Below are 71865 nucleotides of genomic sequence, written 5' to 3'. Positions count from 1 at the left end.
CTCCCTGCCTCTCTTCCTTTCCCTCTCCCTCTCTCAAAATAAATAAACAAACTTAAAAAACATTTAAAAAAAAAATACCAGAAACTGTGTGGCTTAAACAACAAACACTTATCTCTCACAGTCCTGGAGGCTGATAAGTCTAAGGTTAAGATGCTGGCAGATTCGTGTTTGGTGAAAGCCTGCGTCCTGGTTCGGAGACCGACATCTTTTCTTCATGTTCTCACTGGGCAGAAGGGCCAAGGGAGCTTTCTGGGGCCTCTTTCATAATGGCACTCCCATTCACGACGGCTCTGCCCTCAGATGTAATCACCTTCCAAAGACCACACCTCCTAACACCATCGTATTGGGGATTAGACTGCAACATCTGAATTCTGGGGGGACAAAAGCATTTAATCCATAGCACCATCCTTCTGTCATCTCTCACAAATTCTAAAATCTTTTACATGTGAAGATGTGCTCAGAGAGTAAACAGCCACAAATAAAGGGAAAAAAATATTGTAGAAGGACGCTGGGCAGTTACTAAATGTCTTTTGTTATTTTGCTCGATTTGTGTGATGTTTCTATTATGTGCTAGCTTTAAAAATGTTTCATTTGTTATGACTGATGTCTCATTCTAAATACTTTTATATCTAATATTTATCCTAATTTTATGTTGTTTTGCTCAAAGAGCATCCCCGACACACACAATTATCTAAGTTTCAGGCCCCACAACACCTAGATCTGCCCCATGGTGATAGCCTTTGTGGGAAGGGCCTTGAGAGAAGGCAATACAAGGGCAGGTGTCCAACATGTCCTAAGACTGACTCTCCCCTCCTACCTCTCCTAAATGAGCAGAGAGAAACTCAAGGGAAGGTTCTGACCTTCTAGACAGAAGTGTTCTAGACTGAAGTGTTCTTCTAGACTAGAAGTCTAGTGTTCTAAGACTGAGCTCCTAGGGGAAGGTTCGCGTGCCGAGGGACGGCATGAGGAAATGGTCCTCCCACTAGCACTGGTCACTACGAGATTTCTAATTCCTCCAGGACCCAGGGCCAGGGAAGCCAGTCAGGGTCAGCAGACGCTTACAGGAAATAAAAACTGTTGCTTGTACCACAGCAGGCATTAAATCCAATAGTAACGTGAATATTTCCCTTGGAAGCAAAAGGATCTAGGAATGGAGGCAGAGAACACTGTGGGATTTGACCAGCTCTGAGCAAATGACTTTCACCCAGGCACTGCTCCCAGGGGCTTATGTATTTATTTATATGTTCATCAGTTCTCTCCCCTACCAGGACGTAAGCTCCTTAATGTCAGCAACTTTGGATATCAGTGCGACACCTGTGTGAAAACAGAAAACTACAAACCTCGGAAAGTTGATTCAACCTTGGTTGAGAGTATAGTTGAAATCAGAGGTTTTCCATTCCAACAATGGCTAAGAAACTTCAAGAAAATGAAAATACTGTCATCACAAATGCTTTGAGAATGCCAAGCCCAGAGCAAATCTTAAGGACACCAAAAATATAGATCTTTGCCAAGGTGGAATGAGGGACATTTCAAGCCAAATCATAAATTGAGCTGTTTGCTACAAGGGCTCTTGTGAAATTCTACTTTACCTGTGATGATTTACTGTTACATAACCCTTAACCTAGATGCTTCACCTAGGACATGTGTTTCACTTTTTGCTGTATAAAACTGAATCTTCTCATTGTACATGTGTTGTGAAAAATGTGCTTTGCAATAAACCTTGCATTTTTTACATGATCATCTATGACTTGTGATCTTATTGCAGTTAGCCTAGCCAGCACTATAAAAAGTGGCATAGATTTATTTGGGATTAGAAAGGGCAGGATGAACTTCTCCTCACAGAAGTCATGTAAGTTGTTTGTGGGGATTTTGTTGTTGTTGTTGTTTTAAGGAGAATAGCAGAATTGTTTTTGAAATACAGTGGAAGACATTTCCTTCCAGCTGCATCCTAGTATCTAAGAAGAGTGTGAAGTATAGGGAAACCTTAGTTTCTGAGAATAATTCATTCTGGAAACATGCTTGTAATCCAAAGTACTTGCACATCAAAGCGAATTTCCCCATAAGAAATAATGGAAACTCTGAAGATTCGTTCCACGACCCAAAAATATTCATATAAAAATGATTACAATATTGTAATATAATACAAATAAAGAAAATACAAAATATAAAGAAAAATAAACAAATTAACCTGCACTTACCTTAGAAAAACCTTCATGGCTGGTGTGAGGCAAGAGGAGGGTTATTGTGTAGGACGACTCTCACTATCACTAACAGAATCACTGCCATCTACTGGTCAATGGAATCTTTCTGCATGGGGGCCGTTGTGTATGCTCGCACAGATGTTGACCCCAGTACAGTATTAATAAACTCTGGTCATATACTGTATTTAATGTAACCAGCAATAAGGTGAGCAGAGGACAGGGTCTATATCTGCAGGCAGCCTGACCTAGAATGAAGCAAAGCATTCCTAAGCTTACTCTTGTACAGAAAAGCAAAGGACTGTCCATGGGTGCTTTGAAGCGACAAAAAATACACTAGTGCCAGTTGTAAGCACCTTCCAATGTTCTGAAAAATCACTGATTTCTGACAAATACCATGGCCTGAGACTGAGCATCGGAGCATGGGAGATTATCACCCACAATCATGGAGAGAGGGAGAGGGAGAGGGAGAGGGAGAGGGAGAGGGAGAGGGAGAGAGGAAGAACAAGAACCACCACCACCACCACTGGTCCAGTTGTGATCACATGATGTTTGGCATCACATACTACTCGCTTTGCAAGACATCACTTGTTTATCAAGTTAAAATGTATTAGCAACGTTTGCTTGTCTTGCAGAACACTCGCAGAACAAGTTACTTGCGACCCAAGGTTTTACTGTACTTGGCAAATGTTAGTAAATGTTTGTTGACTGATTTGTTGACTCCTTAGTAATACTGAGAGGAAAATATCCATTAGAACGGGGATCAACTGGAGGTCAAAACATTAGAGTAGACCTTTCCTTGGGTTCTCAGCAATAATTATCATTAATTTTTTTCAAATCTTGAATAAAATGACTGTATATCCTTTAAACACATAACAGCATTATAAAGGAGGCAGAATCTGGTCAAAAATGAAATACAGTCATTCAGCACATCCTTTAAAAAAAACTGTCAGTTCCAACAACTGCTTTCAGCTCAGAGAGCAGGTCATAAAATAAAGCAGTAAATCAGGAAGCCACTAGAGGGCCACAAAGGGCCAGGAATTTATTGAAGAGCCAAGAAAGTATAGTGAGGGGACAAAAATGACCTAACTCCTTTTAAAGCCAAGTTTGTAGGACCCAAAGGGCAGAGGTAAAACCTTTATGCTAAATAACTGATAAAGATAGAGCTGGAGAATTTAAAAATCTTAATCCAAAGCAGCAAAGAGAATAGATAATGTAGAATACACTTTAAAAGCACGGATACAGGGATCAGAGAATATGTTACTGGGAATGCCAAATGCAATGTTGAAAACATCAAGGATCATAAAGAATATGCAAAAACCAAAGTCATAATCATTAGAAATTCATGATCCTGAATACAGATAGCAGAGGGCACATGGCCCAGTAAACCTGGGCTGCCCCACTCGGCCTGAGCAAAGAACTGAGTCAAATCACCTGTAGTGACTGTACATTCCTGAACTGTGTTCTGCAGTAAAGAAACAATATTTTAGGTAACTGGTATTGCTCCAACTTTCTGCATTGCCTGCCATCCTAGAAGGCACCTGCCATTTGCTGTGTGATCTCAACCTCTCCACATCTTAATTTCCTTATCTGTCAAATGGAGATAATGATAGTGGTCCAAGGTCATTGAATTTTATGTGAGGGATTCAATAGTGACCTCACATTATGGAAGACTCCATACTTTAAAGTTGATCCAGACAAATATCAAGTATTTCTATTTCTCAACCTGGCATAGTTCACAATGTACTCAACCAACCAACCTTGAAGTTATAGGATTCTTGACAAAATTTGGTTGGAGTTGAGGGGAGGAGGAGAGACATAGGTTTTTGCTTCATTTCAAATTTTCTACACAAACTGAGACTTTAATATTTTTACTATAGTCTATCAAAATTCCATTAAATATTATGAAGTATTATTTAAATTAATTAAATGAGGGGCACCTGGGTAGCTCAGTGGGTTGAGTGTCTGACTTCAGCTCAGGTCATGATCTCACAGCTCATGGGTTCAGGCCCCGTGTCAGGCTCTGTGCTGACAGCTCAGAGCCAGGAGCCTGCTTCAGATTCTGTGTCTCCCTCTCTTTCTGCTGCTCCCCTGCTCGCACTCTAACTCACTCTGTCTCTCAAAAAGTAAATGTAAAAAAAAAATTTTTTTTAATAAATTAAAAGACTCTTGGGCACAAAGGACCTCTAGTAGACGTTGATAAATACATTTAGCTGTGAGCTATTGCTGTGTAACAAAACACCCAAAAATTCAGAAGCTTAAAGCCACCATGATTTGTTAATTCTCAATCTGTCAGTTAGCGGGAGAGATGCCAAATATTGGCCAAGCTTGGTTCTGCAGTTCTTCTGGGCTCAGCTGGTCTTACACACACATCAATAGCCAGCTAAGAATTGAAGAGTCTAGCTAAATTTAGCTCCGCCTCCCCTATCTTTTCACCCATCTCCTGGGAATAGCATGCCAGGCCAGCATATCCCTCTCATGGAAATAGCAAAAGTACAAGAAAGCAAGAAGAAACACACAAAAACTCCCGAGGCCCAGGCTTAAAAGTGGAGCACCCTCACTTCTGCCTTATTCCATTGTCCAAACCAAATCACACAGTCAAGGTCGGACATGCCTAAGGTAGGGCAATAGAATCTGCTATCTGACATAAACTATGTGTCTTTTTAAATTGTCTCCCACAACTAAAATGTGAGTGCTCTGAGAATAGGGATCCTGTCTGACTTATCATCTTACTGGTAGGAAATTAAGGTATGGAGAGGTCCCATAGGTATGAAATGGTAGAGCCAGGATTTGAACTAAAAGTCTGGCTCTGAAGTCCATGCTATTAATCACTACATTAGATTACCTCTGCTAATAAAAGAAATGAAAGTAATTGGATGGGATAGAAGATTCTGGACTCTAAATTAGACCTGAATAATAATAGTTCTTTCCCTTGAAGTCAGAATGTCTACAGTAAGCATCAAATTACTGTGTTCATTATTGGAGCAGATGGAAATACAGAAGAGAGACATTAAGAAAACTGCATTTATTAGAAAGGCTGAAAGTGTCCATGACACAACCCTGAAAGACCATCTTGTCCATCCCCCTGTCTCCAAGTAGGAGTGCACGTCCACCTTATTAGGAACAGTATAGTCAAATGTGATTTTTAGTCTTTAGAGACTATTTCTACAACCACCTCTGGAAATGCATGCGAATGTCTCACGATTCTCTCAGCAAGTTTTCTTCATGTTAGACCTAAATTGTCCAATTTAATTGCTCTATGACTTGGATCAGCTCTTCTTTGTAAAATTTAGATCAAGGGTTGCAAAGTGGCAGACTATGGGCCAAAACCAGCTTACAGACATATTTTGTTTTGCCTGCACCAACAAAAATGTTTCAATAGTTGCCAACATTTAAAAATAGGGATAGTTATATTTAAAAAGCCAGCTCTTGCTGAAATAAGTTGAAATAAGTGAAAGGGTTTACTTAGAATTATCTAGGCTTTGAAAGTATAAAAGACTTTAAAAGTCTTTTATAAAACCTTCTGAATTTGATGTTTTCTTTAAGGGCTCATATTAACAGATTTCAACTTACTTAAGTAACATAAGATTTTTTTTCTACATATTCTTGGGTCAATTTAAGTAAGTTGTATTTTTCTGTGAATGCAATAATTTTTCTGTAGAGAGAGAGAGCATGAATAGGGGAGAGGGGCAAAGGGAGAGAATCTCAAGAGGGGTAGAGGGAGAGAACCTCCAGGCTCAGCATGGAGCCGGACTCAGGGTTCAAACCCATGACCCTGGGATCACGACCTGAGCTGAAATCAAGAGTCAGACATTCAACTGACTGAGTCACCAAGGCACCCCTATGAATAATTTAAACAAAGTCTTCAAACGTATTGACAAAAAGTTTTTTTATAATGTCCTTTTACTACCATAATGTCTACAGCATCTATAGTACTATTTCCCTTTTCATTCCTTTTATTTAATCTCCCTTTTCTTCCCTGATATGGGATAATTTTGCCAGACATCTATTTTATTGTTGTGAACCAATTCTTTGTTTTATTTACCTTCTCTATTGTATCTATTTGCTATGCCAATAATTCTGCTATTATTTCTCAATTATTATATGTCTTTAGGTAGGATATGCTATTTCTTAAAATTTTCAAGTTAGAATCTTAGATCATTAATGTTGATCTTTTCCGACAAACATTTAAGCTTTCCATTTCTGAGTGTCTTTTTCACTGTACCTCACAAGTTTTGATAGATAACATTTTATTGTTCGATACTGAATAATTTTAAATTCACATCATAATTTTATTCTCTTTGACCCATGAGTTATGGAGGACTTGGGAAATTGGCATTTCTCATCCATGCCAAACCTCTTTCTAGTCGTCTTCTAATCCTGCAAAGCCTGAAAAGTTAAATGTTCATTGGTCAGATTCCCTTGCAGCTGAAAGTGAATTAAGTCCTTCCACCGGATGCATCTACACATGATTTAAAAGGTGGAACGGAAGTAAACATCATCGCAGGCGGTCTTCAAAGATGGCAACACAGGAGGCTCCTGAGCTCCTCTCCTCCCACAAACACGCTGAATGAACAACTGCACATGGAACAAATCCCCCCGAGAGAAATGCAGAAACCACCTGAGTGGCCGCTACACACTGAGCAAATGAAACTACCACACGAAATGGGTAGAAGAGGCTGAGACACAGTCTCACCATAAACCCCACTGCAGCACAGTGCCATGCAATTGGAGGGAATCCCCAACTCCCAGGCTCTCTCTGATGAATAAAGTGTTTAGACTCTACATTTACAGCCCCAAATTTAAGACTCTTGTGTGAAGGACAGGCTCCCAAAACACCTGCTTCTGAAAGCCAACAGGGCTTGCATCCATGAGATCCCCAAGACTACAGTAAGCAAACAAGCAGATAAAAACAGGCACAAGCACTTGCCATGGATATCCCCCCAAGCGCTCAGAGCAGAGGGAGCAGGCAGAAATGCCCATCTCCCAGTCTTTTCCTAAAACGGGTCTATTTGCATACTTCAGTAACTGCTGTCTGAGGGTAAGGTTTCTAGTTTAGCACACATCTAGGAGCTAGCTTCTCTGCAGAGACCAAGGAGGTCTACGGACAGCTCCCCTGCTTTTTCTCTCTAGCCCACTCCAAGTCACCAGTAGTTCCCTGGAAGGAGTTTGTATACACGTCTAGTGCCCCAGTGTTTGCTGCTGCCACCTGAGGAGGAGCCTCCTGGATCACTTGGCTCCAAGAGCCAATGGGACTTGCATCAAGAGTCCCATAGGACTATAGCAAGCAAGAAGTTCTTAATAGGCTCAGAAGCACCTTCCCACAGCCGTATGCCCAAGCCCAGTGCAAAGGCAGCAAGTAAAAATACCTACCTCACAATTCTTCCCTGGAAGGGGCCTACCTACATATTTTTCCAGCTGCTGCCTAAAGGTCAGTAAGGCTTCCAAATGGCCTGAATCTAGGTACTGATTGTGATCCTCCCCTCTTTGGGACACTGATGGGTCTTGGCACATCCTCAACTACTGGGAGCTACTAGGAACGAAGAAGACAGCTTGGATAATCACAAAGGTATGAAGGACAACCAGGAGCCAGGCTCCTTGATGAGGTTTATCACCTACTCAAAACCACTCTGTCAAGACTGGGAGAAGTGGCTGTTTTATTTAATGTCCAGAAACCAACACTGAGTCCAAGGAAATGAAGGAAAAGAGGAATATATTCTAAATAAAAGAACAAGATAAAATTCCCAAACAAATCTTAATGGAGAGAGAAGTGATTTATATGACAAAGAGTTCAAAATAACAGTCATAAAGATGCTCACCAAAATCAGAGGAACAATACATGGACAATACAAATATTTCAGCAAAGAAAATAGTTTAAAAGTACCAAACAGAAATCACGGAGCTGAAGAATGCAATAACTGAACTGAAAAGTTCAATAGCAGGTTTAAACAGAAGAAATCAAACAAAAGAATGGATCAGTGAACTCAAGGACATGACCACTGAATTCATCCAAGCAGAGGAACAAAAATAAAAAGAGAGTGAAGGTGACTTAAGGGATTTTGGGGACACCATCAAGAAGACCGATATCCACATTATGGAAATCCCAGAAAGAGAAATGGGAGAGAAAGATGCAGAAACATTATTCAGAGAAATAATGGCCAAAGTCTTCCCTTTCCTAGGGATAGAAAGAGACACCCAGATTTAAGTCCAGAAAGTATCTATAAGTGTCATCTAAGACCCAACCAAGGGGCACCTGGCTGGCTCAGTCAGTAGAGCATGCGACTCCTGATCTCAGGGTTGTGGGTTCAAGCCCCACATTGGGTGTAGAGATTACTTAAAAATAAAATCTAAGTTAATTAACTAATTTAAATAAATAAACCCAAGACACATTAAATGGTCAAAAGTTAAAGTCAGGAAAAAATGTTGAAAGCAGTAAAAAACAAAACAAAACAAATTATAACATACAAGAGCAACCCCATCAGATTTTTCATCACAAATTTTGCAGGCCAGAAGGAAGCAGGAAGATACATTCAAAGTGCTAAAAAAGAAAAACTGCCAACCAAGACTATTCTGCTTAGCAAAGTCATCCTTCAGAACTGAGGGACAGAAAAAGAACTTTAGAGACAAGCAAAAGCTGATGGAGTTCATCAGCACTAGACTGGTTTTATGAGAAATGTTAAAGGGAGCCCTTTAGGCTGAAACATACATGGGGGGGAGCGGGGCGGGAAACAGAGACAAAGGAGACTGAGGAATAGGTTCCAAATGAAAGAACAAGACAAAACCTTGAAAAAGAACTAAGTGAAACAGAGATAAGCAATCTATCTGATAAAGAGTTCAAAGTAATGGTCATAAAGATGCTCATAAAGATGGGAGAAGAATGGATAGACTCAGAACTTCAGCAAAGATAGAAAATATAAGAAAGAACTAATCAGTGCTGAAAAATAACTAAAATGAAAACTATGCTACAGGGAATCAATAGCAGATTAGAAGATGTAGAAGAACGGATCAGCTATCTGAAAGACACGGTAGCAGAAATCATTCAAACTGAACAGCAAAAAGAAAAAAAAGATTTTTACAAGTGAGGTTAAGTTAAGGGACCTCTGTGACAACACTGAGCATACTAACATTCTCACTGTAAGGACCCCAGAAGGAAAAGAGAGAACAAAGCAGGAAAATTATTGGAAAAAGGAATAGCTGCAAACTTCCCCAATCTGGGGAAGAAAACAGACATCCAGGCCCAGGAATCATAGAGAACTCTACCTGGCAAGGTTATCATTCAGAATTGAAGAAGAGAGAAAAAATCTCCTTAGACAAACAAAAGTTAAAGGAGTTCACCACCACTAAACTAGCCTTACAAGAAATGTTAAAGAGACTCCTTAAGCAAAAAAGAAAAAACATGACTAGAAGAAACTTAAGCAAGAGAAAGTTTCCTTATTAAAACCAATCATAGGGGCACCTGGGTGGCTCAGTCAGTTAAGCATCCAACTTCAGCTCAGGTCGTGATCTCACGATTTGTGAGTTCAAGGACTTGCATCAGGCTCTCTGCTGTCAGCACAGAGCTGCTTCAGATCCTCTGTCCCCCTCTCTCTCTGTCCATCCCTGCCCATCTCTGCTCACAGTCTCTTTCTCTTTCAAAAATAAACATTTTAATAATTTTTTCTAATGTTTATATTTATTTTTGAGATAGAGACAGAGCATGAGTGGGGAAGGAGCAGAGAGAGAGGGAGACACAAAATCTGAAGCAGGCTCCTGGCTCTGAGCTGTCAGCACAGACTGAGCCACCCAGGCACCCCTCAAAAATAAACATTTTAAAAAGCAATCATACAGTAAAGGTAGTATACCAATCACTAATAAAGGTAGTATGAAGGCTAAAAGACAAAAACAGTAAAACAAACTACATCTACATTAGTTAGGTAAGGGATATACAACATTAAAAATTTTAAGTAGGACATCGAATACATAAAACATGGGTGAGGAGGTAAAAAATGTGGTACTTTTAGAATGTGTTTAAATTGAAGCAACTATGAACTTAAAATACACTGCTGTATACATAAGGTGTTACATATGAACCTCATGGTATCCACAAACCAAAAACCTATAATAATGACAAAAATAAATACATAGAAAGGAATCCAAGTAAAGAAAGTCAACACACAAGAGACACAAGAGATGAAAGCAAAAGAAAGGAACAGAAAGAAACCAGAAAGCAATTAACAAATTGGCAATAAGTACATAACTATCAATAATTACTTTAAATGTAATGGACTAAATCCTCCAACCAAAAAAACACAGTGACTGGATTTTTTTTTTTTTTTTTTTTTGGGACAGAGAGAGACAGAGCATGAACGGGGGAGGGGCAGAGAGAGAGGGAGACACAGAATCGGAAACAGGCTCCAGGCTCCGAGCCATCAGCCCAGAGCCTGACGCGGGGCTCGAACTCACAGACCGCGAGATCGTGACCTGGCTGAAGTCGGACGCTTAACCAACTGCGCCACCCAGGCGCCCCATGACTGGATTTTTAAAAAGACCCATCCTTATGCTGACTATAAGAGACTAATCATCTAATTCCCAGAATCAATTCCTTTTCTGCCTAAAACATCTAGAGATCTTTGAGTCACTGAATGCTGAGTGATAATTTTCTAGTGTTCGCTATTTAGATCCACAATTGGATCGTCAGCAAGTGTATTCTATAGGATACTGAAACTTTGAAATTTGTAAAAGCTAGATTTGTGATCTAGCATGTAGACAATTTTATTAAATTGTATGTTCTTTAAAAAAAAAAAAAACAGGTACTCTCCAATTGTTCATACATGCTTCTTCCGGTGCTTGCTAATTGTGCTATTCAAATCTCTCTCTCACGGATTTTTGTCTTCTGGATCCAAAATCGAACGGAAAGTGAGATGGCAGAATCTTTCACTATCTTGATGGATTCATCTCTTTCTCCTGGTGGATTTGCTGTTTTTCTTTAGTGTGATGCAGTGTTATCGGGCACAAGCATGTTTAAAATTATAACTTCCCAGTGAACTAGACCTTTAATCTTTATGCAGTAACCAGCCTCTCTATCCTCTCTGCAGCTTTTTGGGTCATGATGCCTCGTTTAACAGTATGTTATTTACTTTTAATCCAGTCTGATGTTATCTTTTTTTTTTTTTTTTTACATTTATTCATTTTTGAGAGACAGAAAGAGACAGAGCACAAGTGGGGGGGAGGGGCACAGAGAGAGGGAGACACAGAATCCAAAGCAGGCTCCAGGCTCCAAGCTGTCAGCACAAAGCCCGATGCAGGGCCCGAACTCACAAGCCGTGAGATCACGACCTGAGCCAAAGTCAGACGCCTAACCGACTGAGCCACCCAGGCTCCCTGAGAAATATTCTGAGTATAGAATTCTAGTTTGAATTTTCTCTTAGCAAATTGAAGCTATTATGCCATTGTCTTCTGGCTTCCATTTTTGCTGTTAAGAATCCAGCTTCTCTAATTGCTGTTCCTTTTTAATATAGCTATTTTTAAGCTCTCCTCTTCATACTGATGCTCTATGGTTTGCCTCTGAGGTATGTTGGTAAATTTCTTTTTATCTGTGCTACTGGAGATTTCTTAGACTTCCTGAATATGAAGATTGGTTGCTTCTGTCCGATTTGGAAAATTCTCAGCCATTGTTTCTTTGAATGTCACCCTCACTGGCATGTCTCCTTCTAGAATTCTGGGGAGGGTCTGTTAGATCCTCTCTCTCCAAGTCTTTGTACCTCTCTCATTTCTTGTGTCTTTGCCCTTCTGATCTGTATTATGGATAATTCTCTGAACTGATTTTCTAGTTCACTGTTTCTCTCTTCAGCTTCACCTAAAATCTGATATTTAAACCATCCCTGGGATTTTTATGTTCAGTTAATACTTTATTGCTAAAAATTCTATTTCTTCAAATTGACTTGGACATTCCTTGGCAGTCTTTTCCAATCATATTTTCAAGCTTTTCTTTAAACACATTAAATATGTCCATATATATATAGCTAGCATCTGATAATTCCAATATCCAACGTCTTTAGGGTCTATTTCTGTTATCTATCATTTCAAGTGGGCCTCAGTCATGTGCCTCATTCCCACCACCCCCCACTTAAAATTTTTTATCTATCTGAAACTACTCGCTCACTTGGAAGTGAGGAAATTCTCTACAGGGAGTCTCTGAAGCTGCTGCTGAGGTTGCATTCTTCCAAAAAAAGGTTGATGTTTGATTCTGCCATTTCCCTTGGAGGTACTATGAACTGACAGCCATTCTAAATTTAATGATCTCTTTGAGGTTTTTTGGGGTTTTTTTTTAGCCACACAGGTTACATAAATTTGGACCACAACTAAGAGAGCCAGCTTGTCATAGCAGATTCTCAGAGAAGAGTTTTTATTCCCTTCCATCTGGTGTCAAGGCTGCAATAGTCAAGTCTCCTTGCTGTCCTCTGCAGTACATTGGGTTTACTTCTCACTCATGCTTCCCTCAGACTGCAGCCTGTTGGATCCCTGTCCTTATGCAGAAGGGTCTCCTCATAAACTCCGCCCCCCCCCCCCCCGCCCCAGGCATGGCCTACTCTTCTCTCCTACCCCCTAAGCTCCCTGCAACTATCAAAGAGGAAGCTCGTGGTCTCCATATTTCAGCAGAAACCCTCTGTGCAGAAGCCAGCTTTGTCATTCACATACCTTACAAGATTCCAGCTTTCCTTTTATTCTTTTTTGACCTCTGCAGATTTTACAAAAGCTTAACAATACATTTTTAAAACATTTACCTGGCATTTTGGTGTTTTTCAACTGGAAGATGACTCAGACCATCTAGTCTGCTGTATGGACAGAAACAGCCATTTCACTCCATGGAGAGTGGATCACCAGGGAGGGTAAGGGCCCCTGGATTCTGGGTTTACAAGTGCGCAATGCCATAACAAATGGGCCAATGTCTCTGGGGCCACCTTGGGCTTTGTAAAGTCCTGAGAGAGCTGACTGCTAAGAGTCTAGGCTTAGGAGACTTTGAGTAACCCAAAATTGCATAGGATGTTAGCATTACCTTCCTCTAAAGAACTACTGCCATGGGAAAGCATCTCCTTAAAGATATAGTCTAACTAATAAGTGAAATGAAAAGAAATGATAGTTTCAGAATATCACCATTTCTCAAAGCCCAGTGAACTGGTGGGTCTGGACATTGAGAATCAATGGCTGCCAACATCACAGTCAGAGGTTATGAGACAAAAGAAGTCTCTTCACCTAGCATGTTGCCAAAAAGGTTCAAACCAAGTGTGTTTTGGCTTCCAATCTGCAGGAAACACAGAGCTCAGAAGAACATAGAAGGTGACATGCACACAAACACAAGATCCCAATCACAGGTCAGGTTGCCCCAGGCTACCAATAAATTTTAAGGAAAATAAAAGCATGGAGGGGGAACCTGTAGATTAAGAGTGACTTGAAGGAAATATCAATCATTTTGAAAAGGCTGGGAGTGGGGGACACTGCTAAACTACAAGATCTAAAATTACACACTTAGATGTTCACTTTTGTGTAGTCTTCATATCTGGTATTATTCTACATTTAAAAAAATGAAAAAGGTGGGGGGGAATGATTCATCCCTCAAGTTATTACTGTACAACAGTCTTTATTAATCCAATTGCATGTGAAACATTTAATAGATCTCAGTATTAGTCTCCAGGAAACCCAACGAAAGCAACCAAATACCATTCTTCTTATGACCATGAGTACAGATATACATATGGATCTCTTATATTTGTGTGTATATATATATATACATATATATATATGTATTTATATGTATACACACACACACAGAATAACAGTAACTCCTAAAACGGTACCAGGATGTAGGATAAAAGGGAAAAAGAACTAAATTCCTACCTGTCTTCCCCAGCTTCCCCCCGCCAGGCCATATATGTGCTAATCTCTGCACACACTTGACCATTCCCCAATTCCAAATGCCATCTCTCTTCTTCCCTCCATCCTAGATCTTGTTCCTGCTGTTCCCTGGATGGAATACTCAGACTTCCTCACAGACAGCTGCATTCTCTACTTTTCTGAGACCTCCCCTGATCTCTAACTGAATCGGAACTCTTTCTCATCAGAGCCCCACTGCTATTTGCTACTCTCTTTGTGGGGTTTACCTTGATCCTTCATATTTTATAATTACTTTCCCTGGATGATACAGTTATAAACTCAGTGCAGAGAAAAACTGTCTAACTCATTGTATGCATAAAAGATGAGCACAACATCTTAGACAGTATAGCCATCGATAGGCATTTATTTCCCTCTAAGTACAAGAAATTTGTCTTTTCTTTCTTGGTTGATAATTAACTATCTTCATCAATTGCTTGTTACTACAGTCATGTTGTTCATTCTGTGATAATACAGCATTGATTGTAACTTAGTATTCAGTTACAAGTCATTGAAGTCTGCAACTTGCTTGTCAGCATCTCTGCAAGTATCAAGAATTGGCCAGGAGCCCTAGAAAGCTTTGGCGACAAATCCTAGTGGTGGTGGCAGCACCATTCCAGCAGAGGGCAGCAGAGAGCCAAGGGAAGGGTAGCCATCTGCAGCAGGGCTCCAGGATGCATTTCTGGGCTGAGTCAGGGCAGGTGGAACGAGGAAGAGCTCCTATTTCAACGCAGGTTTCCAGAATTAGAGAATAAGCAAAGCTAGAATGCTCTGCAAGTCTCTTGGATCTCAGAGAGACCACAGCCTTAGTGGGATCTGCACTTGTCTAAAGTTCAGACTGCAGGGGGTGGGGGTAGTGAGACAGAAGGCTCCATTTCCTTTGATAAAACACCCAGAAGCAACCTTTCTCCTGACACACAATCAGCCTCCTGGAAAACCACATTATTTCTGAATACCATTTCTCACCAGGAATTCCTCCGAGAGACAATTTCCTCTTTGTTCTTTGAGAACAGGGCCAGTTTTTGAGGCAGCCTTAGGGTCTCTTCTGTGAACTGCTGCCTGCCTTACCCACTTCCAGTCAGCAGTCCTTTCTAGTGAACGCCTGACCCACTCAGCTTTTGAAAAAGACCATCCTTATTTCAGGCCCAGATAACTTATTAGCACAAATTTTATTCCAAACTTTGAGTATATGTTTAAAAAGGGAATTCCATGACACTCACTCTAAGCATTTGTCTTACAAAAAGCCCATCTGGGGCCACTGGGTCTCACTGCTCACAGACCTCCTGGTCCTCAGAAAGGTACAGGTTCCCTCTGAAAAATCCAATGCCAAGCACGTCTGTGATTTTAATGACTGTCAAAAGAACATCAGTGGGCCCCACCGTACAGGGAGAGAGGGAAATACAGGGGGTGACAAGTAAGAACCTTCTGCTCCTGTGCTGGCTTTCCATGGATCAGCCGTATTGAGACCCCCTGCGCCCTGCCACCCAAAGGCAGATCTGCTGCGCTGGGCCCCTGCGTTGAACTGGACAAGATCCTGACTAACCAACTGCTGCCAAAGAGCCATCTTGTTGAGCAGACCTTCCCGTGGGAGATCTTTACGGCCTTTGGTTTTCCAATTTTTCAAAATCCCAGTCTCATCGTGAAATCTTTGGAGCATATATGGACTTCACAGCAAAAAAAAAAAAAAGGCAGGGGCGCCTGGGTGGCACAGTCGGTTAAGCGTCCGACTTCAGCCAGGTCACGATCTCGCGGTCCGTGAGTTTGAGCCCCGCGTCAGGCTCTGGGCTGATGGCTCGGAGCCTGGAGCCTGTTTCAGATTCTGTGTCTCCCTCTCTCTGCACCTCCCCTGTTCATGCTCTGTCTCTCTCTGTCCCAAAAATAAATAAAAAACGTTGAAAAAAAAAATTTTTTTTAAATAAATAAATAAATAAATTAATTAAAAAAAAAAAAAAAAAAAAGGCAGAGCTTTTAGATACAGACTGCTTTGTTGCCTGTCCCAGGCCCTTTCTCAGGCAGTGTGCCAGACTTTGTCCAGATATATGCATATGTGAGTAAATACATAAACACATAAATATATTTTTAAAAAGAATAAAAATAAAGATGAACTATATCCAGAGCTTCTTGCGCAGACTGAGTGCCACCCAAGAGGAAGGCAAGCCCTAGGTGAGGCTTCTTGGAAGGCACATCTCCACCTTTCCTCCAATTGCAGCTGTAACAAGGACACAATGGCTGAAGGTCCAGCCTCGTCTTGTGAGCTCAGTGCTAAGAGCCACCTACCAGGAGTGGCAGGGCAGAGACAGGAGGACCCTGGGTACAATGACCTTCAGGAGACACCATACCAGCCCCGGACTCCTTCGTCCTTCTGGTACTTGAGAGAATAAATCCCTAATGTTCTCAAGGTACCGACATTGACCCCCCGCTGCAAGCTGCAGGAGCCAGTCCTGACCAAGGCTATGTGAATGTCATTGCCAGATGCTGAGGTAACTGAGAAAGAAAAATGCCCTCTTGCCTATCTCCAATCCAGACAGACTTCTGATTTGTTTTTCCCCATGGTGCCATGGAAATAACCTTAACCGGAACCTTTGAGTGGGGAACCAAGGGAATCTCTCAGTCCTGCCCCCAAGCTGGAAGGAACCTCACATTTTAGCAACTGGTTAGTCACCAACATGTGGAGGGTTACATGTTATAGGTGTATAAGTGTATGATACTTATTCTGTAAGTATCATATCACAATTCTTATGAGTAAGAATTGATCATAAATGACAATTCTAATGATAATTCACAAATTCACTTCCCTCCCCCTAGATCCCCCTAACCCAACCCACCTACCCAACTAGTTAGGTGAAAGCAGAAAATTTCAGTTATGTTCCCTTTTTTTATTCTAGCTACAAAATACAAAAACTCCTTTAATCAGAAAAATCTGCAGATATATAAACATGGAAATAGACATATTAAGAAAACAGTAATTTCACCCAGAAATAATTATTTTTAATTTTTTAATGTTTATTTTTGAGAGAGAGTGAGTGCAAGTGGGGGAGGGGCAGAGAGAGAGGAGACACAGAATCTGAAGCAGGCTCCAGACTCTGAGAGTCAACCCACAAACTGTGAGATCATGACCTGAGCCGAAATCAGACACTTAGCCGACTGAGTCACCCAGGCGCCCCCAGAAACAATTACTTGTAATCCCATGGAAGTAACCTCCCAGATCTTTTCAACACACATATACACGTATATGCATTTATTATTAGATGGGACCATACTGCAGGTACAATTATGCATCTGTAATTGCAACCGCTTTACAGTGCATCCCAAACATCTTTCCATTTCCATACAACAAGGGTGGCCTGCCCCTGCCCCATTCGGCCCTGGTCCCAGACCTAAGACTGTCCCTCCCATATCCCCACCTTCCTCTGTTTCTAGAAGGGCTTTTGAGGTGGTGGTGGCCTTCATGGGGCCAGGACAGCAGAAGCCACTTCTCTACACTGCCGTCAGCTGGCTTGGGCCAGTTGCCCCTGGGTGTGCAGACTAGTCTCACACCAACTATCTCCCGAGGTACCTGCAACGAGCCCTTCAACTTTCCCTAGACCACATCTCTCTACTCTACCCCGGGGCCTTTATTCCCAACCAGTGTGCTCTGGAGGTACCTCCCTCTCTGGTCGCTTCCCAGTCTGTTAGAGGCAGCAACTCCTTGCTCCATGACACTGGGGTCTTTCGTTTCAGTTCCCCAACCAATAAACTGTAGTTTTCTCCCTGCAATGTATAGCAGCCCTAACAACCCAACTCTCCTTGGGGCCATGTGCATACATCCCTGACCTGAGAGAGGTCTGCAGGGTGGTAAAAAAAACTCTATTACGCCAGTAAGTAGGCAAAGGCTGAATTAAAACTGCTGTTGAGTAGATCTAGAACAGGACCCTGGGTATGACTCTGACTCTCTCCTGTCATAATATCCAGGACCTTGGAAATGTTAGATTCAAAGAACTGAAGGAGTCCAGTATATTAAGTGATTTTTCAGCCAAGGACACAAATCAACTGTTTTCCTTCCACACTGCTGAGAGGTAAATGACAATATTAGGAACACCCTGTTTAGTCTGCAACAAGTAAAGCTTGCTGCATCTCAGAAATGAAAAAGTAATATTGTTTTGCCATTTTCCTAGGTGAATATCAACGCCCTTGGAGAGAACAGGAACTTCTTTCAAGAACAATAATGGAGGGGCGCCTGGGTGGCTCAATTGGTTACGCAACTGACTTCAGCTCAGGTCATGATCTCACAGATCGTGAGTTCAAGCCCCACATCAGGCTCTGTGCTGACAGCTCAGAGCCTGGAGCCTACTTCAGATTCTGTGTCTCCCCCTCTCTCTACCCCTCCCCTGCTCGCATTCTGTGTCTCTGTCTCAATAATAAATAAACGTTAAAAAAAAAAGAAAGAAGAAGAATGGCTAACATTTACAAAGCACTTTTTCTATGCCAGACCTTTTTCACATATGATCTTGTTCAATCCCTATCGATATCCATGATGTAGATACTAATAGCCCATTTTACTGATGAGGAAATTGGGGCCAGAGAGTTTTGCTAACTTGCCCAGGGTTGCCTGGCTAGTAAGTGCTCTAGGCTAGTAAATGGTATACTCAAAAACAATTCAAAAATCTGACTCCAGAGCTCATTCTGTTTCCAAGGTGCAGTCCCCAAAGGAGGTGTCAGAACAACCTCTCAGTCAGTCACCCACTTCCAAATATCCAGTGATTTCTCTTAGAAAGGCCATAAGCTATTTCAGATTCAATTGCTATATTTCAGTCTACTCCAAGAAATAGAATGTAACAATTACAAGAATTCCAAATATTGGGTTCAAATCGGATTTTAAGCCATGGATGGGAAAGCCCCAGAAAGGACCAATTGGGAAGTTGGGTAAGTCACTTCCAAAAACACAACACAGGAAAGAATCATAACCCTGTGATACTCATTTCAAAATGGAAGCTCCAGGTTTTAGTCAGTTCTTATGTAAAATATCAAAATCTTAGCCAAGTCATTCTTGAAGTAATACAATGGAAAACTTGCACAATTGGATGTCAACACTCATTATAAAACTACAGTAACTAAGAAAAGGTACTGGTGCAATGACAGCAAAATAGGCCAGTGGACAGAATGGAAATCTTCCAAACAGACTCACACATAGGGGCCCTTGGCACTGTGGAGTACTAGGGGAAGGACACTCTTGTTTTATTTTGAGAGAGAGAGAGAGAGCAAGTGTATGCAAGCAAGGGAGAGGCAGAGAGAGAGGGAGAGACAGAGAATCCCAAGCAGGCTACCACTGTCAGTGCAGAGCCTGATAGGGGGCTCAAACCCATGAACCATGAGATCATGACCTGAGCTGAAACCAAGAGTCGGATGCTTAACCAACTGAGCCACCCAGGTGCCCCAGGACACTCTTTTTAATAAACAGCTTTGTGGAAAGGAGATGAAACCTGGCCTGTGCCTCACACACAGAGACAAAAACTCTTCCAGGAAGGCTTTATCCCCTCAGCTGCCTTTCATAATTGGATCTAATCTATAAGAATATCTTTTTGACCCCAATTCAAGAAAGTTTCCTACAAGTCACAGAAAGATAAGTTGGACATTAAATTTAAGAATTTCTACTCAAAGCATCTTCACAAGAGTAAAAAGACAAACCAGTGTGGAAGACATTTCCACACATATCTAGAATTTAAAAAATATATACAAATCAGTAAGCAAAAGAGAAACAGTAGAAAACCAGGCAAGAGTTTGAATAGGCACATCATAAGAGAAGAAATCCAAATGGCCAATAAGCATACGAAAAGGTGCTCAATCTCATTTACAAATCCAACAGATGAGTCAAAACCACAACAAGCCTAACCTAGTGAAGCCTTCAGCCCTAACTTCCAGTTTATAGGAAATCCCAGAAAGCAGGTGAAACACCAAGAAGAAACAGCAGACAAATGCAGAATGTGGGGCTTCAAGACAACTAGCCTAGCCTTTTTAAAAGGTCAGGGTCATGGGTGTGCCGGGGTGGCTCAGTCAGTTAAGCATCTGACTTCAGCTTCCACCTTCAGCTCAGCTCATGATCTTGCAGTCCATGAGTTCGAGCCCCATGTCTGGCTCTGTGCCGACACCTAGAACCTGGAGCCTGCTTCAGACTCTGTGTTTCCCTCTCTCTCTGCCCCTCCCCCACTCACATTCTGTCTCTCTCTCTCTCAAAAATAAACATTAAAAAAAATTAAAAGGTCGGGGTCATGAATACAAGAGGCAAAAGATACAACAACCAAATGTGACGTATAAACTTTGAGTGGCTCCAGATTTCAAAAAACTAGCCATAAAAAACACTTTCAGATCAGCTGGGGAAATTTGTGGACCAAATATGAATTAATTTTCTTCATTATTGTGATTAAATAGTAAAATATCCCCCTTCTTAGTAGAGTTTATGTTGAAATATTTAAGAGTAAGTGTCCTCACAACTGCTGTTTTTATATACAATTCACACCGACAAAACAGATGATAGGTACGGATAAAAGAGCAAATATGCCAAATGTTAATAATTATTGACTTGCTGGTAGGTATGCGGGTGTTCTCTTATTCTTTATGTTTGAAATTTTTAATATTAAGTTAGCCTAATAATAAACGTTAGGTTAAAAAACACTCTCACACAATTATATTTCAATGCATACTAACAGGGAAACTAAACTCACAAATAGACATTTCCAAGGGTTGGTGAGGATGTGAGCACCAAGACCGCTCACACACAGCTGGTGGGAGCATAAATTGACAGAATCACTTTGGCATGATCCAATCAAGTTGAAGGAACATAGCCCGTGACCTGGCAATTCGAATCCAAAGAATCTACCCTGCTTAAATTTGTGTACTTGAGTACGGGCAGACATGGTTGAGAATGCTCAGAGAAGACGTATTCACAAAATCCCCAAACTGGTAACAAGTAATCGCCCGTAATTAGGCGCATTTGTAAAAAATCAGTTGATTATTCATACAATAAAATACAACAGTGACAATGAATCAACTACAGCTGTGCACAACATAAATGCATCTTGCATATATTAGGTTGGTAAAAGAAGCCAGACATAAAGAACACATACTGTATGGATCCCTTTCTATAAAATTTCAGTAACAGGCTTTAAAATAAAAGTGTCCATGGATGTACATTTATGTAGTAAAATTTTAAAGAAAAGCAAAGAAGTGAATGACCATAAAAGTATGGTCACTGAGCAGAATATGCAGGAGGGTTCCAGGGTGCCAACAGGATCTCATTTCTTAACCTGATAAGGGGCTTACTTTAGATTTTTAAAATTTAAACTATATATTTTTCCACATGAGTGTTTTAGTTCACAATGGAGTTAAAATAAATGTCAAAAACAGTCTGCAGAAAAAAATAAAAGTCTGGCCTGAAATCCCTCAATGTTATCAGGGAGGACTTTTCCACCATGTTTGCCTGGGAGAAGATGGCGTTTTGAAATGAAATAGTTGGGTTTGTGTGTGTGCGTGTGTGTGTGTGTGTTTATTTTATTTTTGAGAGAGAGAGAGAGAGACAGTGCACGCATGCGAGCGAGCAGGGGAGGGGCAGAGAGAGAGGGAGACACAGAATCTGAAGTAGGCTCCAAACTGTCAGCACAGAGCCTGACATGGGGCTCGAACCCATGATCTGTGAGACCATGACCTGAGCTAAAGTCAGACGTTTAACTGACTGAGCTCCTGAAACAGTAGGTTTCTAGGGCTCTTCTGGAGGAAGGCTTTCTGGATTTCCATTGACCTTACCACAAAATGGATTGGTCAGTTGTCATCAGACTCTGAGCTCTTGTGTCCATGAAATAAGCTAAATTATGTTTCTTTCTGGAAATGTGCCCATCCTACCAGAGAGGTAATTCTTATTTCCCCTGCCTGTGAACTCTGGGAAGGAGAGTGAAAATCTTCTGTCCTCATTACACCCAGGGTCTAGAGTCCAAGGCTGAACACAGAAGACATCACAACGTGGGGAGGGGTAGGAAGTCTCAGAGCACTGTCATCCTGCCTTGAACTGAGTCTTGAGGTTAGAGTGACTGGCTCAGGGGCACAGAATAAGACAACAGGTCACACCTCAACCCAGCCACACGTATCATTCCATGTTCCTAGAATGAAAGCTTCTCCTATTTCTGTTTGCTTGAAGCTTTTCCTTAATTTTCTCATTTATCACTAAGGAATTTCATTCAGCTGTGAGAAACAGAACCCAAGAAAACAAGGTGAGGTTTTCATTTTCTCTAACAATGAATCTCAAGGTGAGTGGCTGCTGGCGTTGGTTCAGAGATTGGAAGGGGATGGGGCGGGGGGGGGGGGGGTAGGGGGAAAGCACAAGACTTCTGTGATTCTCTTGGCCTTTTCCTGGTGGCCCCAAACCAGAGCCAGCATTAGGACATGTGGCATTCTTGAGCAAAGTACAAAAAGACACTCTTCTGAGCAAGTAAAGTCCAACAGAACTCACTCCACCCCTGGATGAACAATTTACTAGAAGACACCCCCACCAACAAAATCTAGATTTTACAGCTGTCTTTACATACTCACATATGTGAGTCTGGACATCTGAAATGAACCTCTGGAGTTTTTCCACATAATACTGAAATCTGAATTATGCAAAGCCTAGGACCTGAGTTCTTAAGTAAAAACCACCACCTCAAATCCATACTGCTAGAAATTAAATAGTTAGAGGCCCATCTAGTGGCACTACCCAGGCAATGCATCCAATGGGCTCACAGAGTTCACTTGCAAGTTGAATGCATGGGTAGAAGGGGAGGATAGCAAGTGTCCTGGCAGAGGCTGGTGCTAAGCCGTTCAGACACAAGTTCAACGCCATGGCAATTTCAGTGCCTGTGAACATGTACCCTAGGCTATGCAGGCCCCAGCTACAAAAATATCAGCTCTGCTGTGGCATCCACTTTCATGCTTTGGTCAGCTTGCTCTCAGAACTGAGGGAGAGAAATTCACTTGTACGGAAACACTTCCCCAGCTGACAGGAAAAGGTCAGGAGAGGAGTGGTTTTCATGGCCTACAGGTGGAGCTGAGAGTTAAATTAGGGGCAGGAGAACACACAGCAGGTTAGCATTTGAATCCGATTTAATATTTACAATTGACACCACACCAAAGCTACGGGGAGGGGATCTGGGTAACAGGTGCAACAACTACATTTATAAAGTATGAATCAAGCGCCTACATTTATAGCTGCCAGATCACTGTCTACACAATTGGCAAACTTGGGGGCATGCATACTATTTTCTCTCTTAGATCCACATCAATCCCTAGAGAGGGCTTTTATAGAAACCCTATTTGGATCCATTTCTGAAAACCAAATGCTCATGCTCACCCTTTGTGATTAAATTTTACCCTACTTCCAAACTAGTAAGTTGGCCCGTGACTGTGTCTTGCAAGCTGCCAAAGACGGGATAGTTCAAGGACCAGGGATTTTACTACTCACAGCCGAGCACGGAGCATGAATATCCGTGCCCCAGTCAGTCTATGGGAGCACCCAGATGGGACAACCCAGAAATCCCCCCCATCTCCCCCTCCCCCCCCCCCCCCCCCCCCCCCCCCGCCAACGCAGTGTTTGTGCGCACGTGCTACAGCCCAGGAACACTGGGCTTCAGACACCCACTGCTTTTATAGCAAGCAAGCCTGCTCTTTGTCGGTTGAGGGGGGAAATATCATCTGTCTCACGAGGTTACCAGCCACATAAACAGCCCTGACGCAGGGTCGCCAGAACAGACCCAGGAGGATTTTGCCTACTTGGCCCACACGCGAGACCCAGAAGGGCTCCTTCTCCCAACAGTGAACACCTTTGTAGCTAGAAAGCCATAGCCACACGGTTCACAGCCCACAGAACCTTCCTGAACGGGAAAGCACCAGTTCCCACTAAAGAGGCTGCAGAGATTCACAAAAACGAAAACGTAACAAGAAGACAAGCACATGTGAGCCAGCTTTGAACCTCCTGGAGCTGGGTGTCACCCCAGCCCCGGCACTCACGTGGGCACAGCGCAAGTCCTGGCCGCCGGGGCGGCGTCCGCCATTCCCTTCGTCCTGCTCCGTCCGCCTCTCTGCCCACGCTGCCCGAGAAGCCGAAGCCAAGGAGACGTTCTGCTGCTGCCGCCAGCGGCTTCACGGGGTGCCCACCACGCGCCGTGGCTTCTGAGCCGCAGGAAACTACGGGGTCCGGCCTCGAGAGGGCCGCTCCGCCTGCCTTCTTCGTGGACAGCCCGCTAGACGTGAGCAGACTGTGCTCTCCTAGTCCCGGAGCCCCTGTCGCCGTTTTCCTCAACCCTCTCCGCACCTCTCCCCGCTGCGGGGTGAGGCAGGGATGCAAGGAGGAGGGAGGGCCGGGTGCGGGCGAGCAGAGGTGCCGCAGTCCCAGTCCGCCGCTGTCCGCGCCCAGGGCCGCCCGCTACTCCCGGAGGCTTCCCTGCCCACATGGCCCACCCCTAAGGAAGGGTCAGGCTCATCCCTCACTATCTGTGAGGGTTTCCCAAACCTGACGGGGGAGGGGGCACCTTATATAGATTCAAATTCAACCACTTTGTATTTAAACACCTTGTATTTAAACACTTCCAGAATTTCCGAACGTAACTACCCCAACCCTTTTCAGCCTACCTTTTCTCTTCCCTAAAAGCTCTGACTCCTTTTCTCCTTTCCTACTTCCAATGGCAAAAGCCAAAGAGGAAAGGGATGAGGGGGCATTGTCAGGACCAGAAGAAACAAACCATTTCAGTTCCCTCCCCATCTGCCACCTCAAACCTGAAATTAAAAAATTAAAATTTAAAAAAAAAAAGCCTCTTGAGAAATTCAAACATTTCGACACAGATCCCTACGCCCCTTTGGTGATGTGCGGTATGATTGCGGTCCTGTAGTGGGGCAGTTAGTGTTACCTATGCGGAGAAGCACACACCTCCACCTGGAGGCAAGTCTCTGGGGAGTGGCCACTGCTGACCGTACTGCGCAGGACATGGGCTTTAGGTGACCACTTTCATCCACACTTGCTTCTCTGTGTCCTTGTGACCGAATGATTAGATTTCTAAGAAAGCTAGCAAAGATTAGATACCCAGGAAAGAAAGCAAGGCCAAGTTTGGCCTCCTCAGCACGACGAACTATTCTCCAAACACTAGCCAAACTCTAGAGCAGGGATGGCAAACAAACCTTTCATTACCAACGTGTGTTGGTAATCAATACTGACTGCCCAGAGCCTGGGTTGGATTTCATATTTGTAAAGGGACAGATAGGTATTTTAGACGTTTTGGACAGAATGATCAAAGTGGCAGTTACTCAGCTCAGCGCTTGGAGTATGAAAGCAGCCATGGACAATACATAAACAAGTGAGTTGTGGTTGTGTCCCAATAAAACTTTATCAAAACCAGCAGGCAGCAGGCTGAATAAGGTCCTCAGGCCATAGTTTGCCACCCCTCACCTTAGAGACCACTGTGTTATAAGGAAATGTAAATGATGTCTCGAGGCCCAGGGGCAGTGTTGTGATCAATTAGTCTTATCTGCACAGGTGCTGTTAAGGGGAGTAACAGGTTCTACTGGTTACTCTAACAGGTCCACGGGTCCACAAAGCGGGCTATGCCTTTCTCAGAATGTGTATATGATCCATTGAGATATGGGGAAAAACACATTAGAATTTGTTTTATTTTTATCTTACCTGTTTTCATTTCAGACTATTGATCTTGGCTACCCCATCATGAATCCATGGAATTTGCAATGAATCAGTCCATTCATGCTAATCAGAAGTCAGGATTACAAACCTCTGAAAAGGATATTATAGCATATGTGCCCTTGAGTGGTAATATCTGTCCATTGCCTGTGTCTGATGGTCTGGTCTGAGCTATGTATGTCTCTCAGGAACTCTCCTGGGAGGAGGGCAGAGGCCCCTAATTCCTTGCAGGCAGTTTTTTTGGGCAGTACGATGGACTTGCCATGCTTCAGGAGTCTTGGACTTACAGTTCTGTCTTGAATCTGATCAGCAGCTCAGCTATTAGTCAAACCCAAAGAAAGGGAACACTCCACCTCTGTGAATGTGCGCATGCGCGCGCGCGCGCGCACACACACACACACACACACACACACACGCGCGCGCGCGCGCGCACACCATTCACAAGAGCACTGAACAGATTGTGCTTTCCTGGCCTCTGGTAGTCTACCTCTTCCTTGATCATTCAGACCTGCCATCTATGGGTGGACAAGTTGCACACTGCACAAGAGTGCTATATCTAGGGAGGCATCATTGACATTGGAAGCATGTTAGACTTATACTTACTGTAATAATATTCTGGTGTATAGCAGCGTCATGCTCTAACAAATCAGTCCATTATGACACTTTCTGACCAATGGATGTAACATATCGAGAAATAGGTGCCTTTTTAATTCCACAAAGGTACTGTGTGTGTTAGCAGCAGCCACAGCTGTATGACACCTTTATTACGTAAAGAATGGAAAAGAAGAAAAATGCACAGAATACAAAAGATTCAAACTCTTCTGGGGCAGAGCTGTCTTAAGAACACTTCTTACATTAGAACAAACCTTTAAGAGTAAGGGTCTGGAGCTGATGGTCTATCCTCAAATAGCACCACTTTTGACTGGAGGTAAAGGAGCAAAGAGACAGAAATTATTTTTCTCCCCATCTCAGCTGCTCTCCCTTATCACACAGAGAAGAGGAACTGAAAAAGGCAAACCAGAGAGATGTGTGTTGCTGTTAACCCACACAGAAGGATGTGATGAAGTTAAGACTCTCCTTAACGAAGAGTCACTTGTTGTCTTGTGGCTTCCCAGTATCCATTCCCCTTTCTCCTAGTAATAACCCCCCACTTTCCCTTTGGGAAATAGGTTCTGCTCCATTGTGCAAAGCCTATGCAATTGCCCAACAAAATAGCCTGCCTTCTACTGGCCAAAGGGATGGTCATGTGATTCAAACTAAGCCAGATGTGCTCTCTCTCTCCCTCTCTCTGATGGTTAACTTAAGGTGTCTACTGGGCTATGGGATGCCCAGCTATTTGGTCAACCATTATTCTGGGTGTTTCTGCAAAGATGTTTTTGGATGAGATTGGCATTTTAATTGTATGTGGGTGAGACTCCTCCAATCAGTTGAAGGTCTGAATTAAAAAAAAAAAAGACGAGGGGCGCCTGGGTGGCTCAGTCGGTTAGGCGGCCAACTTCGGCTCAGGTCATGATCTCACGGTCCGTGAGTTCGAGCCCCGCGTCGGGCTCTGTGCTGACAGCTCAGAGCCTGGAGCCTGTTTCGGATTCTGTGTCTCCCTCTCTCTGACCCTCCCCCGTTCATGCTCTGTCTCTCTCTGTCTCAAAAATAAATGAACGTGAAAAAAAATTAAAAAAAAAAAAAAAAGACCAACCCTCCCCTGAGTAGGAGAGAATTATCCAGCAGATTGCCTTTGGGTTTCATCTGCAACATAACCCCTCCTGCCTGATGGCCCTGCAAGTGATACATCATCTCCCCCTGGGTCTCCAACTCCAACTCACCCTGCACATTGGGCTTACCAGCCTCCTTAACTGTGTGAGCCAATTCCTTATAATTATCCCTCTCTCTCTCCCCCATCCCTTTCTGTGTATATCCTATTGGTTCTGTTTTTCTCTGGAAAATTCTAATACATTCTCCCTCTCTTCCTCTGGATTTTGACGCATGGGGAGACACACTCAAAAACATAAGAGTAGCTGGAAAGCATTCATTTCAGCAGTGATGTCATGATGAGACATTCGGGAACCTCAGTCCTGCTACCTAGACCCCCTCCAGAGACGCTTCATTCTTGTCCTTTCCTGAAACTGGTTCTCAGTCTTTCCTAGCAATTTCCCATATCTTCTTTCAGCCCACAAATATTTACTGAGTACCTACTCTAGTCAAGGTCTGTTCCACTGGGGGAAGAGTGGTGATCAAGGTAGGCCTGCTCTCTCTCCTGGAACTTGTTTTCTAAAGAGTCCTTTTCTTAAGTAGGTTAACTCTTGGGGCACCTGGGTGGCTCAGTCGTCCAACTTCACTTGGCTCAGGTCCTGATCTCACAGTTTGTGAGTTCGAACCCCACTTTGGGCTCTGTGCTGACAGTTCAGAGCCTGAAGCCTGCTTCTGATTCTGTGTCTCCTTCTCTCTCTACCCCTCCCCCACTCACCCTTTCTCTCTCTCTCTCTCTCTCTCTCTCAAAAATAAATAAACATTTTTAAAAAATTTTAATAGGTTAACTCTTATCAAATAGTTGGTCTCTGTTGCTTGCCACCAAAGAATTCTGATTGATAATAATATTCTCTGTTTGGAGATTGCTGGCTCTGTTCCTTCTCTAGGTCATCTTGGATAAATGGGATGCCAGTCCTCCAGAAGAAGTCAGAGGAGAAACCCCCAGCTCTGCACAATCCTTGCAAGCCACTTCCCTCTGATTATCCCCAAGAAAACCACCTGAGAACCCACCAGTGGGCTTGTCTAATGTACTCACTTTAGGATAACACCTGACTCGACAGGAACACCTCCATGACAGTGGCTTCTCCACTGGAAGCCATCTACACCATCGTTTCTCCTCTCCTGCTTACAACCTGAGAAGATACATTACAACAAGAATTACCTTGCTTGTGCCTCATTATGATTTGTTCCACATTTAATCTTCTTCACCAGAAGCATTTTAATGCCCTCCCCCAAGACCCACAGGATTTATTCTCGGATTAGGCAGGAGACAAGATGAGAGAAGCTGATCGAAGGGGCCAGACATGGCTTTTTCATGAGTTAGCACCGGACGGCTGTTTAACACAACCGAAACTCTATCCTGAAGCAAGGAGGCATGCTGTTTGCCTCACTGCGGGGGTGTCAGTGACTATGGCTGGGAATTGTCACCGTTTAGTTTAGCACTCCTGGCAAACTCTGGAGCCAGCTTGCATAATGCAGTGTCTAAAGAACATGATTCTTGTTTGCAGTTAAAAATAGAACACGGTCACATAACAACTTGTACAGAAACCGTGAGGCTGGTGGAGGAACCAAATTGAATGACAGTCACAGGGGGTTACCGAACACCTGCCCCAGTCATTCAGAGCCTGTGCTCTCTGGGAATGGCCAGCACACAGAAGCCAGCTCTGCCCTGAAATCAAATGACAAAAATAAACAACCAAACTGACCCAGTTCAATCAAGAAACATGAGTGCACCTTTAAGCAGGCAGCAATTCAGGTAGCCTCTCCAGGCCAAGCCTCCTGGGAGACTTAGCTCTGTGTTCTAAAAGAATTAACTGTTGTAGATTCAGTGGCAGACATGCTGGGTTTACAGCTGGACTGAAAGCCGCGACCGAGTTAGGTCTGAATTCCACCCTCACTGATATGTTTTCACTGCAGGCGCACGTGTTCTGCTCTGTACAGAATGCACTAAACGTGGTTCCCTGGCTCCTTCTAAAACAGATGCAGGCGTCTCGTGACCCACTGCTGGGGCTCGCCAAGAGCTGAGATTTAGAAAAGAAAGATTTGGGTTTCCATACCAGGAAACACATTAACACTGTAGTAGAGTTCTCATTGGAAGAAAGGTCATGCCAGTGAAGGAGTAAGAGACCTCCTACCTGACAACATACAAAGCGAAGCTGTCAGAACTACTGATATTGTAATATACTACCAGGAAAAAAAAAAAAAAAAGGATGTGAGAGAACAAAAAGAAAAGGAGGCTTCTGCTTCCCCACCCCGGCCCTCGCCAGCCCTCTGGCCTGACAAATCACTTCTCTCTCTGCCTCTCTTCCCCCTCTTTAAAATTGGCCTACGATGACTGTTTCCTTCCAATGGTGCCAAAATGGTAGAAAGTTTAATTGGATACGTGTGTCAGTTCTTTGTTTCTGACTGTGGAATTCCAGAGTGGCCATATCCTGTGTGCTTCACAGCCACCTGGGGAGCTTATAAAATTACAGTAGCTGGGCCACACCCCTGCAGATGTGGGGACGGTGGGTCCCAGGCACGGGTAGGTTTTAAAAGTCCCCCAGGTGATTCTAATGTGCAGCTAGGGCTCAGAACCATGAGCTGCGACAGAGAAAGAAAAAAAAAAAAAACTCTCTATTGCTCCCCCAGAGAAAGGTGGAAAATGAAAGACACGTGGATTCTCCTACCTCCTCCAAACCTTCAAAGGGTTTCTTTTCATGGGGTTAGACAAATTGTCTTGTTCCCAGACTTCTCCCTCCAACTTCCCCCACCCCTCTGCCAGCATCAATCAAGAAGGAAACGAACTAAATATTTTGAAGAGGTGGCTGGGGACTTTTTATTGATTTTTAAAAAAAAATTTTAAGTTTATTTCTTTTGAGAGAAGGAGAGTGCAAGCAGGGTAGGGGCAGAGAGAGAGGGGGAGAGAGAGAATCCTATACAGCCTCCACAGGGTCAGTGCAGAGCCTACTGTGAGCCTCGAACCCACATGAAGTCATGACCTGAGCTGAAACCGAGAGTCGAATGCTTAACTGACTGAGCCACCCAGGTGCCCCACTTTTTATTGTTTTTAATTGAAGCAAACTCTAAGTAGCACTTAAGTGTATTATGGGGGCACCTGGGTGGCTCAGTCGGTTAAGCGGTCGATTTTGGCTCAGGTCATGTTCTCACAGTTTGTGAATTTGAGCCCTATGTCAGGCTCTGTGCTGACAGCCCAGAACCTGGAGCCTACTTCGGATTCTGTGTCTCCCTCTCTCTCTCCACCCCTCTCCAACTTGTGCTCTCTCTCTTTCAAAAATAAATAGATAGATAGATACATAGATAGATAGATAGATATTTAAATGTATTATGGTCTTTGCCTCAAAGTTTATCTTTTAGAATTCACTCAGTCCTGGGGCACCTGGGTGGCTCAGTCGGTTAAACGTCTGACTCTTGATTTCAGCTCACGTCATGATCTCACGGTTCCTGAGTTCGAGCCCTGCATCAGACTCTGTGCTGACAGCATGGAGCCAGCCTAGGATTCTCTCTCTCCCTCTTTCTCTGCTCCTCTCTTGCTTGTGCTCTTTCTCTCTCTCTCAAAACAAATACATAAAAGATTTTTTTAAAAAATAGAGTTTATTCAGTCCTGAGGCATTTATACCCAACCGGAGGGTCTTACAGTCCTCAGTCTGTGCCACCATGTTCAGAACAGGCTGCTGTCTTCACACCCAGCTGGTGACACTGTCCCCTTCACCTCGCCATAGGCCCTTATTAGTAAAGGATGCCTGGGTGTTAAGCACCCCATCCCCCTATAAAAAGTGAATGATTCAGGGTAGAGGATCTTATTATGGTAAGTCCCTTGATGAAGGACTTAATGTCTCAATGCAGGTTGGCCAGTCCAGTTTTCTCTGTACCCCCACTAGGCTCCATGCCCCCCCCCCCACTAACACATTTGTTACAAAGCTTGTTCCACAGGTCATTGTGTCTCCCACTGGAATAAGTCCCAGAAGACCCAATGTTCATTCCATGCCCTCCTATAGCCTGTAGTTTGTCCTTTGCCCTTGAAAGCACCCTGTGTGCTTCTGCTCTGTTGAATCAGACGTTTGAAAGGAGGTGGAAACCTTGAAAGAGAAACCAAAGGACACAGCAAGGGTCACAGTGATGTGGTTAAGAGCTGGGGAATCAAACCGGCCTTAATTTGAATCCTGTCTCTATCACTTTCTAGCTATGCACCTGAGATATCATACCTAACCTCTCTGAGCCTCAGTTTACTCAAGTGTAAAATAAGTTTAGTTATAAAACCTACATCATAGGGTTGGCATAAGGACTAAATGAGATGTACCTGGTGGCATCATGTGACCATCCCAGAAGGCAGTCACAACTGCCACTGTTATTATTAATAAAGTTAAGAGTGAGGAGTGTGGTGGACCACTGATATCTCCTCAGAATCAATGTCAACTGTGGAGCAACGGGACCTGGGGGAGAAAACCTGAGTTTAGAGCCATCCCTTCCTCTATGATTTTAGACCAGTAGCAGCATGTCTTCAAGCTTCAGTTTCCCCAGGTGCAAAATTGTGGCAATAATAATATAACCACGATGCCGACTTCACAGAGTGGTTACAAGCACTAAATGCAACAATGCACATAAATGTGCTTTGCAAGCTCAAAGAACCATATAATATAAGTAATTACGACTCACACCCAATTCTCAACATTTTCTTGTCCTGAAAACTGATAAAAGGAATAAACGGCTTCTCTAAGATTAGAAATGGAACAAAGTGAGACTTGACTCTCATGCCTCTAATCCAACAACTCAATAAAGTCTAGGCAAAGGGTGAGCCCCACAGAGAGTGAGGGATCTGATCAAAAGCGGGCAGCAGTGCTGGGCTAATAGTTCTGGAATGATCCCCTCCTTTAATTCAGCAACTGCCTAGTGTTTATTTACCATATTATCTCCCATCGCCTCAGAAGATATCCTAACAATTAGTTAAAGTTGTTGGTTTTCATAAACGATGACCTTCATAAAAGATGGCCTAATATCACAGGGCAAAAAGAGAGAGGGCAGAAAATACCATAATTATGTTTCTTTCTTCAAGGAGCCTTTTTTCTTGGCTGTCATGGTTTTTGTTTGTTTGTTTTGTTTTTTGTTTTTTGTTTTTTTTTTTTAGTGTCTAACTTTTTAAATACTATGTTGGGTTTTGGGTGACACTTCCCTGGTATTTTTTAAGGGGTTTTTCAACTTCTGCTGACTTTGCTAACCGACACAAGTTTCCATTGCTATCATAAACATTTCTAATTTGAAAGTTAAAGGCAGGGAGCACCTATGCCAGCACAAGAAAGGGAATTTAATGTCACATTGTTACTAGCTACCTGTAAGCAGGCCCTTGGATGGCTCCTATCAAAGTGGAGGCTCTCTCTGGGTCCTGAGCTACCTAATTACATACTCTCTTCCTCCCCCATCTGCCAGCTGTCTTCAGAGCCTCCACTGACCCAAGATGCTCCCCATTCACATTAAAGATAGAGATGACTACAGCACCTGGGGGGCTCAGTCAGTTGAGCATCTGACTTCAGCTCAGGTCATGATCCATGAGTTCAGCCCGCATCACACCCTCTGCTATCAGTGCAGAGCCCGCTTCAGATCTTCTGTCCCTCCCCTCTCTCTGACCCTCCCCCACTTGCACTTTCTCTCTCAAAAATAAATAAACCTTTTTAAAAAAAGATACAGATGACTTAGGACACCTTAAAATGCTGGTCCTCCAGGGCAGTGTTCCTTTAGGAACATTCAAAATTTAGCCAAAGGAAAGAGATTCCAGTAGTAGAATTCCAGGCTTCGCTCTTGGGGGGCCCAAGGGGTGCTATGGGAGCAGGCAGGACATTATGTGTCCAGTAATACTTGCAGTGGGTGGTATGGAGTCCTTAGAGGACTTCCTACCTCTTTGCCCACTGTCCACTAGAAAGCAATTAGGGCCAACCGGATCTGTGGACATGGGAAATGAGCTGGATGAAGAAAATTTGCAAAGAATGCACAGGAGGGCCACTCCTCCAAAATTTTTTACATGTTTGTGGAGGCCATGGGGTTAACTCAAAGGGAAGAGGGGTAATCCAGCCATTAGGAATGTTCTCTGTCCTCGAAAAGGCTCTGAGGAGGAATGTCTTGGAGTTGGGGTATGTGTACAATATGCATTAACGATAAGGAGTGCCCCTTTTGAGAGCTTTTTTCCAATCCCCATATAACTTCATTTTATCTCCAAATTAGACAACAAATTAAGAGCAAGAAAGGAAAACTTTAAGTCACTCATTCAAATCTACCAAATCAAAAGCTCCACTTATGCAATACTACATTTCACCAGCCAAAATAGCAGTGTGCATTTATTTTAGTCCTTGGCAAGTATTCAAGTGCAAGAGCCTATGGAGGTGTTATGAAAGGCGCTGGCAGGTAATTGTATAAGGCAGGCAAACTGGGAAATGGATCTTCTTAAATGACCAAAAAGAAAGGGGATCCTGATTAAGATGACATCAGCTCCCAAGAGGTCTAGTCACCCTTTGAGGGGCTCTAGACTTGTAAAAGAATGACCAGGTCGACAGGTAGTAAGTCATAAAGGGGCTAACACTTGCCCAAAACGAATGGAAATCTGAATCGTTGACCTCAGGTCCCCATGCCCAACTCCTGACACACTAGTAAAAATTTGCCTTTGCTGTGCTGGGGCCAGCTCTGCCCCCAACCGAAGTGAATATTAGACAAATATTTGAAGAATATCATTTCAAGGGGGTGACAAATTATTTGCCTGCTTGAAGCAGCCATCTTTGTTCAGGGTGCCTCTTTAAACCCAGTGGTTTTACAAGCCAAGAGCACAGAGGAGAGGACTATCAACATTGTCTTCTCTCTTTCATCTTCTAACACAGGCGCCCAGTGCCCTTGGGCTGCCCAGAGTCAGGAAAAAGGTGAGGTAGGATGAAGAGAAGAGAAGGACAATGAAGCCAGGCCTGCTCCCTCATCCAGGACTGTTTCACATATGCTTCATGGCATGCAGGAGCACCAAAGAGAATTCCATTTTTTGAGGACTTCTTACCTGCCAATGACTGCTGATTGCCTTACATACATTATCTCTTTTGAATCCTCACAATACATGGAGGTGGTTTTCAACATTCCCACATTCCATATGCGGTTCTAGGGAAATTAAGAAATTTATCCAAATTCACACAGGGGTTCAAAGCCCTTGGGAGGGTCTGACCTCCCAAGCCCCTGTTCATACAGGAGACATGTTATAATCCTCTTAGATTCCCTTGGTGCCACACTGGCCTGGACCCTCAGCCACAGGGTCTGTCTGGCTCGGTGGCCTCTACAACCCAAGAACTTACTCCAGCTGGGGCCAACTAGAGTCTTGCTGGGAGAATCAGGACCTTCCCCTTGCTGCTGTTGAGTAGCTCAGCCAACATGCCACATACCCTGACATTTTGGCTTCTCCCACCAAACACGGGCTGTGAAATCTGGTTTCCCTGATACCAAAAGGGGCCAGAGAAGCAACCCAGAAGTGGTGCCCAGTAGTTCTCTTCTCATTGGAGAGACCTAGTCTGACAGTTTTCTTCACTTCCTCCCTTCCAATGACTCCTCCAAGGCACAGTCTCTCTCAACATCCTCCCTGAAGGACGTTCCCATGTGGCTAAACAGACACACCTGCCGACTTACCAGCCCTGTGTCTTCAGAGCCATTTGTGGAGCCATGCTAAGGCCACCCCACTGCATTACTCCCCACCTTCCTACCTCCCTTCACTTTACTCTCACCATAACTGCTCAGAGATTGCACTTTGTAAGTAAAGCAAGCCTGAAACCCAGGCTTTCAGTTTTGTCTTGACTTAGTTATTTATTTTGACATTCTTAATAATGTGATAAGTACCTGCAAGCCTGCCATCCAAAACAAAAGCTAAACTCTTGACATAACCTTCATCTAACCATGTGGTCCCCCTCTCATTCTCCCCCTGTCCCCATACAATACAACCATCATCTACACTTCCTTTGCTTTTTTAAAATGTGCAGTTTTATTGCATCTATAAATATTTCTATAAAGTATATTCTTATATTAGTTGTTTTCTATAAGAATTATATGAATTCTATAGAACTCTATAAGAATTATATGATATTGTATACTTTTAGGACATTTGCTTTCTTCACTTAATGTTTTCTTGTTTCATTGCTAGGATTTATCCACATTGTTGTGAGTTAGCTTCGTTCAGTTGTTTTTAATGCCATGTAATAATATTCAGTTGTGTGAATATGTTACAATTCATCCACCCACTCTCCTGTTGATGGGCATTTGAGCTGTCTCCAGGTTGTCACAGGTTGTCAGCTCAACCTGTTGAGCTGTCTCCAGGTTGTGATTAGTGAAGTTATGAACATTCTTGCACACATCTCCTGTTGTATATCTGCATGAGTTTCCCTTGGGTCCATCCCTCAGAATGAATTGTTGGATCATATGTATACAAATGTTCAACTTTAGGAGATATGCCAAACTGTTTTCCAAATGAGTTAACCAAATCTGTGCCCTTTCTATCATACTCAGAAAAAATACTCTAAAATCCAATGTTTGTAGTTCCCCCTAGTTCTGACAGCTGCCAAAATTGAGAATTGCTGGTCGGTAGGGAAGTACCTTATGTTTCCTCTGAGTATTTGATTTTTTTAAGAGGATGCTTGGAGAGGCAGTGATTTTCATCCAAAGCAGTGACTTTCTCAGGCTGAATATTAGAGGGCCTCTATCTCTGCAGGCCCTTCCAGATTCACTCAGCGATTCACTGACATGCTTACTAAGTTCTCGGGCTGCATAAGACCTTGACGATCCAGTACTGGGAGACAGCCCTGCCTTCAAACATTCTAAAGTTTGGGCACCTGAGTGGCTCAGCTGGTTAAGTGTCAGACTTCGGCTCAGGTCCTGATCTCACAGTTCGTGAGTTCAAGTCCTGCATCTCCTCTGTATCCCTTGCTCTCTACCCCTCCCCTGCTCATTCTCTCTCCCTCCCTCTTTCTCTCTTTCTCTCCCTCTCTCTCTTTAAAATGAATAAAATAAGATAGACAAACATTCTAAAGTCTGATGTGGGAGAAAGACAAGAAGACTAGTTATGTTGGGATGCTATCTCAGTCTTCCTATTTCTTGGTCACCCTTTCTCCCTAGGCAAATGGTAACTGAGATTGACAGAAAGGAATGGGGGTGGGGAGCAACAGGAAGTCTTCACAGAGAGTGGGCAGGTATACACTAAACTTGAAGTTACCCAAAGGCAAATAATTTCAAATAGTCCCACCTGGTTATTTGCTATCATCAACCCCTTCCACCATAAATTTCCTGGGAGAAACTGTCCCCTCCTGACAAGGACACCTGGTTCCATGGTAAGTCAGAGGCCTGACTACCCCATTCTTGGAGACTGATTGGAAACCTGCTCTTCTCCTCCACTTCACCCACACAAGGATCTCTTAGAATGGACATAGTGTAGATTAGGACCTCTCTGCCCTCACTCCCTATATCCACTGTTCATCTTCAGGTTGACTCCATGTGTCAGCCAGATGGACTCTGGCTGCCTCAGACCTCCAGAGTTCCTAGAGCCTATGATTCTGGAAAAAGGGAATTTTTCTGGATAGCTGGTAAATAATAAGAGAGACTTCTGGCTGGCCCAACTCATATCATATACTCTTCCAGAAGCTAATCCCTTTGACTAGAAAGATAAAATGCTCTGATTGACTGAGCCTGGATCACATACCCATCCTTGGGCCAAACCATCTGACCAGAGGGTGGGGGATGTGTGCCCCCAAAAGGATGCTGGGCAGAAAAAATAAAAATGTGTGCCCATGAAAAGGCTCAAGAATACAGCAGTTTTACTTGATTACTCTAGTTCATATTCCTCTTATTACCTCTTTCACTAGTGAGGGACAAGGCAAAAATATATTTTACATTGTCCCTCGGTATTCTGTCAACTATAGCACAATGATCCGTGTCATGGAGAAATAACATAAGTCACCTACCTGATTTCTACTTGTAGTGGCCTTAGTAATCACATGCATAAAAGAATGTTTAGGACGGAGCATGCAGTCTAGCATAGTGTAGTTTTATAGTCCCCTCTCACAACTGAGCAAGCAGGGACCTCAAGTGGCTCCTCCCCTCTGCCCTGTACTCCACTCTTCTGTTTACCTGAGTTACTGATCTGGAGCATTTTCGGTCACTCTTCCTACATGGAGCATTTTCGGTCAGTTTTCTTGATTGCTTTCTTCTGGGGCTCTGGGGATATTCCTTCTTCCTCTCCTTAAAACCAGCAGCTCCATAATGAATCACTTCTCCCTTTTTTCTTGTTAAGCCAGTCTATTAGAATTCTCAACCCTGGAATTTCCGGAAATGCAACTGAAGGATGGGCATTGTGCCAGGGTGGGGATAGCAAACAGAAAATAAATCTTAAAATCAAACCTCACAGACAGCAGTCCACCTCACCTACTTAATTATTAGAATCGGTTTTGAGGAGCCCCTCGGTGCTTAAAATGTTGAGTCTACAGAATTTCAAAGGGTTCTGAGAGTGCCATCAGATTATCCCTAGAAATCCTATGCAGGATTTTTTACATAGGACCTAAGTCAATGGTAGTTGATTACATAAATTATGAAGACTGTAGTCATTGCCAACCTATCTCCATTTTACCACAGATTTTGCAAAGTAGTCAAATTGCAGAGTGGAAGACAACAAATCTAAAAAGTGTGTGTTTTGTGTGCTTTGTTGCACATATCACACCTTGAAAACATACTTTCCTTTTTTTGTTCTGTTTTGCTTTGCTTTAGGCCTATCTTTCCTTTCAGAATATACATTCTCAGAGGACAAAAATATCTGGTTCCACTTTGTATGATTAGGACTTAGCAAATGCCTGGTCCATATGGGTGATCAATAAATATTGGAAGGAATAGGTCTCTTTTCATGTCTCTCTTTCTTCTCAAATGGTTGGCAACTACTGAAATCAAATGTGCTAAGAAAATCCAGTCTTCCTTAAATTGTGCAGGAATCCAAGTTTACTTTAATTCTGCTTTCCATTTGCCTTTTCTTTAGTACTGAACAGCTTCTCCAGCATACTTCCCAGGCACTTGTATCCCTTCTGCAACTTCTTGGCAGCTTAGAACTTTTTCCTTTAGTTAAGCCTGTCTTTCTAGGATGGTGCCCCAGATTCTAAGATTACCCTTTTTTTCCTACGCTCCCATTAAAATTCCCATTTTTCTCACTGCCAGGAGAAAAATAATCAGATAATTTTCCATTAAAATGTTATGCTGTAATAGACCACTTAATGCAATAATTCTCCAGGGTGTTTGTATTTTAAAATGTGAAGCAGGAGGGGCACCTGGCTGGCTCAGTCAGTGGAGACTGTGAATCTTGATCTCAGGGTTGTGGGTTCGAACCCCATGTTGGGTATAGGGATTACTTAAAATCTTTAGGAATGATTGGGTGGCTCAGTCAGTTAAGTGTCTGACTCTTGGTTTCAGTTCAGGTCCTGATCTCATGGTTCCTGAGTTCGAGCCCCGCATGGGGCTCTGCGCTGACAGAGCAGAGCCTGTTTGGGATTCTCTCTCTCCCACTCTCTCTGTGCCCCTTCCCTGCTCACGTGCTCTCTCTGTTTTCTCAATAAATAAATAAATAAATAAATAAACTTAAAAATAGGTAAATAAATAAAGTCTTTAAAAAATAAAATGTGAAGCTTTATTAAGATAAAGTATTATGATGGCATTTCAGGATTCCTGTGACAGTGCAGTAGGATGTATATATATTTTCATAGGCGGGTAGTAGGGTAGTTGGGGCTTTCCTCTTTCTCTCAGGGTTTTGCCTTGATAAAAAAAAAAAAATCAAAACTGGGGCACCTGGGTGGCTCAGTCGATTAAGCATCCGACTTTGGCTCAGGTCATGATCTTGAGGTTCGTGAGTTAAAGCCCCATGTCAGGCTCTGTGCTGACAGCTCAGAGTCTGGAGCCTGCTTCAGATTCTGTGTCTTCCTCTCTCTGCCCCTCTCCTGCGCACACTCTGTCTCTCTCTCAAAACACTAAAAAACACTAAAAAAATTTATTAAATAAAAATATTTAAAAAAATCAAAATAGATAAATCTTTAGACTTCTTACCATACGGTCATTCTAGGAAATGAAAAAAAATTGAGAAATAAGAAAGCAGAGGAGTTTAAACACAAACAAAACCTTGCTTTTATCTAAAAAACAAAACAAACAAAAATAATTAAAGAAGTGTTTCAGAAAGGAAAAACCAATTTATTCAGCTTGTAAGAAAATTACAGGGGCAGCACAGAGCCTGCTTAGGATTCTCTCTCTCCCTCTCTCTCTCTGCCCCTCCCCTGCTTGTTTTCTCCCTCTCTCTCTCTCTCCCAAAGGAAATGAATAAACTTAAAAGAAAAAAAGTTTTTTTAATTTTTTTTTTCAACGTTTTTTTTATTTATTTTTGGGACAGAGAGAGACATAGCATGAACGGGGGAGGGGCAGAGAGAGAGGGAGACACAGAATCGGAAACAGGCTCCAGGCTCCGAGCCATCAGCCCAGAGCCTGACGCGGGGCTCGAACTCACGGACCGCGAGATCGTGACCTGGCTGAAGTTGGACGCTTAACCGACTGCGCCACCCAGGCGCCCCAAAAGAAAAAAAGTTTTTAAATGGGTCCTTCCTCACTGAAACCTAGCCTCTCTTTAAGAAAGAAAAGAAAATTACAAATGATTGTTGTTTTAAAAAAAAAAAATGGTATGGGCAAAGAGTAAAAAATACAAAACTATGAAGTATAAAGAATGATCACAAGGAGGTTCTCCAAAAGAATCCTTTAAATGGCTAACTCCTGAAGTATATTTAAAATAAAATTCCATTTGCAAAAATTACATTTACAGTTAACTTTCTAGAAACCAAGTTACTGTATAAACTACTTTCTTCTGCCTCCAAGAGAATTGTAAACAAACTTCCATTGCCAAAATTTCGTTAGCATCAGAATTTCCCTGGCCAGCTCCCACTCAGGCATTTCTTTACTTACCGTCTTCACATCATGTTAGAAAATTGATTTTTGTTGTTGATAAGATTACAGGCTTCCTGAACATACAACTGGTCAGCTTTGAAAGTGGTCACCTGTGGTAACCTGTTCTCTCTTAATAAATGCTACAATGTCACTCAGAAGAACATGGAGGCCCTGACACAAATCCATAGGGCCAGAATCAGGAGGGAAGGACATTTCTTTGGGTTTCCTGTTAGATACAGAAAATTCAGGTCCCGCAGCTATCCCAACCGGCATGCTAAGAACAAAGAATTTCACCCACTCAGTTTACTGTCCCAGATCTATCACACCATGTTCTCTCCCCGGCAGGAAGTCAGTTCTCTGCACTTGCAAATAAAATAAACAAACCATCCATACAGAACTAGTGGACATTTTGTTTTGTTTCTTACCAGATTTCATGAGAGATCCCTGGGTATAATACAATATTAAACTTGAAATCTCTGTATAAATCTTTGGGGGACTCTACTTTCCAGGGAGACGATAAAATGTAGAAGTCCTTTGAATAATCACTTATGATAGAAGCGGCTAAAAATTGGATTCTAAAATCTCCATATCGGGGCGCCTGGGTGGCTAAGTGGGTTAAGCGTCCGACTTCGGCTGAGGTCATGATCTCGCGGTCCGTGAGTTCGAGCCCCGCGTCGGGCTCTGTGCTGACAGCTCAGAGCCTGGAGTCTGTTTCAGATTCTGTGTCTCCCTCTCTCTGACCCTCCCCTGTTCATGCTCTGTCTCTCCCTATCTCAAAAATAAATAAAACGTTAAAAAAATTTTTTCTAAATCTCCATATCCACCCTGCTACATATCTTAGGCAGCCTGCTGAACTCTCTATCCTGGATATGATTCTGGGACCAGCCTATGACATCTTCACATTTGTCTTCATTCCCAAGTCCTGATTTGTTGTTGGAAGTACTCCATTGATGTTAATTAACATATTTCAGTTGATGCTATACAAATACTGTACTCCCATTACACAGAGGTAAGCAAAAGGAAATTAAATGGTAATGCTTCAGGAAAATTTCTAGATCTGATAACGCCAGAGGAGGAACAAGAGGTTTCTGCACCTGAATCTTGTGCTTTTGTTGCAGGCAGTATTGTGCTGCTGGCGTTAACCTGGCTGTCTACTTCTCGTTGTCACCCATCTGGGACCTGGGATCTCATGCCTCAAGGTTTAGAAAATGTCAGCTATCTTGAGGGGCGCCTGGGTGGCTCAGTTGGTTAAGCATACGACTTTCGGCTCAGGTCATGATCTCAGAGTTTCATGTGTTCAGGCCCTGTGTGGGGCTCTTCACTGGCAGTGAGGAGTCTGCTTGGGGTTCTCTCTTTCTCTCTCTCTCTGTCCCTCCCCCACTCGCATGTGCGCTCTGTCTCTCTCTCTCAAAATAAATAAACTTAAAAAAAATTTAAAAAATAGCTATCTTGAACCTATCCACTAAATATCTTTTGAGTTTATCTTTTATACTATTGCCAGAGTGGTATTCCTAAACTGAAACCTGATCATGTTATTCTTCTTGCCTCAAAGCAACTCACTGCCAGAGAATATCGTCCAAAATCCTAGCCTGGCATATAAAGGCCTGCCTCTACATTGCTCTCCTCAGTCAAAGCATCAGATCTCTTTAGGTATTTGGTCCCACAGAAGAACTCCCTTCTCCTCTAACACTATTCCCTACCTTCTGCCGCACTTCTACCTGGACGCCCCTCCCATCCACCTGGAGAACCCCCTCCACATCTCTCAAGCTTCAGTGCCGTGTCATTTTCACGACGAAGCCTTTTCTGATATGCTCTCGTCGCTCTGAGCTTCTGTTTCAACAAAGTGTGGATCGTAATTCCTACACTCTCCTTTAGCTCAAGAGTCACATGAAGAAAGGGAGCATGAAAGGCCTCTGAAAAATGCCAAACACTATGCAAGTTCCAAGTTATGTTATAAAAGCTATTACGCAATAAGCCATTTCTCTTTAGAGACCTTGTGATTATTATTGTAAAATTCACCTCTACAAGTTATAACATTTCTCCTGCTTATTCATTGCTTAAACATGAGCTAGGCTTAAAATGGTGATAAGGTCTGTGCCTACTTCAGGCACAAAGAAATTAAAGTCGGGCCCTCACAAAGAGGATCAGCATGATCTCCGCCCCATGGGATCTGCAGTAGTGAAAAATGTCATTTTCTTTGCTTTCTAGAATTCTATTCCCAAGTTTCATATTTCTTTCCTTTTATCCATGGAATGGTCTTCCTTAGACCTCTCATCCTCTTCTAGTCAATAAATAAAAGTTTGATCTCCTTAAATGACTTTGGCTCTAGCATTGAGTCTTGGTTGTTTCTCAAGCCACCCGATTGGGAGACTGTCACCCATGGTTTCTGGAACACTGTGATCATAACAGGTAACATTTAGTAAGTAATGACTCTGTACCAGGCACTCTTCCATATAATCTCTGAAAATTAGAAAATTTAAACCTCACTACAACTCTCACTTCCTCTCTGCAAAACGGAAATGAGTTAGGAAGGTTCAACCCCTTGCCGAAAGTGACAAAATAGAGTCAGGGTCTAAGCCTAGGAGTCTGACAACACAGTCCTGCTGTTAACCACTGTATTGTAATCGCAGCTCTAATGGACTGTAGAGCAGCAAGACGGCTCTGCTCCCTTGCTCTCCAGAAACTTGCATTTAGTGCAACGGGTGGCGTTGAGCCCAGGACTATGAGAGCAGACACCATATTCACCGGGATCGACCATATGCCACTGTGGGTCACTGCCACCAGTTGGGACGCTAAGACCTAAGGGAGCCAACCCAGGTAAGGCAGGTACTGACACCCAGGTAGCCATTGAGCAGCAGACCACTGAGGTCAAAGTAATTTGCATATACTGAATCCTCGTGCATTTTGTTCAGTTTTCCACAGAATGGAAAATGATTTTGCCTTATTCATTTTGCCTTATTCATTTCCCTCCACTCCACTTCCAAAAAGATCTCATTAAATTAAATGTGGTACCCTAGATTGGATCCTGAAGTAGTAAAAAGACATTAGTGGACAACTGGTGAGGTTTGAAAAATTCTGCAGTTTAGTTAATAGAAATATACCAATGTTAATATCCTTGTTTTGATGCATATCTCTTGGTTATAGAAGATGTTAACACTGGGAAAACTGGGTGAAATATAAATAGGGACTCTACTTTGCAACTTTTCTGTAAATGTAAAATTATTTTATTTATTTTTAAATGTTTTATTTATTTTTGAGAGAGAGTGCGTGCATGCATGCGGGGGAGGGGCAGAGGGACAGGGGAACAGAAGATCTGAAGCAGGCTCTGCACTGACAGCAGTGAGCCTGATGTGGGGCTCGAACTCACGAACCATGAGATCACAACCTGAGCCAAAGTCGGACGTTCACCTGACTGAGCCACCCACGTGCCCCTAAAACTATTTTAAAAGTTAGGGGTACCTGGGTAGCTCAATCAGTTAAGTGTCTGACTTCGGCCACGTCATGATCTCACGGTTTATGGGTTTGAACCCCGCATCAGGCTCTGTGCTGACAGCTTAGAGCCTGGAGCCTGCTTTGGATTCTGTGTCTTTCTCTCTGTCCCTCCCCCACTCGTGCTCTGTCTCCCTCTCTCTCAAAAATAAATAAAAACATGAAAAAAAAATTAAAATTTAAGGGGCATCTGGGTGGCTTAGTTGGTTAAGCATCTGACTCTTGATTTCGGCTCAGGTCATTTGTGATCACGATTTGTGTGATCACGCCCCACATTGGGCTCTGTGCTGACAGTGTGCAGACTGCTTAGGATTCTGTCCCTCTCTCTCTCTGCCTCTTCCCCACTCGTGTACTCTCTCTCTCTCTCTCTCTCTCAAATAAATACACTTTAAAAACAAATAAAAAAATTAAATTTAAAAATACTTCAGTTTAATTATTTTGAGATTAATTTACTAGGCCCACTGAGTTAATCTATCGCACAATTTAAATAAACTTACAGTGGTTTTTACATTTTTCTGAAATGATTGTTAAATCCATCAGTGAATAGAACTGTTTGTTGGCAAAATTCAGGTTTTGAACTCGTCAGTCATAAACACTATCTTTTCAGGATATGGGTTGAGACAAATATGGATTGAGAATGAGTTACAAAGCCTCATCTTCCCAATACAATGACCAGAACTTTGTATTACCATTGACAAACACAAAGGAATGTTATGGTTAGACAACCATATGATTTCCCTAAAACAGATTCCCTCTCTCCTCTTGACATCCTTAAATTCCAAGTATCATAACCTGGCACACATTTTATAAACAGCAAAGAGAAAGCAAAATAATGACAAATTATGTCGATAACTCAGCCATAATTATAGTACCATGGGTAGAACTCAACATGACTACCTCAGAAAGGACAGTTTTGCATTACAAGTATTATTTTCCATAACAGCCCTGGTAGAGAGGGGAACACGTTGTGCCCAGAGCTTCTCAGTCTTAGCTCAGATTTGAAGAACAAATCAGAAAATGACCAGTGTTGCCAGTCAATGTGATAGTCATCTGAACATTCTTCCCAGATTTTAGACAGTTATGCCTTCAATGAGATGCTATTGTTTAAACACTTGTTTTTCTAGGATCAAAAACCTTTACATAAAGCTATCTGGTTGCCTAATCAGATCTCACTTGCTCTGCCAGCCGCTACCAGCTCCTCAGGCAAGTGGGAGCTCCTCTGAGCTGAGAGAACTGTCAGTAGCGGTGCTAAGCTATTTGTAACTCAAAGTAACTGCAGGAGTTCACTCCTGCTTTGTTTTGCCCGGTCAGATCCTGTGAATCAGTTCTGACAAGCGACCAGATATTGTTCTTCTGCTCACCTTACATGGTCTCTATCTTTTCTTTTCTTTTCTTTTTTTAATGTTTATTTATTTATTTGTTTTTGAGAGAGAGAGAGAAAGACAGAATACGAGTGGGGGAGGGGCAGACAGAGAGGGAGACATAGAATCAGAAACAGGCTCCAGGCTCTGAGCTGCCCGCACAGAGCCCAAGATGGGGCTTGAACTTGGGAACCACTAGATCATAACCTGAGCCAAAGTCCGATGCACCCAGGCGCCCCTAGTGGCACACAGCCAAGGAAGAGAATTTCTCAAGTTCAAGGTGGGGACTCTAGCACTAAAGGTTTTCTGTGCCCTCCATGTCAGGTTTGAATAAGAAGCAGGAGAGGATGCAAGAAGGGGCAGAAAAGAGGAAACCCAAAATCAAGCTTCTCAGAAGCTGAAAAAGAGTCTGGCCAATCTAATTCCTTAGACCTTCAAAAAGAAAGAAAGAAAAAAAAAGAAATGCCAAAACTGGGTTTGTAAATTAAGAGTGTATTTAAAAGTTTTAAAGTTAATAAAGTCGCAAAGTGAACATCATTCCGATCTGTCGGTGTATAGCTCATTCGGAAATACCAGAGTCTAATCTAACATTGAATCTTTGTGAATATGAAGTCCAAGTCAAAAAGCACTGCTATCCACAACCCATCCCCAGGGTGCCCACCCACTACTTACTATCCACAACCCACTCCTAAGTGCCTCAACAAAACAGGAATAAAAAATTAGAAATATGGACTAAAGAGAATACAAAGAGTAGAGCATCAAGAAAGTAACGAGATTACTACCTTGGAGCTACAATAACTGAGTGAGTGCCAGGAGAAAAGGTGCAGAAACAGTAGAAAAGAAAAACAACAAGGGCGCCTGGGTGGCTCAGTCCGCTGATTTCAGCTCAGGTCATGATCTCAAGGTTTGTGGGTTCAAGACAGCTCAGAGCCTGGAGCCTGCTTCTGATTCTGTTTCCCTCTCTCTGCCCTTCCCCCGCTCACGCTCTGTCTCTCGAAAATAAACATTTTTTTAATGTAAAAACGAAAAGAAAAGAAAAACAACAACAAAACTAGCAGCAGGAAGACCTGGACTACCATTTATAGTGGTCTCAGGTGCACTTAGAAAGATGTTCAATAACAGTTGTCAAACCCTCCCAGAATAACTTCAATGGCAAGGAACCTAATTCATAGGTAAGTACTTGGAAGTTGGTACCGGGACCCTATTGTGCTTTCTTATTTACTGTGTTAACCATCTTACCACATGTAGCACAGGCCACCATTCCAGCTCTCCAAGAACTGCAAGATATTGGGGAAGCCGCTAAGCATATCACTACTTAGGGGCTTCAAAAGCTGGGTGCCGAGCTCAAAGCATCTCTTAAGCAGGATCTTGAAGCGGGAGCAGGACTTAGCCTTCCGTAGGACACCTAGCGCACCCCAAGTGGAAGACTTGTCTTACAAGGGCAGGTGAGCCAGGAGGAGCCCGTCCGGCCACGTCTTTTTGAATTCGGTAAAACCTTTTTCCTACAACCTTGAAACATGACTCCAATGATAATTTCCACAATAAACTCCATTTCCGTTAAGAATGTTTGATGAATCACGCTTCTGAGTTGTTCTGCACAACTTTCCACCATTTTAACAGAAGTCCCCTAATAGCCTTGAAACGTTTCTTACGTCTGTGTCAAAATTTTATAAATTCATCTATAAACTGGGAACTGAAAATCCATCTATAAATCGGGAACTGTGAACAGAAGCCGCTGGAAAAAGGCTGCGGCCGAGGAGGGTGGGAGTTTGAGAACCCCGCGCCAAGGCTCGGCTCACGGCAGCGGACCGTGCTGCGCAGGTGCGGACGGTGGGGGTGCGGCAAGGAGGCGCGCACATGCGCGGGAGGAGACGGAGCGCCGGGGGCTGGTCATCAGAGAAGGGGCGCAGCATGGCGTCCAACATTTACTTGGTTCGCCAGCGGATCAGCCGGCTCGGCCAGGTGGGGCCCGGGGAGGCACCTCCCCTACCCAGCCCCAGCCCACCCCTCGCCTCCCGCGGCCGCCTCTCTTCCGTCTCCGCCTCAGCGCCTCCGCCAGCGGCTCAACCGCCACCGCCCCGCCCCGTGGCCTCCCGGGCCCGCCTCCCAGATCCCGCCCCGCCTGCTCTTCCTCGCCGCCCGGCTCCTCGGTCTTGTCGGTCCCCCTCCTCCTCCGACCCGCGGTCCTGACTCTCTCTCCCTCCTTCCCTCAGAGGATGTCCTCCTTCCAGCTCAACCTCAACCCGCTCAAGGAGCCGCTCGGCTTCATCAAGGTCCTCGAGTGGGTGAGTGCAGCCCGCTCCGGCGAGGCCTGGAACCGCGCCGCTGTGACCGTGCCCGCGCCCGCTCTGGCCAGGCCAGCGCCCTCGGCTGGGAGGCGAGGGGCCCCGGGAGCGGGAGCGAGAGCCGGGGCGGCCGGGTCTGCGCGGGCCCCGAGGCCGCCCGCCGCCCCCGGGAGGGACGGGACGGGACGGCGGGGAGGGGACGGGGACCGCGGGCTGGGCCTGCGCGGGGCGGGGACGCTGCAGTCCGCGTCGAGTCACGAGTCCCTCGGCCGCCTGGGTCCCGGGCGAAGCCGCCCTCCCACACCGAAGCTCACCCTTGGGTGCTCCCGAGGGAGTCGGAGTTCATATTTTTCTGGTTGCGCTGCTTCCCGCAAGGGAAAAGAAAACTTCCTGTTGCGGTCTAACCGAAACCTGGTGGGTCGGAGTCGCGCCCCGGCCGGCGCTGCCTTCTGCGTGTCCGGTGGAAAGGGCGAGCCCGTGCATTTCTGCCCGGTGCTGACTGCAGGCCGCGCTCCGTCGAAAGCTGGTTGTGCCTTCTCGAAGTGATTGGACGAGCAATCGGTTCTTAGTTTGCTTTTGAGATGGCTCCAAGTTAAAAATGGATAAAAATAAACTGTGGATCAGGGCAGCAGACGGAGGTGGGGGAGAAGGTCTTCTACAAAACGGGTCCAGTCGGTCCGTACCACTCAAACACAGGCTAGGAATCGCTCTCAAGTTTGTTTTAGGTACTTCCAAGTGACATCCGGCCGTCACCTCTTAGTTCTTTCCTGGGAACATTCTCAGTCATTAACATCAAAGGAGATTTATTAATTCGACCTTGGCACTGATCAGTCACTTGGAGGAGTTAGCGAATACATCAGGCTCTGCACATTTGATTCTGATTTCGTGGCGTAGTACATGTTTCAGTGCTGATTTTCAGGCCTGGATTAATAGGCAGCTGGCATCTAGCCACTGCAGCCAAGTTGTTTTTATAGCCAGCAACATTTTACATCCGTAATTCTTTAACCTTATATTTTAGTGATACACAGGTGAAGAGTAAGAACTTCCAGATTCCTATGTTGAATAACTTACTGAGGATGTTTTTTAGAGTAACACAGAAACTCAAAATATGTAATGGGTACTCAAGTTGATTTTCAAAAAGTTTCCTACTTTTCCTCCAAAGTTTTACATGTCCTCTGAAGAGTGAAATGGTGCTGATTTCACACAAATGTCTACTTTAAAGACATAAATACACACACACACTTAGGGTTCTGTAAACCTAGGTCCAGATTTAAAAAGAAAGAAAAATATTTGAGTATATAAAAATTTGAAATTGCAGGAGGAAAATCATGTTTAATTGGGCTAATCAAATATAAAGGTTAAGAAAAAGTCTTCTCTCATTGACGGCTATAAATTTATAATTAAAGTTTTCACTCGATAAATGGGGCACTTGTTTGTATTTGTGCTTGCATTATTTGTCAGTCTTTTTTTAAACCAAACAGACATAACTTTTTTCCTTAATATTTTAAAGCATTAGTGATAAGTGTATTAGTGCTCATAGGTCTGATATATTTTGAAAAATATATCCTGTTTAAGCTTTTTAAGGAAATAACTGCTTTCAGTTTGAACAACATATTACACAAGATAACATGATAAATACTTTAATAAAAGTATAGGCAAAGTGTAGTACGTGAAAGAAAGAAATCAGTTGCTTGGAGGAACTAGGGGGGATGTCATAGATGAAAGAACACTTGAAGGATGGGTACTTGTTCACTTGGTGAGGATGTGGGGAGTGGCTTTCCAAGCAAGGGGAGATATGTTCAGTGGTGTGAAAAGTTGAAGCAGCATAGCCCTATTTGAGAACTTAAAGTAGTTGGGGTTGGCTGAAATGGTACTGAAGAGGGTGTGGTTTTAGATGATTCTGAAAGGTTTATAGGGCTTACAGAGTTAGGAGTGTATCCTATGGGCCAATCCTATAGGCCAATCTTATAAGGGTTAATCTTTGATGATCTGGGTCCTTTCTTTAGGAAAATGGATATTTGTGGGGTACAGAATTTGAAGATGTTTATTGGATAGCTTCCATTTAAGCCCAGAATTTCTGCCATTTGGAATGGGGACTCAATTGAAGGGTTTTAAACAAGTGAATAATTAGATTGGCTCTTTAGAAATTCTCATTTGTAATGTAGAAAGTGGATTAGAAAGGTAATAATGGAAGGAAGGGAGACATTAAAATGTATTTGGAGGGAGGGTGAAGAAGAGGGAGGACTCGAAGATACCTGCCAAATTTCTGACACAGTTGGTAACGGTACTCTGTCTAAGGTCACTAAGGAGAAGGAGCAAATTTTTGGTTGGAGCGCAGTATACTTTTAGGTATATTGAGTTTGTGGTTTCTAGATTATATAAACGGAGTATCCTTTAAGCAGTTAGCTATATGGATATAGAGTTTGAAAGGTAAGAATGGGCTGGAGATTCAGCAGATATCTGCCAGCAAAGAAGAGAAGAAATGATTAAGAACATGGAGAAAAATAACATCTTGGCCTCACTGTTAGAATCTCAAGAAAAGACTACTATTCTAACAATATCAAGAGGTGCAAGAAAGAGGTTAAGTGAAATATGGACTAAAATGCATACCTTGGTTTTGGTAAGCAGGAGGCTGTTGGTGGCTTTATAAGAGTGGTGTCAGTAAATTCAGAAACCAGATGGTCCTAGGTCAAATGGATATATGGTAAGAAAGTGAAGACAGTGAAAGTGAACCACTATTTGACCTTGAAGGTGAAGAGATTTGGTGGTAACCCATTCTGAAGATGGGAAGGACTGAATGTGTTTGTGGGCTTGAGAGAAGAGACTTGTGAATAGAACTGTTGGAGCTTAAAAAACAGAGGCAGAGAGGAAATGAATGATAAAGTTCTAGAGAAGGGCCCATAGTAGGAATTTTTAAATTTGTTTTGAATGAATTGTTCAAGTTTCATAAAGCATTGATTGAGGTGTGGCTGGTTACCTCTAAAAGCAGTCAATAAATAATGATTATAAACAAATCTAAAGTTTAAAGTTTAAAAAGTTTAAAGTTGCTTTCCATCCATAAGACTAAAAGAATAATTCCCTAAATTAGCTTATCTCTAGCAAGGTTCTGGAAGATGTTAGACTAAGATATAACCTGTTGAAGTGTAACTTTCAAGGGGTTAGATGCCCAGTAAATATTTACTGACAGAATAAAAATAAAATCACCAGAGCAGAAGCATTTGCACTTTGTTTCTAAACTGCAGCCACCGTGTTACATCCCTTCTCTTCCCTCCTTTTTTTTCTAATCTACCTCTGGCACCTAGTAACAGTGACCAGCAATGTCATTGTAGTTCTCTTCATGTGATATGTACTCGGTAAAAGTTGAATTTTTGTTGCACTTCTCTGGGAATAGCAGTACTTCATATGGCTATTGGAACAATTGAATTAATAAATATGTGAACAATTATAATGTACTTGAACAGTTCTTAGAAGGTTTCTCAGGACTGAGATGCTGTGTTTCTAGGAAGACTGTAGACCCAGACAGTGGAGAGAACTGAGCCCATATGACAGACATATATATCTCCTGGTCCTTCAAGATCACTAAACTCTCTATCACATATTTTAATTTTTTTTAATGTTTATTTATTTTTGAGAGAGAGAGACAGAGAGCATGAGTGGGGGAGGGCAGAGAGAGGGAAACACAGAATCTGAAGCAAACTCCAGGCTCCTAGCTGTCAGCACTGTGCCGGACTTGGGGGCTGGAACGAACAAACTGTGAGATCATGACCTGAGCCAAAGTCGGACGCTTAACCAACTAAGCCACCCATATTTAAACTTTAGAAATGATGTATCATATGCTTTTCACTTGTCTGCTGTTTTCCTGCCTTTAGAAGCCTATCAAAGTGACAATATAAAATTTAAGTAAGAATAAATGCCCATGTGTAGAAGTAGAACACAGAAGTAAAGTCAAAGATTAATTTTATCAAAGCAGCTTTTTAAAGTATTTAATATTTCTCTGGTAAATTTTAATTTGGTTCTTACTTTAAAGTCAAATATCCCTAATACTTAGACAAAAGTTTTTCATTGAAATTATTTTATTAAAATTTAAAAATATTACACACTTTGTGTTGGACTTTGTTGCTGCTAACTTGCACAGGTGAACGCTGAACAAATATTTAGCTCTTAATGAATCTAAGTAATGTGCTTTCCTAATTCACACACACAAAATTGTGGAAGAGATACTATTTGGGGAGTATATAAGGAATTATACACTAAGTTGAATTTTAGAATTATTAACCATCTCTCAATATTTTTGTCTGTGGTGGTCAAATGTATTCTAGATGTTAACAGATATTTATTGAGTATACCTGTATGTGCCAGGGTTTTACCTGTATTTTCTCATTTAATCTTCTGATCACCTGTGACAGTCTGTTCTTAGTCATTTTGCTAACTTACCTTTGTGTTTCTAACTGGTCTTTCAATAAATCAATAAATGGATTAACAAAAATTTTAGGCTTAAACACAAAAGCCTAAGTTATCTGAAGTGAATTTTTTTCTTGTTTGTTAGATGTATGTTTATAATAAGATGTTAGGAGTTGAAAGTAAAATGTTCTTGATTCTTTTATCAAGTTTGAATGTTTTTTTCTGATTTTATACATACAATTAACGAGCAAACTCAAAAGACACTTAAAAACATTACTTGGGGACAAATTATGATCCAAGAAAATTAGTGTGAAAAGCAGTAAATACGAAAATCTATAATTCTTTAAGTTGCATATATCAATTTGTTTAAACAACAAACTTTCAAATACACACAATAGTTTATGTAAAATACTTAAAATGTAGCCATCCTAAGTAAATTATAAAATTTTCGCAAACAGTGGCCATGTTTTATCCTAACTTAATGGTTCAGAAATAGCACAGAGAAGCACCCTAGAAAATACAAATTACTTGTATTGCACAGTGTGGGGGACGGGGCATATATAGACTGCTGCCTCATCCATTTGCTTAATTTTTACATTTTTAGGCTATCTGTTGGTAAGAGACTACCTTTCAGGAAACTTCCCTTTCTCCTAGCCTTGCCATTTGTGTTCACTCCCCTCACCCTATTATAGAAAGGGGAAAAGGATTTCAAATAACGTTTTATGCCCAGCAGGAGACTCTGCACTTAAAGCTTGTTCATAGACTTACAGACTCACCCCTATGTCTCTGTTCTCTGTTTGTTCTACCTGATTCTCACTTATTTACCATGAGAAGCCTTGAAGGGTAGATCGAATGTCATTGTCACAACGTATGTATGCTTTAAGCGCTTTGAGAATACACAAACACACATAACGCATTCACTCCACACATACAAATAGCACTCTGCTAAAATGTAAAAGGGAAAATTAAGAGAACAGAGCAGTCCTCTAATACAATGGTTCTCATAAACTTTGGTCTCAGAACCCCTTTATGCTCCTAAATATTGAGGACCTCAAAGCGCTTTTGTGTCTATTGATATTTGCCACATCACAAATTCAAGCAGAGGCTTTTAAGGGAACGTTTATTTATATTAAAACACAGTAACAAGTCACTTGAAAGTTTGAATTACACCTATGGCAACAAATACTACCAGTTTTCCTTGAAGTAAAAGGCTCACTTCATTCATTTTTGAGAAAAATAACTGCCAGGTAGCAATGTCTGAATGATTTTTTTTGTCTTTCAGGTAAAAATGGTATTTCATGAAAAAAATCCCAACTAGTTCAGCATATAACTCAGTTATTTAAATGCTTTCCCTGGAGACAACCATAATGTGTAGTTAAAGTGTTTGCACATCCTATTTCATCAAACAGAATATTAAGAAGATTCAAGGATTGGTGGGGATTTAATCAAAATCACAATTTTTGCTGCTTCATCAAAGACATTCTTAAGTAAAACTGGCTTTTTGTTGTTTTTGTTCTGTAAACTCATGGCAATGAAAGATATTTTCAACATATAATAGTTAGGAGTTAGCAAAAGATTTCTGTTTATTTCACCAGGAACTCCAGTATACTTCTCATGATCCAGATTCTTAAGGGTTATAGAACTGTACTAGCAGGCTGTTTAGAACTTTCTATGATTGTACTTTACAAGCAGATGGACATCTTAAGAAGAGTGTAACTGGCTTCACTCCTCGGTGTACAGTGGGAATAAACTGAAATGGCAGCATCGGTAACAAAACTTTTTAAAAAGGAATGTTTTTAGTAAATGCATCAAGACTTTAACTCATAAAAATCAATACTTTGGTGCTAGGCATCTAATCGTACTGACTGTAAAGGCAAACATGATATACATGATACTCATATACAATATACTTTTAGGTCTATTTCTTTTTTTTTTTTAGGTCTATTTCTGAAGATTTCAGTTATAGCATTTTCTTAGACTGAACTTTGGACAGAAAGAAGTTTAAGTAGATGACATCAGATTAATGATGAAACCAAGTAGCAGTCAGGACCCTGCAACTAGAAATTTGTAAAAAACACCCATACATAGATGAGTACCAGTGTTCCCAATAGAAGCCTCAGTGAGCTGAGCAAGGTCTAGAAATAAGTCTAGGACTGGCACTCTGCTTACAGGCTATAAATAACTCCTTGAAAATACCAGGGGTCTCCAAACTTATTTTTGTCATGAATTCCTATCTGTAAAATTTTGTGCATGAAGTCCGAGTGTGCATCTATAACTTAGATGCATATTTTACTTTGTCAGTATCTGAAGGCATATTATGTCATTCATATTTTTAAATCCTTGTTTTGGATGTGTGTGTGTGGGTGTGTGTGTGTGTGTGTGTGTGTGTGTGTGTGTGTGTGTGTAGTGATCTTCTTGTGATCTGATTAAGTAGAATCTATTTTTACCTTGGAATGTAGCTGATGAATATAGCTCATACAAGGGGTTAATGCTTCTATTTTCTCTTTTGGACATGAATTTTTGTGTCATTAGTCTGTAATTTATATGAAGATGTTTTTAAGCTACTACTGGTCTATTTTTGTGAAGGTTGGTTTGGTTAAAATTCTATAATCGATTCCATAAATCCACTTAGCCAGGCATCCTCACCTTGTGCTACATGAACACTAGAAGGGAAAGAATAGGTGAAGGCATCACTGCCCTCGCATGGTGGGACTCCTCTCACCTTCAGGATACCTAACATACTGTACTGGCATGCGACTCGGACCTACAGATCCAGCATGGGTTTCAGGGTTATATTAATTTCAATAAAATTGTAATTCTGTGTTTAAGTCTAAAAGTAAATATAAGTAGAAGTTCAAATATTTTCTTCCGGTATACCGATTAATCGACCACTGCAGTCTGTTTTGGAGAGTCCTGTTCTAGAGAACAGGCTGAAAGTTCACTCCAAAGTTACAAACCTCAGTGAAGGATCTGCCATGTGTCTAGTACCAGTCTGGTGGGCAGAGAACTAAGTGGTGTTGTGTCTTTGGCAGCTTGAGGCTGTCATAATGAATGTGGAGCCTTTTGACCTGAAGAGAAGCTTGCTGTCATCCTGTCCCTAGATTCTCGCTAGTTTCTCTACAGATGGGTTTTCATGTCAGCAGTTTTAGCCGTTCTTCATGGGATAGAGAGGAATGGGAAAATGAGTTTTATAAGTGGTAAGGAAGTAGAAATCAGCATTCCAGTACCCCTCATTTAGACTAGGGGTGCAGACTGAAGTGCACATGGGAACCACCCTTCCAGAGTGAGCAAGTAGGACAAGCTGTCTGGAGGAAAAACAATAGTATATAATCTCATTGATTCCTGGTAACTGACATGCATCCTGAGGATTGTTGGAACAGTAGAGAGTGGCAGCAGCCTGGAAAAAACACAGGTTCTTAATGTGTCATCTGTCACTCAGTTCCACGTGGTTGTTGCTTTATGGGATATCGGTCTGATGCTGCCATATTTTCCCCACAGTAAGGCAAAGCAGGAAATCCAAATTTTTATGTGCCGTATGCTGTTATTAAAATACAACAAATTCACCTTTTTTTATGAATTCTGCAGAAGTATCTGCAGGCCAGGTTTCGTCATGGGCTGCTAGTATATAATTTTGAATCTAAATCAGAACAGCAGTAGAATATAGAGAGAAGTGAGATTGTCATATAATTTATCTTCAGGTTGTTTTGTACTTTATCTAATAAAGTGTGTATCTTGTCCTTTTTTTCCTGTAAGATAAAGACCAGAATTGCAAACATGACATTTATCCTTATAACAAAAATACAGCTTTGAAATGATGGTTATGTAAGACTTAAAATGTTTTATTTGTAGATTATTGGAAATCGATTTTTTCCTTTAATTAAGCAGTTATTTAATGAGCATGTGCTATGTGCCAGACCTTCTGCTAGGTGGGCACCAAAAATCCTGAGTAAGACCAAATGCACAGACGTGACAGTCAGCCAAGGGACAGAAAAAGGCAATAGGGTTAAGAGCGGTCAGCTTTAGTACAGTATGCCATTTATTTACTAACTTTTGTATTTAATGAGAAACTAGTTCTTACTATTTTTGTTTTGGGTTTTTAAATAAGGCAAGACACAAGAAAAGTGCCTATAGTCGAGCTAATGAAGTCTTGGTGGCCCAGGAGACTGAATAGTTCTACCATAAGAAATTGGGTAGGGCTTTAAAGGTGAGCTTGTCAGAGAACAGATTTAGGGGTGAGACAATTCCTGGCAGGTGAAATAAATACATGACGGGTTTCAGGGGTGGTAGTAGTACAGTGTAACAGAGTCTTAACAGTACCTGGCAGGGAAATAGAGCCTATAAACCTAGAAAGATGAGGTCGAGGCTATCTCAGCCATGCCTCTTAGGCCAAATTAAGAGTTTGGGCTTTTTTCTTTTCTTAAATTTAGTTCTGGAGAGCCATTAAGAAAATGCCTTTAAACAGGGGAGTAACGTGACCAGATCTTTATTTCAGATCAGCGTGACATCGCTCTAAAGCACCTGTCCAGTAGAAGCACGATGCAAACTACAAATGCAAGCCATATAATAATTTTAAGTGTGCTACTAGCCACACTAAAATAGTGAAAAGAAACAGCTGAAATTAATTTTAAAAATATATTTTATTTATAAAGCCAAATATTTTCAGTAAGTAATCAATATAAACAACGATGAACTATTTTACCTTTTTATGCTAAATCTTTGTAATTCATTGTCTAATTTACACTTATAGCTGTCTTAATTGGGAAAGCCATTTTTATTTTTCGTTTGTTTATTTGCTTGTTTATTTATTTTCAGTTTACTGTTTTGAGTGAGAGGGCACGAGCTGGGGAGGGGCACAGGAAGAGGGAGGGAGAGAGAATCCCAAGGAGGCTCCACACTGTCAGCGCAGAGCCTGATGCAGGGCTCAAACTCAGGAACTGTGAGATCATGACCTGAGCCGAAATCAGAGTCAGACGCTTCACTGGCTGAGCCACCCCCAGACAAGCCATTTTTAAAGTGCTCGAGAGGCACACGAGCCCATGCTACGGAAGAGATAGAAATGAGAGGAAGTGTCTGTTGGGTTAGTCCCTGTGAAAAACAGTGAGGGCCTGAACAAAAATAGTGGCAGGAGTGGTGTAGACAAGTAACGAAAGCTTTTAAAAGAATGGCATCATACTGTGTGAAATCTTAGGCAACTTTTCCCCCCATTCAGCGTTAGGTTTCTAGGATTCATCCATATTGACATGGACAGCTACAGTTCATATATTTTTATTGCTATTAAACTTTCCATTATAACTTGATACTTTATTTCATCCCTTTTCCTGTTGCTTCCACTCTTTATATGTATTTTGATATGTAAGCAGTGTCACCGTGAACATTCTTGTGCATGTCCTGTAGTACACATGGGTAAGAATTTCTCTTAGATCTGTGTACTGGTTGATCCTAATGCTTTGTGACATTATTGCAAATACTTTCACCTGGTTTGTAGCTTGTTTTACATTCGGAGCTGACTTTTGATTTCAAAACTTTCTTTTTCTGTAGTTGAATTTAACAATCTTTAATGGTTAGTGTGTGGTTTTTAATCTTAAGAACTTTTTTTTCTCTCTGGTCACAGATGTTCTTTTATATTATCTTTAAAATTTTTAAGGGGAATTTTACATTTTACATTTGTCTTTAGCCCATCCGGACCATTTATTGAAGTCCTCCTTTATATTAGTTGTCTGTTGCTACCCACCGTAGCACTTAAAACCGCAGACATTTATTATCTCATAATTTCTGTGGGTCAGGAACCTGAGAGTGGCTTAGTCTGGGGGATTCCAGCTTAGGGTCTCCCAGGTTGCAGTCAAGCTGTTGGCTAGGGTTGAGTTCTCTCAAGTGTCCAGCCCACTCACGTGGCTGTCGGCAAGCCTCAAGTGACACACTTCCAGCGTCGCTTACCTGGTTGCTGATAGTCCTTGGTTCCTCATCACAAGAGTCTCTAAGTTGCCTAAGAATCCTTCCAGCATGGCTGCTGGCTTCCCCCAGAACCAATGATTCAAGAGAGTGAGAACGGAAGACAGAAATTGTAGACTCTTTATTACTTCCCATTCCATTATTTGACATCCCATTCCTTCTACCATATTCAGTTTACTAGAAGCAAGTTACTATGTCCAGTCCACATTTAAAGGGAAGAAAATTAATCTTTACCTCTTGAGGGAGGAGTATCAGAGTTTGTGGACATATCTTTAAAACCACCACACTCCTTTCCTTGGTGATCTGCAGCGCCAGCTTTGTTAGATATAATTTATCTAGTTACACACAAGTCTCTTTCTGGCCTCTTTATTGTTCCATTGGTTAAATTTGTATATCCTGTTTCTTTTTTTATAATCCTAAATGGTTATATGCCCAGTTTTCTGGTCTTCTGCTTTCAGTCTGTATTCATGTACATTTATGGGTAGAGAGTATCCATTTTTCTGTCTTAACCTGTGAACTCTTAACTGAAGACTCCAAACTCTCTGTTGGACATTACCTCAGACTTTTCCTATCTGTAACCAGATTTCTTTTCATGTATCTTTTTTACAGAAAAGAAGAAATCTCTTGATAGTTATGATCCTGGTTATGACCTGGTTGTAGGCCCTGTATTAATCCGTGAGAGGCATTATATCAGTGTTTAACAGTGTAGGCTTCTGCCTTGAATTTTAGCTATTTGCTAGATGAGTGTCACCTTGAGTAAAACAAGGTCTCTGCCCTCTTTGAGTTTGTATTCTAGTGAAAAATGGACAAATACTTAAGTACTATCAGGCAATGGTAATTACAATGGCAGAAAAATAGAGCAGCGTGAATAAAGGGAATAAGTAGCGTGGGTTGGGACATTCTCGCTTGATATAGTGTGGTTAGGAAAGACGTCTCTCATGAAGTCATAGCAGAACCGGGAGCTGTCAGTAGGAAGTGAACCATATATTCCAGGCAGAGAGAATAGCCAGTGCAAAGGCTCTGTAGGAGGAGTTTACCCCTTATCGTTAAGGAATAGCACGGAGACCGTTTTGTGTAGAGAGATTTGGCAAGGGGAAAAGTAGCCACATGTGATCAGAATTATTAAGGGAGGAAAGGATCTTGTAGACCATTAAATGAACTTTGGTTTTTATTCAGAGAGAACTCAGAAGCCACTGGACAGTTTTGAACAAAGGATAAAGTTTTCTGCCTTGTATTTTTAAAAGATCACCCTGGTTGATATATTGCCAGTAGACTGAAGGAGAGACAAGGACAGAAGCAGGAGGATTATTTAGAAGGCTGTTAGAGTATAATTCAGGCAAGAGGTAGTAACGGTGGTTTAGATCAGGATGCTGTGATCACATTCCAAATACGTTTTTTAAATAGAGCCATCAGAATTTGCTGACGGATTGAACTTTTGGCCACTACACCATATATGGGTTATTTGTTTTGTAGAAAATTTAGAAGCTTCAAACAGAAAAAGGAATTATTTTTATCTTCTCTTCAGAAGTGACCACTGTAGGGGCACCTGGGTGGCTCAGTCAGTTAAACATCCGACTTCGGCTCAGTTTATGATCTCACAGTTCGTGAGTTCGAGCCCCGTGTCGGGCTCTGTGCTGACAGCTCAGAGCCTGAAGCCTACTTCTGATTCTGTGTCTCCCTCTCTCTCTGCCCCCACCCCACTCGCACTCTGTCTCTCTCTGTCTCTCAAAACTGAATAAATGTTTAAGAAAAAAAAATTTTTTTTAAAGAAGTAACCACTGTTAAAATTTTGATGTATGTTTTTGTAGTTTGTATAATATGCATAGGTGTAGACACATGCACAGTGCATGTGCAAACAAACTTTTTGGGCTCAGATTCACTACCCCAAGATCAAGAGTCACACATTTTACCAACTGAGCCAACCAGGCACCCCATAAACCTACTTTATATGTAGTGATTATTTTTCAGTATCATTGAATATTCCCCAACATTTTAATGACTGCATAATGTTCTGTCTTGTGAATGAATTACAGTTTATTTGATTCCATATCAGCATTTAGGATGCTTCCCGTTTTTTCCTGTTATGTATAGCATTGGACAGAGCATCATTACCTTCTTGTAAGTATATGCATGATCAGGAAAACAAATTTCCAAGAACTTTTTGAGACCTGGAAATACTCAAAAATGAAGTCGTACAAGCTGATGAAATAGCATCTCCTCGTCACTTACCACTCTCTTGGCTTTACAGTTACCATTAGGTTCCAAATAAAAATGCCTCCAATTCACCCCTTTTGATTTTGATTCTAAAATACAACTTCCTCTGAATTTCATACTAATGTTTAGTAGGTACACTGAAGTAGGAGCAAAAGAATTATATGGGCTGGTGTACTAACTTCTTGTTGACAATTGCAAATAAACTTTTTAAATGTTTTTCCCTGTCTATATTTAATTTGTAAAGAAGAATTTCTGGAATGCTAGTGAGCCAGTTTCTAATAATCAACATATTTAAAGTTTTAATGACCCATGTTTTGGGTACAGTAATGCTTCTTCCCCTTTTTTTGGTCTCACTTTGTATAGATTGCTTCTATCTTTGCTTTTGCCACCTGTGGAGGTTTTAAGGGCAAAACAGAAATTCAACTGACTTGTCATAAAGGTAATGAAAATAAAACGATTACAGCTGCTTTTGCCTATCCATTCAGGTAAGATATTTGTTTGTTTTTATGGTTAACAGCTCTTTTTACTTCATGTTGATTCTTTAAGGTTTCCAGCAATTTATTGATCTTGGGGAGTACAAAATTTGAAATTGCACGCCTGCTTCGTTTGTAAGTGGTGATCATTGCTACACAGGCTGTGGTACATAGACCAGTGCCTGTTTGCAAACTGTCTTCCTGGCCTGTGATGAAGTATAGAAAATGAGAGTAAGCATTTAGAAACTTTTATATGACCTTCCCTTGACATTTTACTCTGTCATCCCACGATAGATTGCTCCGTCACCTTTGTGTGAGAAGCAAACACAACTTAAGAAAATTCCGAATTTTTCATGTATTTGCAATTCCTAAATAATAGTATTCTTTATATAATTTTAAGACACGTACTCAATGTAAAGTGAGGAGTTTCTATGTTTCTTTATTTTCTTACTCTCCAAGTAAAATTAATATTTTGTTGTGAATTGTTCTGTTGAAAGTGTTTATTGAATACGTCTTATGTTTAAACCATGGTGTAAATCTTCTGTCTACTACTTACTTGACATTTCTAAGACTCAAGATTTCTATCCATTGAGTTGGAATCTTACCTTGTAAAGTTGTTTTGATGATTAAATAAAACCTTACACTAAAAATAGGTGAAATAGCAAGGGCCTGGTCATCAATCATTGTCTCTCCATCTCCCAACTCTTCTCTTATAAAGCTGCTATATGAGGAACTGTTACGGCATCTTTAGTGATAAATGCTTTTGCAGTTTATAGATAAGGAAATGTAAAAGCAATCTAAAGTTAGCAGCTAATTAATCTAGGGTTAAAATGTGAATCATAATTGGCTCTCCTGGTGCCAGTTACACAGACTCTGCCTCCTGTAGTGGTGTATCATGTCTCAAATTGCAAACTGTTTTCTATTAGCTCTCTTAATCTGCTAAATTTGTATTGCAGGAAGATAGTGTCTGAGTGTGAAGTGTTTAATTCAGTCTGTATTCAGTCTATCATAAACCAATAACCAGGCATAATTTGTAATTTAGGTACATTTCTTAGGAAGTTTTTAATTTAAATATTTGAATTTTTCTCTTTTCTTCCCCAAAGGAAAATACATTTTTGTGATACATTTTGGGAGTGTTTTTGAAATGTCATTTCAATATTCTGCCTATGTATTTCTGTCTTTGTTGGGAGAATCTGAATAATTCACAAATTTATTTGAGCCTTTTTTTTAATAGGTTGAATGAAGCATCATTTGATGCAATTCCAGATGCAAACGTGTGTGATATAAATTGGAAAAATTATGTCCTTATTGGAGATTACTCTTCTTCTGCACAATTCTACGTTACATTTGCAGTCTTTGTCTTCCTGTACTGCTTAGCTGCCCTTCTGCTCTATGTTGGTTATACGAACCTATATCGGGATAGTCGAAAACTTCCCATGATTGTAAGTAATCACTTTATTTTTATACAAAAATCATCTTTATGAGATAAGCATACATCATATTTGCAGTCAAATAAAGGTTTTCTTACACTGGAAATGAAAGTTCTCGGCTTAACCCAGTTCAGCATACTTTGATTTGTGTGAACATGAGATTCAGCTTTCTCTGGTTGTCACATTGAACCCAACTCTTGGAGCGTATTTGCAGCACTTTCTCCGTACTCCGGGGAATACAGAGGTCTGTTTATTTCTAACTCGACTTTAACATGAAAGATCTCAAATATATAGAGCATATTAGGTTGCAAGTAGTAGAGAAATTAAGTGAAAATTAATGCCTTTGATTTGAGGGATTGCTGACCATACCAGTAGTCTCATGACTGTGTTCCTACTTCTTATTTTTTTCCTCTCTTTTCAAAGACCCCCTTTATCCCTCTACAATGTTTTATTGAACTTAGTAGTCTATATCAGAAATCAGCAAACTGTGGCCCATAGCCACATCTGACTCTTTTTTTTTTTTAATAAAGTTTTTTTGTAACACAGTCATACCCAAACATTTACATACTGTCTATAACTGCTTTCATGTCACAGTGGCAGAGTTATATAGTTGTAAGAGAGACCAAAAATATCTACTCTCTGGCCCATTTCAGGAAAAGTTTGCTGACTCCTTGTCTGTATTCCTAAATTGCTTCATTTAAAATCTGACCCAGATAATTCTATAAGAATAGGGGATTCAGCATTAGTGATGTTCATGCTAATTTTGAATCTTGGAGATGGCAACAAAGGATTTGGATTTGAAGTCCTAACACCATTTTTGGCTTCAGAGTCTACTGAGCTAGAAATAAAAATAGTCTCTGAGATTTAGGTAGTAGAATCTTTGGATTATTGGTACAGATACAGAGATAAGCCATGGTTTTAAGCTAGGCATCCACAACAAAAGAATAACTACAAAGTCAGTGTTAGTGTTATTTACTTCAACAGAGAACAGAGGTGTTTTTGTGATACTGGTCATTTATATCTTGAGAAAACACTGTCATCTGCTAATTATTTGTGAAGTTACTTTAAGGGAAAGACTGTTTGAGTAAAGAAATTATTAAATAAGATAACAGGTTTTATTTGTTATTTTTAATTTTTGCTGCCTGGATCATAGGAATGCAAATGGTAAGTAAGGAAAGAAACAGTCTGTTAAAATTCTTATCTATTTGGTTTCTTATATTTGAGAAGAGATTCTTAAACCTCATGTTTTCGTAAAATATTTTCTTGGATATCTTTCAAAAAGATAGACATGAACTATTGTAATTTGCAGTGCTTAATCAATAGAAATTACATATTAAGAATCTGTAACTTCCCGGGGTGCCTGGGTGATTCAGTTGGTTAAGGGTCCGACTCTTGGTTTCGGCTGAGTTCATGATCTTTCTCGAGACATAAAAAGGAATTATGAAAGGGACGCCTGGGTGGCTCAGTCGGTTAAGCATCCAACTTTGGCTCAGGTCATGATCTCGCAGTTTGTGAGTAGGAGCCCCACGTTGGGCTCTGTGCTGACAGCTCAGAGCCTGGAGTCTGCTTCTGATTCTGTGTCTCCCTCTCTCTCTGCCCCTCCTCCACTTGTGTTCTGTCTCTCTCTGCATCTCAAAAGTAAATAAACATAATAAAAAAAATTTTTTAAAGGAGTTGTGATGATCATAGAGATATTATATCTTGTTAAAATTCCTTTTTTTTTTTTTTAAGTTTATTTATTTTGGGAGAGAGCAAGTGAGGGTGAGCAGGGGAGGGGCAGAAAGAGAGAGGAAGAGAGAGAATCTCAAGCAGGCTCAGCATTGTCAGTGTGGAGCCTGATATGGGGCTCAATCTCATGAGGTATGAGATCATGACCTGAGCTGAAATCAAGAGCCATGTGTTTAACTGACTAAGCCACCAGGCACCCTAGTTAAAATTCTTTTTTTTTTTAAAGTTTATTTATTTTGAGAGAGAGCACGAGAGTGAGAGCAAGCACGAGTCGGGGAGGGGCAGAGAGCGAAGGAGAGAGAGAATCCCAAGCAGGCTCCACTCTGTCAGCACAGAGCCTGAAGCAAGGCTGAGTGTCACGAACCATGAGATCATGACCTGAGCTGAGATCGAATCAAACACGTAACCAACTGAGCCACCCAGGTGCCCCTAAAATTCTTCATAATTTAAGTATTAAAGACATTTCTTGCCATTTTGTTATTATTCCAACAAATTTTTAACTCTAGCAAATGAGCCTTTTATTTTTCATATTTTGTTTTATGAGCTTTTAAAAATCACACTTTCTGGGGCGCCTGGGTGGCGCAGTCGGTTAAGCGGCCGACTTCAGCCAGGTCACGATCTCGCGGTCCGTGAGTTCGAGCCCCGCGTCGGGCTCTGTGCTGACAGCTCGGAGCCTGGAGCCTGTTTCCGATTCTGTGTCTCCCTCTCTCTCTGCCCCTCCCCTGTTCATGCTCTGTCTCTCTCTGTCCCAAAAATAAATAAAAAACGTTGAAAAAAAAAAAAAATTTTAAAAAAATAAAAATCACACTTTCTGAAAGCAGCATCTAAATCTTTTTTATAGAGGGTTTTTCTAATAAAAACTATAAAACTGTGATCTAGTTGCATCATTCAGAAAGCCAGAAGTAATTTTCCATCTCAGTGATCAATTAGTGGTCATAGAGAGATAATCCAGAACTAGCTATTTTAAGTGGCTTGTTACTGTAATATATAAAGGATGCTTCTTGTCTGTAAAAATTCAAGCTTCTAAATTAAATTTTGAATTCTACTTTTAACCATATAAATGAAAAAAGTTTTCTTGAGATAACCAAGTTTAAAATATAGCCAAATACAACATTAAGTGTTTTAAGTACTCTTTGCTAATGAGGGCATGCTTTTTTGGTGATATTCTCAATTCTCTGCTAAGGTATTTCTAGGAGCATTTCAATTGTGACTTACTCCCCTTTTTAAGTAAATGTAGCACTTTTTTGGTGTTAAATAGCAGGAGCTTAAGGGTTCTACATGCAGAGAAGCAGAAATAAAAAACGAAACCAAACAAAGATAAGTATCCCAAATCCTAAAAGTCTGGTATGAATCATATCCTGATTTATTGGTGGGACCAAGGCTGCCATAGGCAGTTACCAGTTATGCACTATAGAACTGCAGGTGCACCATTCAGATGGATTGCTTCCTAAAGCCAGGGCCCTCAGAAGGACAGAAATTATCTTCAGAGGTCCACATTTCCCACCCACCCCCCCAGGTTACTTTGTGCATCATTTTCAGAAAAGTTACCTGCTTTTGAAATGTAGAATGTCATGCCAACAGCAAAGTAGATTTAAAGAGCGTAATCAGAAAAAAAAAAAAAAAAAATCAGTGTTAGGGCATCTGGATGGCTCAGTTGGTTAAGCATCTGACTTTAGCTCAGGTCCTGATCTCACGGTTCATGAGTTCAAACCCCTCATCTGGCTCTCGCTGTCAGCGTGATTCACTCTCTCTCCAAAATAAACAAACATTTAAAAAAGAAAAGAAAAAAAATCAATGTGTCTTTTAATTAGGAATTTGGAAGGAAGAAACCTGGAAATCAAAAGGATTTGACATATATTGGGTAAAGTTATGAACTTTAGCCCAGAGAGAACTTGTTTAAGGTCTGATAACCTTAGACTATTTATCAGTTCTCCAAAAGGCATTGTATTTCTACAATGTTTCTAAGTGTTTAGAAAATGTCTATTTGGAAGGCACCTGGGGGGCTCAGTCAGTTAAGCTTCTGACTCTTGATTTTTGTCTCAGGTCATGATCTCATGGTGGTAAAATTGAGCCCCACGTCAGGTTCTGCACTGGCATGGAGCCTGCTTAAGATTCTCTCTCCCTCTTCCTCTCCCTCCCTCTTTCTCTCAAAAGAAAAAAAAAGAAAAAGAAAAAGAAAGTCTATCTGCAACAAAAGTGCAGCCAGAAGTGCAGAAGCAAAAAGGAAAGCACCCCCACGGTACAAAAAATTTAAGCTGTATTTCTGTCCTTTTTTCTTTGATCTACCTTTTTTCGAAAGAAGACCAGAAGCACTGGAAAGCTCACATGCAAAATGCAGATAAATACCTCCATCCTTGTAAAATTAGTCATTGTTTTTGGTTCTCTCATCACAAGGCATTTACTCCTTGCCATCCTGACCTGGTGGACAGGCTATATATAGTAGTTTCTGTATGTTGTGAGTGGTTACTGGTGTGCAGTCTAAATAAATGACTACAAGCTGGTTGGGAAAAGTAATTAAAAACTAATCAGGTTGACGTGAAAAACAAAACACCTCTGTGGTGGGCTCCAGAACCCATTTCTGAGCTTGTGGAGACTTTTGCTGCGGATGTGAAGGAACTCTTAGCTTCAGGTGCATCGAGGTGCTAAGAATACACAACATTTGAAGATACAGATTTTACATTATTCCACTTTGGTGGTTAATTTACAAGAAAACCAAACAAGGGAGGACTTAAACTTTATATTATACAAATGCAGTCCTATTAGAAATGTAATAAGTAGCAAAGACTTTAGTAGAAAATTACTAGTGAGAAGATGTCTTGAGAGATTTTTTGTTGTTGTTGTTCTTAATATAATGAGTATCCTTAAAATTTGGGGATCACGAATTTTAAAATAAACAAATCATCCTGGATGCATGCTTTTCACCATTTCGTTATCCAAATCATGGACAGCTAGATTTTTTTTTTTTAAGTTTTTTATTTTCATTCCAGTCTTGGAGAATTAGATTTAACTGAAGTTAGAGTTTTGCCAAAACAGTATGAGAAAGCAGGGGAAGGCGAGGAAATTGAGAGTGTGTGCAAGGGGTTGTAATGAGGGACCGTAGAATAGAAGTTAAGGGGGAAATGAGAACATGAGTAAAACAGAGACAGTTAAAAGTGGTGAGATCAGATTATAGGTCTCAGTGGTATCAAAGGATTTTTGCAGTTGGGATGCCTGAGGGAGTGAGCTGGAAAGAGAGGTGATGTTGGGAAGTGGGGTGAGTGAAACTGAAATTAGGGAGGGGTAGAGTGGTTTGGTGATTGACAGGGTCTGAGATATGATCCTGGGAGTGAGCGGCTTAGTTAAGGTTCTGGTGAGGGCTACGTGAAACCGATTTCTCCTGTCAAAATCTTATGACTCCTGGGGCACCTGGGCGGCTCAGTTGGTTGAGTGTCTGAACCCTGATTTCGGCTCAGGCATGAGCCGAATGTGGGATGATGTGGGATCAAGCCCCCCATCCGGTTCCATGCTGCTTGGGATTCTCTTTCTCCCTCTGCCCCTCTCCCCTGCTTACACATGCTCTCTCTCTCAATTAAAAAAAATAAAATTAGGGGTGCCTGGGTGGCGCAGTCGGTTAAGCGTCCGACTTCAGCCAGGTCACGATCTCGCGGTCCGTGAGTTCGAGCCCCGCGTCGGGCTCTGGGCTGATGGCTCGGAGCCTGGAGCCTGTTTCCGATTCTGTGTCTCCCTCTCTCTCTGCCCCTCCCCCGTTCATGCTCTGTCTCTCTCTGTCCCAAAAATAAATTAAAAAAATAAATAAATTAAATTAAATTAAAAATAATCTCAGACTTGTAAGGAGATGACTAAGTCTTGTTCACTGTAGTAGCTCAGGCACTGGACTAGTAATAGTAAACAGGTGTACAATGTTCACTGTGCTCTTCATTATTAACTCATACTTATTTTTGCTTTAGGACTTCGTTGTTACTCTTGTTGCCACTTTTCTGTGGTTGGTGAGCACTTCAGCCTGGGCTAAAGCTCTCACAGATATTAAAATAGCTACCGGTCCCGGTATTGTCAAGGAACTTCAGCCTTGTAACCATCAAGTGACGTGTTATTTCGGCTCTGTGACTAGTATGGGATCCCTAAATGTGTCTGTGGTATGTATGCAGTATTTGTAAGATATTTTCTTTGACTTAGAAAAATTTTACCAGTAATATAAGAAAGCAATAGTTTTTACTAAATCTCTGGATATATTGTTTTTATTTTTACTAAGCTATCAGGATCCTAGTTACCAGACAGTCTTTACCTTTGTTACGGTGAAGAAAAGTGTGTTAAGAAAACTACTACTTGCTAAACAGGTTTGAACAAGATCATGTTTGAGTCTTTTTCATTAAAATCGAGTAGGCAAGACTTCTACCTGAAGGGCACTAACACTTATAAAGACTATGTGTCAGACATTGTGCTAAGGGCGTTACATTCATCTTGTTTAAGTTATCCAATAATCCGAAGAGGAATGTGGGAGCTAGTATCATTATCTTCATTTTTACAACTGGGAGAAAAAGTAGCTCATGTCTTAATTTGCCCAAGTGACACAACTGGGAAGTTGGCCAGCCAAGGTGTCGACCACATCTGACTTTAGAGCCTGTTCTCTAATCCCACGTGCACTGGGTCTATGAAAGTCTTACTTTTATGGTTTCTTAAATGATCTTTAAAAATTGGTGTATGTAAATTTAAATAATATTTAGTCTGCCATCTTACTAAAATACAGATAAATGTATTACTAAATACGTTGTCAATATGCTGATTATATTATGTTTAAGGAAGTCGATCTTTTCAAGAAAATATTTTTCCAGTGGATAAGTCAGCACTGCCTTGTAAAGCATTTGGGCTGAATTTTTGTGTTACAACTATGATTTAAAAGTCCCTTTTTTGCATTTATATTGACCATGATCTGAGATGAACAATTTCCAAAGTGTTTTTGTAAGCAAATATGCAAAAAATATAAAGCATTTGGCCTTCGGTAATACAATATTACTCTCAAGCTCTTTACTCCCTCTTCCATCAGAAGTCACTATTCTTATATTTATTTAAAAAAAAAACGAAAAAAGGTTAGCTTCAGTTTATTCATCTCTGATCTTGTCAGATTTGTAACTGGGAAGACCATTTCCATTATACCGATCGCCATAGGATGTGAAGTAAAGTTCTTGTTACGATGACCACCGTAGGATGTGAAGTAAAGTTCTTGTTACGTTGACCACCGTAGGATGTGAAGTAAAGTTCTTGTTACGTTGACCACTGTAGGATGTGAAGTAAAGTTCTTGTTACGTTGACCACCGTAGGATGTGAAGTAAAGTTCTTGTGTGAACGCCTTTCTCTCTGGCTGCAGCTGTTGGAGTAGGAGAGATAGTAGCAGTGGGGGAGAAAGGAGGGAAATACAAGAGTCCCAGGGGCAGTTTACAACCATTCAGGTGGAGAAAAGTGAAAGCTCCCGAGGAAAGAAGCAAGGATTCCTGCTCCCAGTCACCTTCACCTTCACCGGGAAGCGCTGAAGTCTAATGACAAAGTAGTGATAGGAGGGTCAGACATACTTTTTCTTAAACTTAATCCCATCTTTTTGGTAATGATGAGCATGGCAAGGTAAGGTTTCCTTTAGTCATGATTTCATAGGTTACAGATTTAGAGATTTTAGCTTCATTTCATTGGGAATAAGTCATTATATACTCAGATTTGGCACTGAAATGGAAAATCTTCGTTTTTTTTATTCTTTATCTGTAGTTTAAATTGTAAATGAAATCATGGTGTTCTGCCTAGGAATGTTAAATATTCAAAGGAAAACTAAGATGGGTATAAATTTTTAAGTAGATACTAGATTTTCATGTTTATTTTTCTCTTCCTTAGATCTTTGGCTTTCTGAATATGATACTTTGGGGAGGAAATGCGTGGTTTGTGTACAAGGAGACCAGTTTACACAGTCCATCAAATACTTCTGCTTCCCACAGCCAAGGAGGTATTCCACCTCCTTCTGGAATATAATTAAAGGGAAAAATACACTGTATGAAACATATGTCTATACTTTGACCTGTTGCCAACATCTTGAGAAGCATTATTTGTTTCTAATAAAAGTAATGGCTTTTTCAATAAATTGGTGGGTTTGAAATTTTGCTGCTTTTTTATATAAAGCCTGTGCCTTTCCTAGAAATTTAAGATGTAAATGTATTCTCACATGTAAATTTGAAAATTCAGGGGCCTATTATGAGATGATACACATTTTTAAATGACTGGTTATTTCTTTACTAAGTTGTTTGCCTTCCAAAGTGTTTACACCTTAAGCCTTAACATATGTCTTCACTCAGAAAAGAGTTACATTGTCATATCATAATAGGAGGAAATCTCTATTTGGAATATACACTACTGTAAGTTTGTACAGATCATATATCTAAGACCTGTCTTTGTTTGAGAAAGCCTTGATTACATAAATCATATTTAGAAAAAACATTTAGTTCAGAATTTGTATCTGAACATTGTTTATATGTTATGAAAAACTTTTAATTGCAAAGACTGGTTGTATGTTTTATTTCTGTTTTTCTAAGTGACCTACAGTACTTAATAGGTGTACTAAATTTGTTTTGGAAATGGGGTTTGGAAATTTCTGATAGATGTATAGCTAAGTTAGTGATTCTTTTGCATGAGGCAGAAGCTTCCATTATGCTGGTTGTTTAATAGACTTGCTATAGAAGTAGAAAGAACGTGGTTCAACTCGGGATTTTGATATGTCTGGGCATTACTCTCAGTGGTATTTGTCTGCTGTCCTTTGTTGCTCATGCCACTTAAGTGCAGGCTGAGACCTAGTCTCCTTGCAAGCAGAAAAATAAGCCACCTGTTCTTGCAGACCCTTTTATAGGGTTAAAACAATTAAGATTGCCTTTCACTTTTGAAACATTTAACCTTTAGATTCAATGAAGTTACTATTTTGAGTGTGTAGCATTGATATTGTGAAAATAAATGCAATTTGGATTTCATGTTTCTTCATGTTCATTCTTCTTGCACAATTGGATGATTAAGGAATTATGCATCATAAACAAGAATTTAAGTGAGCTGTATTATGGGTGCACTGTCTTTGCACACACATTTGGGTATATTCTGAATGCAGGGATTATTCACATTTTGCTTTCTAATCTTTTTGTTGTACAGGGCCAGATTTCTCATTCTTACCACATGACTGTTTATATGTGAAGCACATCTTGCTGTTGCTTTATTTTTGTTGCTTTTGTTCATGGCAAGAATTGTCAGTATGAGAATGTATATCTTTTATGCAACAAACTTAATAAAGAAGTTAAAAGAAAGAGTGCACTGATTGTTATATTACAAAGAAACCTTCATCTTAAAGGCAGGAGCAACACAAAATGGAATTGATTTCCAAAGTAGGAAATAGAATATCATAATAGTTTTTTTAAATGTTTGGCAAGAGGGGCGCTTGGGTGGCTCAGTTGGTTAAGCGTCCGACTGTTATTTCAGCTCAGGTCATGATCTCACTGTTGTGAGATGGAGCCCTGCGTAGGGCTCTACGCTGGGCATGGAACCTGCTTAAGATTCTCTCTCTCCCTCTGCCCTTACCCTGCTCTCTCTCTCTCTCAAAAAACAAACAAACAAAAAAAAATAGCAAGAAATAAAAGAGACAAAAACGATTTGGAGACCCTGGTTCTATCCTTTTTTCTTTCACTCTTGTTTAAAAAATGCTTTGTAAGTTTCAAGTTAAGTTTTCCTGATAAACTTTTTCTCATTGTCCATTATTAGGCAGCAGAGGTTCTTGATTAAGATTATATGCCCTGGAATCAAACGCCTGTAAATTTGAATCGTAGCTTCACCGCATACTAGCTAGTTAACTTTAGGCAAATTAGTTAACCTTCTGTGTGCCTTGATTTGCTTATCTGAAAAATGGGAATAAGTACTGACCTCAAAGAGTGTTCCTGAGGATGAAATAGTAAATGTAAAGTCCGTAGAACAGTGTTCAGCAGTAGGTGCCTTGTAAATGTTGGCTCTGATTCCTAGCTTTTGAAAGCATCTG

The 71865-nt window shown here is 41.4% G+C and overlaps 1 protein-coding gene, 1 long non-coding RNA gene and 1 other non-coding gene across 5 annotated transcripts; 2 read left to right on the top strand and 1 right to left on the bottom strand.

Moving 5' to 3' along the window:
* Positions 1–8449: 8449 nt before the first annotated feature.
* TRNAR-CCU (transfer RNA arginine (anticodon CCU)) lies at positions 8450–8522 on the top strand. The gene has a single exon. It is a non-coding gene; the product is annotated as a tRNA-Arg (tRNA).
* Positions 8523–39176: 30654 nt separating this feature from the next.
* On the bottom strand, positions 39177–48943 carry LOC131509536 (uncharacterized). 2 transcript variants are annotated; one of them, XR_009260561.1, is made up of 2 exons: positions 47944–48943; positions 39177–39546 (listed from the first exon to the last, which is right to left on the bottom strand). It is a non-coding gene; the product is annotated as an uncharacterized LOC131509536 (long non-coding RNA). The 2 variants fall into 2 exon arrangements; XR_009260560.1 differs by lacking the exon at positions 47944–48943 and adding an exon at positions 46584–46686.
* SYPL1 (synaptophysin like 1) lies at positions 47215–71143 on the top strand. Of its 2 annotated transcripts, XM_058725375.1 has the most exons (6): positions 47215–47306; positions 47558–47629; positions 60557–60678; positions 61901–62108; positions 67772–67957; positions 69699–71143. In XM_058725375.1, the coding sequence occupies exons 1-6, from the start codon at positions 47256–47258 to the stop codon at positions 69831–69833; spliced, it is 774 nt and encodes a 257-aa protein (XP_058581358.1). In that variant the 5' UTR covers positions 47215–47255; the 3' UTR covers positions 69834–71143. The 2 variants fall into 2 exon arrangements, with proteins under 2 accessions (XP_058581358.1, XP_058581359.1); XM_058725376.1 differs by lacking the exons at positions 47215–47306; positions 60557–60678 and adding an exon at positions 60740–60897 and having other exon boundaries at positions 47438–47629.
* The last annotated feature ends 722 nt before the right edge of the window (positions 71144–71865 follow it).

The sequence above is a fragment of the Neofelis nebulosa genome, chromosome 4, assembly GCF_028018385.1.
Source record: "Neofelis nebulosa isolate mNeoNeb1 chromosome 4, mNeoNeb1.pri, whole genome shotgun sequence".
In the NCBI taxonomy this organism is placed as follows: domain Eukaryota; kingdom Metazoa; phylum Chordata; class Mammalia; order Carnivora; family Felidae; genus Neofelis; species Neofelis nebulosa.
This window is presented reverse-complemented; position numbering and strand designations above follow the sequence as displayed.

Excerpts from the sequence above, each read along its gene's own strand:
- SYPL1 (XM_058725375.1), top strand. The coding sequence starts at position 47,256 with ATGGCGTCCAACATTTACTTGGTTCGCCAGCGGATCAGCCGGCTCGGC. Across the intron at positions 47,307-47,557 it reads GGATCAGCCGGCTCGGCCAG|AGGATGTCCTCCTTCCAGCT; the intron begins GTGGGGCCCGGG and ends TCCTTCCCTCAG. Across the intron at positions 47,630-60,556 it reads TCATCAAGGTCCTCGAGTGG|ATTGCTTCTATCTTTGCTTT; the intron begins GTGAGTGCAGCC and ends CACTTTGTATAG.